The sequence below is a fragment of the Eschrichtius robustus genome, chromosome 4 (assembly GCF_028021215.1).
Source record: "Eschrichtius robustus isolate mEscRob2 chromosome 4, mEscRob2.pri, whole genome shotgun sequence".
Classification (NCBI taxonomy): Eukaryota; Metazoa; Chordata; class Mammalia; order Artiodactyla; family Eschrichtiidae; genus Eschrichtius; species Eschrichtius robustus.
The window spans coordinates 27,260,026-27,332,114 of NC_090827.1; positions in this window are offsets into that span (position 1 = coordinate 27,260,026).

Here is a 72,089-nt window from a genome sequence, read left to right on the forward strand (position 1 = left end):
CTAATGTGATTTCTTTTTAATGGGTGTGTTCCTTATGTTCTCCTACTGTCTAAACTCTTCTCCATGGCTGGACCCCAAATAATATTCCTTTACGTGCTAAGTGGTATCTAGAGAGTTGGATAGGTTTAATAAATATCCTAACCCTAACGCCTACCCTAACCCAAACCCCTACACTAACACTAACACGTACACTAATCCTAACCCATACCCTAAACCGAGCCCTAAGCCAAAAACTAACCCTAACACTAACCCTAACACATACCCTACATCGTATCTGAACCCGTACCATTAGCAGTACCCTAACATTAACCCTAACACATACCCTACATCGTATCCGAACTCGTACCATTAGCAGTACCCTAACATTAACCCTAAACCTAACCCTAAGCTACCCTTGACTGCTTCTTCCTCCAATAGATTTCCTAAGCATTAGTGTTTTACGGAACGGCTTAAAAAGAGAATCCTAATTTGAATTATTTATACTGAGTGTGTTCCTTATCTTATCCTAGTGTCTAAACTCTTCTCCATGGCGGGACCCCAAATAATATTCCTTTACGTGCTAAGTGGTATCTAGAGAGTGGGATAGGTTTAATAATTACCGTAACCCTAACGCGTACCCTAACCCTAACCCCTATCATAACCCTAACACTAACCTTAATCCTAACCCGTACCCTAAACCGAGCCCTAAACCTAAAACTAACCCTGACCCTAAACCTAGCCCATACACTATGCCATACCCGAAACCGTACACTCAGCCGTACGCTTACCCTAACCCTAACCCTAACCCTTACCCTAACCCTAACCGAGCCCTATCCCTAAAAGTAACCCTAACCCTAACCCTAACCCATACCCTACGCCGTATACGAACCCGTACCCGAACCCGTACCCGAACCCGTACCCTATCCCTAACCCTAACCCTAAGCTACCCTTGACTGCTTCTGCCTCCAATACATTTCCTAAGCACTAGTGTTTTAAGGAACAGGTTAAAAGAGAATCCTAATGTGATTTCTTTATAATGGGTGAGTTCCTTATCTTATCCTAGTGTCTAAACACTTCTCCATGGCTGGACCCCAAATAGTATTCCTTTAAGTGCTAACTGGGATAGCTTTAATAAATACCCTAACCCTAACGCATACCCTAACCCCTACCATAACTCTAACACGTACCCTAATCCTAACCCGTACCCTAAACCGAGCCCTAACCTTAAAACTAACCCTAAGCCTAACCCTAGCCCATACCCTACGCCGTACCCGAACCTGTAACCGAACCCGTACCATAAGCAGTACCCTAACACTAACCCTAATCCTAAGCTACCCTTGACTGCTTCTGCTTCCAATGGATTTCCTAAGCACTAGTGTTTTACAGTACAGCTTAAAAAGAGAATCCTAATGTGACTTCTTTATAATGGGTGTGTTCCTTATCTTATCCTAGTGTCTAAACTCTTCTCCATGGCTGGACCCAAATTAATATTCCTTTACGTGCTAAGTGGTGTCTAGAGAGTGGAATAGGTTTAATAAATACCCTGACCCTAACGCATACCTTAACCCTAACCCTTCCCCTAACCCTAAAACGTACCCTATTCCTATCCCGTACCCTAAACTGAGCCCTAACCCTAAAAAAAACCCTAAACCTAACCCTAACCCATATCCTACGCCGTATCTGAACCCGTACCCTAAACCGTACCCTAAACCTAACCCTAACCCTACCCTACACCATACCCGAACCCATACCGTAAGACGTACCCTAACCCTAAACCTAACCCTAAGCTACACTTGACTGCTTCTGCCTCCAATATATTTCCTAAGCACTAGTGTTTTAAGGAACAGGTTAAAAAGAGAATCCTAATGTGATTTCTTTTTAATGGGTGTGTTCCTTATGTTCTCCTACTGTCTAAACTCTTCTCCATGGCTGGACCCCAAATAATATTCCTTTACGTGCTAAGTAGTATCTAGAGAGTTGGATAGGTTTAATAAATATCCTAACCCTAACGCCTACCCTAACCCAAACCCCTACACTAACACTAACACGTACACTAATCCTAACCCATACCCTAAACCGAGCCCTAAGCCTAAAACTAACCCTAACACTAACCCTAACACATACCCTACATCGTATCCGAATCCGTACCTTTAGCAGTACCCTAACATTAACCCTAAACCTAACCCTAAGCTACCCTTGACTGCTTCTTCCTCCAATAGATTTCCTAATCACTAGTGTTTTAAGGAACAGATTAAAAAGAGAATCCTAATGTGACTTCTTTATAATGGGTGTGTTCCTTATCTTATCCTAGTGTCTAAACTCTTCTCCATGGCTGGACCCCAAATAATAATGCTTTACGTGCTAAGTGGTACCTAGAGAGTGGGATAGCTTTAATAAATACCCTAACCTTAATGCGTACCCTAACCCAAGCCCCTACCTTAACCCTAACACGTACCCTTATCCTACCCCGTACCCTAAACCGAGCCCTAAAACTAACCCTAAAACTAACCCTAACCCTAAAACTAACCCATACACTATGTCATACCCGAAGCCGTACCCTAAGCCGTACACTTACCGTAACCCTAACCCTAACCCTAACCCTAACCCTAACCCTAACCCTAAGCTACTCTTGACTGCTTCTGCCTCCAATAGATTTCCTAAGCACTAGTGTTTTAAGGAACAGGTTAAAAAGAGCATCCTAATGTGACTTCTTTATAATGGGTGTGTTCCTTATCTTATCCTAGTGTCTAAACTCTTCTCCATGGCTGGACCCAAATTAATATTCCTTTACGTGCTAAGTGGTATCTAGAGAGTGGAATAGGTTTAATAAATACCCTGACCCTAACGCATACCTTAACCCTAACCCGTACCCTAACCCTAAAACGTACCCTATTCCTATCCCGTACCCTAAACTGAGCCCTAACCCTAAAAAAAACCCTAAACCTAACCCTAACCCAGATCCTACGCCGTATCTGAACCCGTACCCTAAACCGTACCCTAAACCTAACCCTAACCCTACCCTACACCATACCCGAACCCATACCGTAAGACGTACCCTAACCCTAAACCTAACCCTAAGCTACACTTGACTGCTTCTGCCTCCAATAGATTTCCTAAGCACTAGTGTTTTAAGGAACAGGTTAAAAAGAGAATCCTAATGTGATTTCTTTTTAATGGGTGTGTTCCTTATGTTCTCCTACTGTCTAAACTCTTCTCCATGGCTGGACCCCAAATAATATTCCTTTACGTGCTAAGTGGTATCTAGAGAGTTGGATAGGTTTAATAAATATCCTAACCCTAACGCCTACCCTAACCCAAACCCCTACACTAACACTAACACGTACACTAATCCTAACCCATACCCTAAACCGAGCCCTAAGCCAAAAACTAACCCTAACACTAACCCTAACACATACCCTACATCGTATCCGAACCCGTACCATAAGCAGTACCCTAACATTAACCCTAACACATACCCTACATCGTATCCGAAACCGTACCATTAGCAGTACCCTAACATTAACCCTAAACCTAACCCTAAGCTACCCTTGACTGCTTCTTCCTCCAATAGATTTCCTAAGCACTAGTGTTTTACGGAACGGCTTAAAAAGAGAATCCTAATGTGAATTCTTTATACTGAGTGTGTTCCTTATCTTATCCTAGTGTCTAAACTCTTCTCCATGCCTGGACCCCAAATAATATTCCTTTACGTGCTAAGTGGTATCTAGAGAGTGAGATAGGTTTAATAAATACCCTACCCTAACCCAAACCCCTACCTTAACCGTAACACGTACCCTAATCCTAACCCGTACCCTAAACCGAGCCCCAACCCTAAAACTAAGCCTAACCCTAACCCTAACCCATACCGTACGCCGTACCCGAACTCGTATCAGAACCCGTACCCTAATCCGTACCCTAACCGTAACACTAACCCTAACCTACGCCTGACAGCTTCTGCCTCCAATAGATTTCCTAAGCACTAGTGTTTTAAGGAACAGCTTAAAAAGAGAATCCTAAAGTGATTTCTTTACCATGGGTGTGTTCCTTATCTTATCCTACTGTCTAAATTCTTCTCTATGGCTGGAACCAAAATTATATTCCTTTACCTGATTTATGGTATCTAGACAGTGGGATAGGTTTAATAAATACCCTAACCTTATGCTTACCCTAACCCTAACACCTACCCTAACCCTGACACGTACCCTAATCCTAACCCATACCATAAACCGAGCCGTAACACTAAAACTAACCCTAACCCTAACTCTAACCCATACCCTATGCTGTGCCCGAACCTGTACCAGAACCCGTACCCTAAGCCATACCCTAACCCTAAACCTAACCCTAAGCTACCCTTGACTGCTTCTGCCTCCAATAGGTTTCCTAAGCACTAGTGTTTTAAGGAGCAGGTTAAAAAGAGAATCCTAATGTGATTTCTTTATAATGGGTGTGTTCCTTATCTTATCCTAGTGTCTAAACTCTTCTCCATGGCGGGACCCCAAATAATATTCCTTTACATGCTAAGTGGTATCTAGAGAGTGGGATAGGTTTAATAATTACCGTAACCCTAACGCGTACCCTAACCCTAACCCCTATCATAACCCTAACACTAACCTTAATCCTAACCCGTACCCTAAACCGAGCCCTAAACCTAAAACTAACCCTGACCCTAAACCTAGCCCATACACTATGCCATACCCGAAACCGTACACTCAGCCGTACGCTTACCCTAACCCTAACCCTAACCCTAACCCTAACCCTAACCGAGCCCTATCCCTAAAGGTAACCCTAACCCTAACCCTAACCCATACCCTACGCCGTATACGAACCCGTACCCGAACCCGTACCCGAACCCGTACCCTATCCCTAACCCTAACCCTAAGTAACCCTTGACTGCTTCTGCCTCCAATACATTTCCTAAGCACTAGTGTTTTAAGGAACAGGTTAAAAAGAGAATCCTAATGTGATTTCTTTATAATGGGTGAGTTCCTTATCTTATCCTAGTGTCTAAACACTTCTCCATGGCTGGACCCCAAATAGTATTCCTTTAAGTGCTAACTGGGATAGCTTTAATAAATACCCTAACCCTAACGCATACCCTAACCCCTACCATAACACTAACACGTACCCTAATCCTAACCCGTACCCTAAACCGAGCCCTAACCCTAAAACTAACCCTAAGCCTAACCCTAGCCCATACCCTACGCCGTACCCGAACCTGTAACCGAACCCGTACCATAAGCAGAACCCTAACACTAACCCTAATCCTAAGCTACCCTTGACTGCTTCTGCCTCCAATGGATTTCCTAAGCACTAGTGTTTTACAGTACAGCTTAAAAAGAGAATCCTAATGTGACTTCTTTATAATGGGTGTGTTCCTTATCTTATCCTAGTGTCTAAACTCTTCTCCATGGCTGGACCCAAATTAATATTCCTTTACGTGCTAAGTGGTATCTAGAGAGTGGAATAGGTTTAATAAATACCCTGACCCTAACGCATACCTTAACCCTAACCCTTCCCCTAACCCTAAAACGTACCCTATTCCTATCCCGTACCCTAAACTGAGCCCTAACCCTAAAAAAAGCCCTAAACCTAACCCTAACCCAGATCCTACGCCGTATCTGAACCCGTACCCTAAACCGTACCCTAAACCTAACCCTAACCCTACCCTACACCATACCCGAACCCATACCGTAAGACGTACCCTAACCCTAAACCTAACCCTAAGCTACACTTGACTGCTTCTGCCTCCAATAGATTTCCTAAGCACTAGTGTTTTAAGGAACAGGTTAAAAAGAGAATCCTAATGTGATTTCTTTTTAATGGGTGTGTTCCTTATGTTCTCCTACTGTCTAAACTCTTCTCCATGGCTGGACCCCAAATAATATTCCTTTACGTGCTAAGTAGTATCTAGAGAGTTGGATAGGTTTAATAAATATCCTAACCCTAACGCCTACCCTAACACAAACCCCTACACTAACACTAACACGTACACTAATCCTAACCCATACCCTAAACCGAGCCCTAAGCCTAAAACTAACCCTAACATTAACCCTAACACATACCCTACATCGTATCCGAATCCGTACCATTAGCAGTACCCTAACATTAACCCTAAACCTAACCCTAAGCTACCCTTGACTGCTTCTTCCTCCAATAGATTTCCTAATCACTAGTGTTTTAAGGAACAGGTTAAAAAGAGAATCCTAATGTGATTTCTTTATAATGGGTGTGTTCCTTATCTTATCCTAGTGTCTAAACTCTTCTCCACGGCTGGACCCTAAATAATATTCCTTTACGTGCTAAGTGATACCTAGAGAGTGGGATAGGTTTAAAAAACACCCTAACCCTAACTCGTACCCTAAACCTAACACCTACCCTGACCGTAACAAAAACCCTAAAAATAACCCGTACAATAAACAGGAGCCCTAACCCTAAAACTAAACCTAACCGTAAACTTAACCCATACCCTACGCCCTACTCGAAACCATACCCGAACCAGTACCCTAAGCCGTACCGTAACCTTAACCGTAACCCTAACCCTAAGCTACTCTTGACTGCTTCTGCCTCCAATAGATTTCCTAAGCACTAGTGTTTTAAGGAACAGGTTAAAAAGAGAATCCTAATGTGACTTCTTTATAATGGGTGTGTTCCTTATCTTATCCTAGTGTCTAAACTCTTCTCCATGGCTGGACCCCAAATAATAATGCTTTACGTGCTAAGTGGTACCTAGAGAGTGGGATAGCTTTAATAAATACCCTAACCTTAATGCGTACCCTAACCCAAGCCCCTACCTTAACCCTAACACGTACCCTTATCCTACCCCGTACCCTAAACCGAGCCCTAACACTAACCCTAAAACTAACCCTAACCCTAAAACTAACCCATACACTATGTCATACCCGAAGCCGTACCCTAAGCCGTACACTTACCCTAACCCTAACCCTAACCCTAACCCTAACCCTAACCCTAACCCTAACCCTAAGCTACTCTTGACTGCTTCTGCCTCCAATAGATTTCCTAAGCACTAGTGTTTTAAGGAACAGGTTAAAAAGAGCATCCTAATGTGACTTCTTTATAATGGGTGTGTTCCTTATCTTATCCTAGTGTCTAAACTCTTCTCCATGGCTGGACCCAAATTAATATTCCTTTACGTGCTAAGTGGTATCTAGAGAGTGGAATAGGTTTAATAAATACCCTGACCCTAACGCATACCTTAACCCTAACCCGTACCCTAACCCTAAAACGTACCCTATTCCTATCCCGTACCCTAAACTGAGCCCTAACCCTAAAAAAACCCCTAAACCTAACCCTAACCCAGATCCTACGCCGTATCTGAACCCGTACCCTAAACCGTACCCTAAACCTAACCCTAACCCTACCCTACACCATACCCGAACCCATACCGTAAGACGTACCCTAACCCTAAACCTAACCCTAAGCTACACTTGACTGCTTCTGCCTCCAATAGATTTCCTAAGCACTAGTGTTTTAAGGAACAGGTTAAAAAGAGAATCCTAATGTGATTTCTTTTTAATGGGTGTGTTCCTTATGTTCTCCTACTGTCTAAACTCTTCTCCATGGCTGGACCCCAAATAATATTCCTTTACGTGCTAAGTGGTATCTAGAGAGTTGGATAGGTTTAATAAATATCCTAACCCTAACGCCTACCCTAACCCAAACCCCTACACTAACACTAACACGTACACTAATCCTAACCCATACCCTAAACCGAGCCCTAAGCCAAAAACTAACCCTAACACTAACCCTAACACATACCCTACATCGTATCCGAACCCGTACCATAAGCAGTACCCTAACATTAACCCTAACACATACCCTACATCGTATCCGTACCCGTACCATTAGCAGTACCCTAACATTAACCCTAAACCTAACCCTAAGCTACCCTTGACTGCTTCTTCCTCCAATAGATTTCCTAAGCACTAGTGTTTTACGGAACGGCTTAAAAAGAGAATCCTAATGTGAATTCTTTATACTGAGTGTGTTCCTTATCTTATCCTAGTGTCTAAACTCTTCTCCATGCCTGGACACCAAATAATATTCCTTTACGTGCTAAGTGGTATCTAGAGAGTGAGATAGGTTTAATAAATACACTACCCTAACCCAAACCCCTACCTTAACCGTAACACGTACCCTAATCCTAACCCGTACCCTAAACCGAGCCCCAACCCTAAAACTAAGCCTAACCCTAACCCTAACCCATACCGTACGCCGTACCCGAACCCGTATCAGAACCCGTACCCTAATCTGTACCCTAACCGTAACACTAACCCTAACCTACGCCTGACAGCTTCTGCCTCCAATAGATTTCCTAAGCACTAGTGTTTTAAGGAACAGCTTAAAAAGAGAATCCTAAAGTGATTTCATTACCATGGGTGTGTTCCTTATCTTATCCTACTGTCTAAATTCTTCTCTATGGCTGGACCCAAAATAATATTCCTTTACCTGATTTATGGTATCTAGACAGTGGGATAGGTTTAATAAATACCCTAACCTTATGCTTACCCTAACCCTAACACCTACCCTAACCCTGACACGTACCCTAATCCTAACCCATACCATAAACCGAGCCGTAACACTAAAACTAACCCTAACCCTAACTCTAACCCATACCCTATGCTGTGCCCGAACCTGTACCAGAACCCGTACCCTAAGCCATACCCTAACCCTAAACCTAACCCTAAGCTACCCTTGACTGCTTCTGCCTCCAATAGGTTTCCTAAGCACTAGTGTTTTAAGGAGCAGTTTAAAAAGAGAATCCTAATGTGATTTCTTTATAATGGGTATGTTCCTTATCTTATCCTAGTGTCTAAACTCTTCTCCATGGCGGGACCCCAAATAATATTCCTTTACATGCTAAGTGGTATCTAGAGAGTGGGATAGGTTTAATAATTACCGTAACCCTAACGCGTACCCTAACCCTAACCCCTATCATAACCCTAACACTAACCTTAATCCTAACCCGTACCCTAAACCGAGCCCTAAACCTAAAACTAACCCTGACCCTAAACCTAGCCCATACACTATGCCATACCCGAAACCGTACACTCAGCCGTACGCTTACCCTAACCCTAACCCTAACCCTAACCCTAACCCTAACCGAGCCCTATCCCTAAAGGTAACCCTAACCCTAACCCTAACCCATACCCTACGCCGTATACGAACCCGTACCCGAACCCGTACCCTATCCCTAACCCTAACCCTAAGCTACCCTTGACTGCTTCTGCCTCCAATACATTTCCTAAGCACTAGTGTTTTAAGGAACAGGTTAAAAAGAGAATCCTAATGTGATTTCTTTATAATGGGTGAGTTCCTTATCTTATCCTAGTGTCTAAACACTTCTCCATGGCTGGACCCCAAATAGTATTCCTTTAAGTGCTAACTGGGATAGCTTTAATAAATACCCTAACCCTAACGCATACCCTAACCCCTACCATAACACTAACACGTACCCTAATCCTAACCCGTACCCTAAACCGAGCCCTAACCCTAAAACTAACCCTAAGCCTAACCCTAGCCCATACCCTACGCCGTACCCGAACCTGTAACCGAACCCGTACCATAAGCAGTACCCTAACACTAACCCTAATCCTAAGCTACCCTTGACTGCTTCTGCCTCCAATGGATTTCCTAAGCACTAGTGTTTTAAGGAACAGGTTAAAAAGAGAATCCTAATGTGACTTCTTTATAATGGGTGTGTTCCTTATCTTATCCTAGTGTCTAAACTCTTCTCCATGGCTGGACCCAAATTAATATTCCTTTACGTGCTAAGTGGTATCTAGAGAGTGGAATAGGTTTAATAAATACCCTGACCCTAACGCATACCTTAACCCTAACCCTTCCCCTAACCCTAAAACGTACCCTATTTCTATCCCGTACCCTAAACTGAGCCCTAACCCTAAAAAAAACCCTAAACCTAACCCTAACCCATATCCTACGCCGTATCTGAACCCGTACCCTAAACCGTACCCTAAAACTAACCCTAACCCTACCCTACACCATACCCGAACCCATACCGTAAGACGTACCCTAACCCTAAACCTAACCCTAAGCTACACTTGACTGCTTCTGCCTCCAATAGATTTCCTAAGCACTAGTGTTTTAAGGAACAGGTTAAAAAGAGAATCCTAATGTGATTTCTTTTTAATGGGTGTGTTCCTTATGTTCTCCTACTGTCTAAACTCTTCTCCATGGCTGGACCCCAAATAATATTCCTTTACGTGCTAAGTAGTATCTAGAGAGTTGGATAGGTTTAATAAATATCCTAACCCTAACGCCTACCCTAACCCAAACCCCTACACTAACACTAACACGTACACTAATCCTAACCCATACCCTAAACCGAGCCCTAAGCCTAAAACTAACCCTAACATTAACCCTAACACATACCCTACATCGTATCCGAATCCGTACCATTAGCAGTACCCTAACATTAACCCTAAACCTAACCCTAAGCTACCCTTGACTGCTTCTTCCTCCAATAGATTTCCTAATCACTAGTGTTTTAAGGAACAGGTTAAAAAGAGAATCCTAATGTGATTTCTTTATAATGGGTGTGTTCCTTATCTTATCCTAGTGTCTAAACTCTTCTCCATGGCTGGACCCTAAATAATATTCCTTTACGTGCTAAGTGATACCTAGAGAGTGGGATAGGTTTAAAAAACACCCTAACCCTAACTCGTACCCTAAACCTAACACCTACCCTGACCGTAACAAAAACCCTAAAAATAACCCGTACAATAAACAGGACTCCTAACCCTAAAACTAAACCTAACCGTAAACTTAACCCATACCCTACGCCGTACTCGAAACCATACCCGAACCAGTACCCTAAGCCGTACCGTAACCTTAACCGTAACCCTAACCCTAAGCTACTCTTGACTGCTTCTGCCTCCAATAGATTTCCTAATCACTAGTGTTTTAAGGAACAGGTTAAAAAGAGAATCCTAATGTGACTTCTTTATAATGGGTGTGTTCCTTATCTTATCCTAGTGTCTAAACTCTTCTCCATGGCTGGACCCCAAATAATAATGCTTTACGTGCTAAGTGGTACCTAGAGAGTGGGATAGCTTTAATAAATACCCTAACCTTAATGCGTACCCTAACCCAAGCCCCTACCTTAACCCTAACACGTACCCTTATCCTACCCCGTACCCTAAACCGAGCCCTAACACTAACCCTAAAACTAACCCTAACCCTAAAACTAACCCATACACTATGTCATACCCGAAGCCGTACCCTAAGCCGTACACTTACCCTAACCCTAACCCTAACCCTAACCCTAACCCTAACCCTAAGCTACTCTTGACTGCTTCTGCCTCCAATAGATTTCCTAAGCACTAGTGTTTTAAGGAACAGGTTAAAAAGAGCATCCTAATGTGACTTCTTTATAATGGGTGTGTTCCTTATCTTATCCTAGTGTCTAAACTCTTCTCCATGGCTGGACCCAAATTAATATTCCTTTACGTGCTAAGTGGTATCTAGAGAGTGGAATAGGTTTAATAAATACCCTGACCCTAACGCATACCTTAACCCTAACCCGTACCCTAACCCTAAAACGTACCCTATTCCTATCCCGTACCCTAAACTGAGCCCTAACCCTAAAAAAACCCCTAAACCTAACCCTAACCCAGATCCTACGCCGTATCTGAACCCGTACCCTAAACCGTACCCTAAACCTAACCCTAACCCTACCCTACACCATACCCGAACCCATACCGTAAGACGTACCCTAACCCTAAACCTAACCCTAAGCTACACTTGACTGCTTCTGCCTCCAATAGATTTCCTAAGCACTAGTGTTTTAAGGAACAGGTTAAAAAGAGAATCCTAATGTGATTTCTTTTTAATGGGTGTGTTCCTTATGTTCTCCTACTGTCTAAACTCTTCTCCATGGCTGGACCCCAAATAATAATCCTTTACGTGCTAAGTGGTATCTAGAGAGTTGGATAGGTTTAATAAATATCCTAACCCTAACGCCTACCCTAACCCAAACCCCTACACTAACACTAACACGTACACTAATCCTAACCCATACCCTAAACCGAGCCCTAAGCCAAAAACTAACCCTAACACTAACCCTAACACATACCCTACATCGTATCCGAACCCGTACCATAAGCAGTACCCTAACATTAACCCTAACACATACCCTACATCGTATCCGTACCCGTACCATTAGCAGTACCCTAACATTAACCCTAAACCTAACCCTAAGCTACCCTTGACTGCTTCTTCCTCCAATAGATTTCCTAAGCACTAGTGTTTTACGGAACGGCTTAAAAAGAGAATCCTAATGTGAATTCTTTATACTGAGTGTGTTCCTTATCTTATCCTAGTGTCTAAACTCTTCTCCATGCCTGGACACCAAATAATATTCCTTTACGTGCTAAGTGGTATCTAGAGAGTGAGATAGGTTTAATAAATACCCTACCCTAACCCAAACCCCTACCTTAACCGTAACACGTACCCTAATCCTAACCCGTACCCTAAACCGAGCCCCAACCCTAAAACTAAGCCTAACCCTAACCCTAACCCATACCGTACGCCGTACCCGAACCCGTATCAGAACCCGTACCCTAATCCGTACCCTAACCGTAACACTAACCCTAACCTACGCCTGACAGCTTCTGCCTCCAATAGATTTCCTAAGCACTAGTGTTTTAAGGAACAGCTTAAAAAGAGAATCCTAAAGTGATTTCTTTACCATGGGTGTGTTCCTTATCTTATCCTACTGTCTAAATTCTTCTCTATGGCTGGACCCAAAATAATATTCCTTTACCTGATTTATGGTATCTAGACAGTGGGATAGGTTTAATAAATACCCTAACCTTATGCTTACCCTAACCCTAACACCTACCCTAACCCTGACACGTACCCTAATCCTAACCCATACCATAAACCGAGCCGTAACACTAAAACTAACCCTAACCCTAACTCTAACCCATACCCTATGCTGTGCCCGAACCTGTACCAGAACCCGTACCCTAAGCCATACCCTAACCCTAACCCTAACCCTAAGCTACCCTTGACTGCTTCTGCCTCCAATAGATTTCCTAATCACTAGTGTTTTAAGGAACAGGTTAAAAAGAGAATCCTAATGTGACTTCTTTATAATGGGTGTGTTCCTTATCTTATCCTAGTGTCTAAACTCTTCTCCATGGCTGGACCCCAAATAATAATGCTTTACGTGCTAAGTGGTACCTAGAGAGTGGGATAGCTTTAATAAATACCCTAACCTTAATGCGTACCCTAACCCAAGCCCCTACCTTAACCCTAACACGTACCCTTATCCTACCCCGTACCCTAAACCGAGCCCTAACACTAACCCTAAAACTAACCCTAACCCTAAAACTAACCCATACACTATGTCATACCCGAAGCCGTACCCTAAGCCGTACACTTACCCTAACCCTAACCCTAACCCTAACCCTAACCCTAACCCTAAGCTACTCTTGACTGCTTCTGCCTCCAATAGATTTCCTAAGCACTAGTGTTTTAAGGAACAGGTTAAAAAGAGCATCCTAATGTGACTTCTTTATAATGGGTGTGTTCCTTATCTTATCCTAGTGTCTAAACTCTTCTCCATGGCTGGACCCAAATTAATATTCCTTTACGTGCTAAGTGGTATCTAGAGAGTGGAATAGGTTTAATAAATACCCTGACCCTAACGCATACCTTAACCCTAACCCGTACCCTAACCCTAAAACGTACCCTATTCCTATCCCGTACCCTAAACTGAGCCCTAACCCTAAAAAAACCCCTAAACCTAACCCTAACCCAGATCCTACGCCGTATCTGAACCCGTACCCTAAACCGTACCCTAAACCTAACCCTAACCCTACCCTACACCATACCCGAACCCATACCGTAAGACGTACCCTAACCCTAAACCTAACCCTAAGCTACACTTGACTGCTTCTGCCTCCAATAGATTTCCTAAGCACTAGTGTTTTAAGGAACAGGTTAAAAAGAGAATCCTAATGTGATTTCTTTTTAATGGGTGTGTTCCTTATGTTCTCCTACTGTCTAAACTCTTCTCCATGGCTGGACCCCAAATAATAATCCTTTACGTGCTAAGTGGTATCTAGAGAGTTGGATAGGTTTAATAAATATCCTAACCCTAACGCCTACCCTAACCCAAACCCCTACACTAACACTAACACGTACACTAATCCTAACCCATACCCTAAACCGAGCCCTAAGCCAAAAACTAACCCTAACACTAACCCTAACACATACTCTACATCGTATCCGAACCCGTACCATAAGCAGTACCCTAACATTAACCCTAACACATACCCTACATCGTATCCGTACCCGTACCATTAGCAGTACCCTAACATTAACCCTAAACCTAACCCTAAGCTACCCTTGACTGCTTCTTCCTCCAATAGATTTCCTAAGCACTAGTGTTTTACGGAACGGCTTAAAAAGAGAATCCTAATGTGAATTCTTTATACTGAGTGTGTTCCTTATCTTATCCTAGTGTCTAAACTCTTCTCCATGCCTGGACACCAAATAATATTCCTTTACGTGCTAAGTGGTATCTAGAGAGTGAGATAGGTTTAATAAATACCCTACCCTAACCCAAACCCCTACCTTAACCGTAACACGTACCCTAATCCTAACCCGTACCCTAAACCGAGCCCCAACCCTAAAACTAAGCCTAACCCTAACCCTAACCCATACCGTACGCCGTACCCGAACCCGTATCAGAACCCGTACCCTAATCCGTACCCTAACCGTAACACTAACCCTAACCTACGCCTGACAGCTTCTGCCTCCAATAGATTTCCTAAGCACTAGTGTTTTAAGGAACAGCTTAAAAAGAGAATCCTAAAGTGATTTCTTTACCATGGGTGTGTTCCTTATCTTATCCTACTGTCTAAATTCTTCTCTATGGCTGGACCCAAAATAATATTCCTTTACCTGATTTATGGTATCTAGACAGTGGGATAGGTTTAATAAATACCCTAACCTTATGCTTACCCTAACCCTAACACCTACCCTAACCCTGACACGTACCCTAATCCTAACCCATACCATAAACCGAGCCGTAACACTAAAACTAACCCTAACCCTAACTCTAACCCATACCCTATGCTGTGCCCGAACCTGTACCAGAACCCGTACCCTAAGCCATACCCTAACCCTAACCCTAACCCTAAGCTACCCTTGACTGCTTCTGCCTCCAATAGGTTTCCTAAGCACTAGTGTTTTAAGGAGCAGGTTAAAAAGAGAATCCTAATGTGATTTCTTTATAATGGGTGTGTTCCTTATCTTATCCTAGTGTCTAAACTCTTCTCCATGGCTGGACCCCAAATAATATTCTTTACGTGCTAAATGGTATCTAGAGAGTGGAATAGGTTTAATAGATAACCTAACCCTAACACGTACCCAAACCCTAACCCCTACCCTAACCCTAACACGTACCCTAATCCTAAACCGTGCCCTAAACCGAGCCATAACCCTTAAATTAACCCTAACCCTAACCCTAACGCGTACCCTATGCTGTATCCTAAGCCGTACCCTACCCCTAACCCTAACCCTAACCCTAGCCCATACACTATGTCATACCCAAACCCGTACCCTTATCCGTAACCTTAACTTAACCCTAACCCTAACCCTAACCCTAACCAAGCCCTAACCCTAAAACTAACCCTAACCCTAACCCTAAACCATACCCTACGCCGTGTATGAACCCTTACCCCAACCCGTACCCTAAGCCGTACCCTAACTCTAACCCTAACCCTAAGCTACCCTTGACAGCTTCTGCCTCCAATACATTTCTTAAGCACTAGTGTTTTAAGGAACAGGTTAAAAAGAGAATCCTAATGTGATTTCTTTATAATGGGTGTGTTCCTTATCTTATCCCAGTGTCTAAACTCTTCTCCATGGCTGCACCTCAAATAAGATTCCTTTAATTGCTAAGTGGGACAGCTTTAATAAATACCCTAACCCTAACGCATACCCTAACCCTAAACCCTACTATAACACTAAAACGTACCCTAATTCTAACCCGTACCCTAAACCGAGCCCTAACCCTAAAACTAACCCTAAGCCTAAACCTAGCCCATACCCTACGCCGTACCCGAATCCGTAACCGAACCCGTACCATAAGCAGTACCCTAACCCTAACCCTAACCCTAACCCTAAGCTACCCTTGACTGCTTCTGCCTCCAATACATTTCCTAAGCACTAGTGTTTTAAGGAACAGGTTAAAAAGAGAATCCTAATGTGATTTCTTTATAATGGGTGTGTTCCTTATCTTATCCCAGTGTCTAAACTTTTCTCCATGGCTGGACCTCAAATAATATTCCTTTAATTGCTAAGTGGGACAGCTTTAATAAATACCCTAACCCTAACGCATACCCTAACCCTAAACCCTACTATAACACTAAAACGTACCCTACTTCTAACCCGTACCCTAAACCGAGCCCTAACCCAAAAACTAACCCTAAGCCTAAACCTAGCCCATACCCTACGCCGTACCCGAATCCGTAACCGATCCCGTACCATAAGCAGTACCCTAACCCTAACCCTAACCCTAACCCTAAGCTACCCTTGACTGCTTCTGCCTCCAGTGGATTTCCTAAGCAGTAGTGTTTTAAGGAACAGCTTAAAAAGAGAATCCTAATGTGATTTCTTTATAATGGGTGTGTTCCTTATCTTATCCTAGTGTCTAAACTCTTTTCCATGGTTGGACCCAAAATAATATTCCTTTACCTGCTCAGTGGTATCTAGAGACTGGGATAGGTTTAATAAATACCCTAACCCTAACGCATACCCTAACCCTAACACGTACGCTAATCCTAACCCGTACCCTACACCGACCCCTAACCCTAATACTAACCCTAACCCTAAACCTAACCCGTACCCGAAACCGTACCCGAACCCGTACCCTAAGCCGTACCCTAAACGTAACTCTAACCCTAACCCTAACCCTAACACTAAGCTAACCTTGACTGCTTCTGCCTCCTATAGATCGCCTAAGCACTAGTGTTTTACGGTACAGCTTAAAAAGAGAATCCTAATGTGATTTCTTTATAATGGGTGTGTTCCTTATCTTATCCTAGTGTCTAAACTCTTCTCCATGGCTGGACCCTAAATAATATTCCTTTACGTGCTAAGTGATACCTAGAGAGTGGGATAGGTTTAAAAAACACCCTAACCCTAACTCGTACCCTAACCCTAACACCTACCCTAACCGTAACAAGTACCCTAAAACTAACCCATACCCAAAACAGGAGCCCTAACCCTAAAACTAAACCTAACCCTAAACTTAACCGATACCCTACGCCGTACTCGAAACCGTACCCGAACCAATACCCTAAGCCGTACCGTAACCCTAACCCTAACCCTAACCCTAAGCTACTCTTGACTGCTTCTGCCTCCAATAGATTTCCTAAGCACTAGTGTTTTAAGGAACAGGTTAAAAAGAGAATCCTAATGTGATTTCTTTATAATGGGTGTGTTCCTTATCTTATCCTAGTCTCTAAACTCTTCTCCATGGCTGGACCCCAAATAATAATGCTTTACGTGCTAAGTGGTACCTAGAGAGTGGGATAGCTTTAATAAATACCCTAACCTTAACGCGTACCCTAACCCAAACCCCTACCTTAACACTAACCCGTACCCTTATCCTACCCCGTACCCTAAACCGAGCCGTAACACTAACCCTAAAACTAACCCTAACTCTAAAACTAACCTATACACTATGTCATACCCGAAGCCGTACGCTAAGCCGTACTCTTACCCTAAACCTAACCCTAACCCTAACGCTAACCCTAACCCTAACTCTAACCCTAAGCTACCGTTGACTGCTTCTGCCTCCAATCGATGTCCTAAGCACTAGTGTTTTAAGGAACAGGTTAAAAAGAGAATCCTAATGTGATTTCTTTTTAATGGGTGTGTTCCTTATCTTCTCCTGCTGTCTAAACTCTTCTCCATGGCTGGACCACAAATAATATTCCTTTACGTGCTAAGTGGTATCTAGAGAGTTGGATAGGTTTAATAAATATCCTAACCCTAACGCCTACCGTAACCCAAACCCCTACACTAACACTAACACGTACACTAATCCTAACCCATACCCTAAACCGAGCCCTAAGCCTAAAACTAACCCTAACACTAACCCTAACACATACCCTACATCGTATCCGAACACGTACCATAAGCAGTACCCTATCATTTACCCAAAACTAACCCTAAGCTACCCTTGACTGCTTCTTCCTCCAATAGATTTCCTAAGCACTAGTGTTTTACGGAACGGCTTAAAAAGAGAATCCTAATGTGAATTCTTTATAATGAGTGTGTTCCTTATCTTATCCTAGTGTCTAAACTCTTCTCCATGCCTGGACCCCAAATAATATTCCTTTACATGCTTAGTGGTATCTAGAGAGTGCGATAGGTTTAATAAATACCCTAAGCCTACGGCGTACCCTAACCCAAACCCCTACCTTAACCGTAACACGTACCCTAGTCCTAACCCGAACCCTAAACCGAGCCCCAACCCTAAAACTAAGCCTAACCCTAACCCTAACCCATACCGTACGCCGTACCCGAACCCGTATCAGAACCCGTACCCTAATCCGTACCCTAACCGTAACACTAACCCTAACCTACGCTTGACAGCTTCTGCCTCCAATAGATTTCCTAAGCACTAGTGTTTTAAGGAGCAGCTTAAAAAGAGAATCCTAAAGTGATTTCTTTACCATGGGTGTGTTCCTTATCTTATCCTACTGTCTAAACTCTTCTCTATGGCTGGACCCAAAATAATATTCCTTTACCTGATTTATGGTATCTAGACAGTGGGATAGGTTTAATAAATACCCTAACCTTATGCTTACCCTAACCCTAACACCTACCCTAACCCTGACACGTACCCTAATCCTAACCCATACCATAAACCGAGCCGTAACACTACAACTAACCCTAACCCTAACTCTAACCCATACCCTATGCCGTGCCCGAACCTGTACCAGAACCCGTACCCTAATCCATACCCTAACCCTAAACCTAACCCTAAGCTACCCTTGACTGCTTCTGCCTCCAATAGGTTTCCTAAGCACTAGTGTTTTAAGGAACAGGTTAAACAGAGAATCCTAATGTGATTTCTTTATAATGGGTGTGTTCCTTATCTTATCCTAGTGTCTAAACTCTTCTCCATGGCTGGACCTCAAAGAATATTCCTTTACGTGCTAAGTGGTATCTACAGAGTGGGATAGGTTTAATAAATACCCTAACCCTAACGCCTACCCGAACCCTAACCCCTACCCTATCCCTAACACGTACCCTAATCCTAACCCGTGCCCTAAACCGAGCCCTAACCCTTAAACAAACCCTAACCCTAACCCGTACCCGTACCCTTTGCCATACCCTAAGCAGTACCCTAACCCTGACCCTAAGCTACCCTTGACTGCTTCTGCCTCCAATAGATTTCCTAAGCACTAGTGCTTTAAGGAACAGGTTAAAAAGAGAATCCTAATGTGATTTCTTCATAATGGGTGTGTTCCATATCTTATCTTAGACACTTTCTTATCTTAGAAAGTGTCTAAACACTTTTCCATGGCTGGACCCCAAATAATATGCCTTTAAGTGCTAAGTGGTATCTAGAGAGTGGGATAGGTTTAATAAATACCCTAACCCTAACGCGTAACCTAACCCTAACCCCTACCCTAACCCTATCACGTACGCTAATCCTAACCCGAACCCTAAACCGAGCCCTAACCCTAAAACTACCCCTAACCTTAACCCTAACCCATACCCTACGCCGTACCCGAACCCGTACCCTAAGCCGTACCCTAACCTTAACCCTAACCCTAACCCTAAGCTACCCTTGACTGCTTCTGTCTCCAATAGATTTCCTAAGCACTAGTATTTTAAGGAACAGGTTAAGAAGAGAATCCTAATGTGATTTCTTTATAATGGGTGTGTTCCTTATCTTATCCTAGTGTCTAAACTCTTCTCCATGGCTGGACCCCAAATAATATTCTTTACGTGCTAAATGGTATCTAGAGAGTGGAATAGGTTTAATAGATAACCTAACCCTAACACGTACCCAAACCCTAACCCCTACCCTAACCCTAACACGTACCCTAATCCTAAACCGTGCCCTAAACCGAGCCATAACCCTTAAATTAACCCTAACCCTAACCCTAACGCGTACCCTATGCTGTATCCTAAGCCGTACCCTACCCCTAACCCTAACCCTAACCCTAGCCCATACACTATGTCATACCCAAACCCGTACCCTTATCCGTAACCTTAACTTAACCCTAACCCTAACCCTAACCCTAACCAAGCCCTAACCCTAAAACTAACCCTAACCCTAACCCTAAACCATACCCTACGCCGTGTATGAACCCTTACCCCAACCCGTACCCTAAGCCGTACCCTAACTCTAACCCTAACCCTAAGCTACCCTTGACAGCTTCTGCCTCCAATACATTTCTTAAGCACTAGTGTTTTAAGGAACAGGTTAAAAAGAGAATCCTAATGTGATTTCTTTATAATGGGTGTGTTCCTTATCTTATCCCAGTGTCTAAACTCTTCTCCATGGCTGCACCTCAAATAAGATTCCTTTAATTGCTAAGTGGGACAGCTTTAATAAATACCCTAACCCTAACGCATACCCTAACCCTAAACCCTACTATAACACTAAAACGTACCCTAATTCTAACCCGTACCCTAAACCGAGCCCTAACCCTAAAACTAACCCTAAGCCTAAACCTAGCCCATACCCTACGCCGTACCCGAATCCGTAACCGAACCCGTACCATAAGCAGTACCCTAACCCTAACCCTAACCCTAACCCTAAGCTACCCTTGACTGCTTCTGCCTCCAATACATTTCCTAAGCACTAGTGTTTTAAGGAACAGGTTAAAAAGAGAATCCTAATGTGATTTCTTTATAATGGGTGTGTTCCTTATCTTATCCCAGTGTCTAAACTTTTCTCCATGGCTGGACCTCAAATAATATTCCTTTAATTGCTAAGTGGGACAGCTTTAATAAATACCCTAACCCTAACGCATACCCTAACCCTAAACCCTACTATAACACTAAAACGTACCCTACTTCTAACCCGTACCCTAAACCGAGCCCTAACCCAAAAACTAACCCTAAGCCTAAACCTAGCCCATACCCTACGCCGTACCCGAATCCGTAACCGATCCCGTACCATAAGCAGTACCCTAACCTTAACCCTAACCCTAACCCTAAGCTACCCTTGACTGCTTCTGCCTCCAGTGGATTTCCTAAGCACTAGTGTTTTAAGGAACAGCTTAAAAAGAGAATCCTAATGTGATTTCTTTATAATGGGTGTGTTCCTTATCTTATCCTAGTGTCTAAACTCTTTTCCATGGTTGGACCCAAAATAATATTCCTTTACCTGCTCAGTGGTATCTAGAGACTGGGATAGGTTTAATAAATACCCTAACCCTAACGCATACCCTAACCCTAACACGTACGCTAATCCTAACCCGTACCCTACACCGACCCCTAACCCTAATACTAACCCTAACCCTAAACCTAACCCATACCCTACGCCGTACCCGAAACCGTACCCGAACCCGTACCCTAAGCCGTACCCTAAACGTAACTCTAACCCTAACCCTAACCCTAACACTAAGCCAACCTTGACTGCTTCTGCCTCCTATAGATCGCCTAAGCACTAGTGTTTTACGGTACAGCTTAAAAAGAGAATCCTAATGTGATTTCTTTATAATGGGTGTGTTCCTTATCTTATCCTAGTGTCTAAACTCTTCTCCATGGCTGGACCCTAAATAATATTCCTTTACGTGCTAAGTGATACCTAGAGAGTGGGATAGGTTTAAAAAACACCCTAACCCTAACTCGTACCCTAACCCTAACACCTACCCTAACCGTAACAAGTACCCTAAAACTAACCCATACCCAAAACAGGAGCCCTAACCCTAAAACTAAACCTAACCCTAAACTTAACCGATACCCTACGCCGTACTCGAAACCGTACCCGAACCAGTACCCTAAGCCGTACCGTAACCCTAACCCTAACCCTAACCCTAAGCTACTCTTGACTGCTTCTGCCTCCAATAGATTTCCTAAGCACTAGTGTTTTAAGGAACAGGTTAAAAAGAGAATCCTAATGTGATTTCTTTATAATGGGTGTGTTCCTTATCTTATCCTAGTCTCTAAACTCTTCTCCATGGCTGGACCCCAAATAATAATGCTTTACGTGCTAAGTGGTACCTAGAGAGTGGGATAGCTTTAATAAATACCCTAACCTTAACGTGTACCCTAACCCAAACCCCTACCTTAACACTAACCCGTACCCTTATCCTACCCCGTACCCTAAACCGAGCCGTAACACTAACCCTAAAACTAACCCTAACTCTAAAACTAACCTATACACTATGTCATACCCGAAGCCGTACGCTAAGCCGTACTCTTACCCTAAACCTAACCCTAACCCTAACGCTAACCCTAACCCTAACTCTAACCCTAAGCTACCGTTGACTGCTTCTGCCTCCAATCGATGTCCTAAGCACTAGTGTTTTAAGGAACAGGTTAAAAAGAGAATCCTAATGTGATTTCTTTTTAATGGGTGTGTTCCTTATCTTCTCCTACTGTCTAAACTCTTCTCCATGGCTGGACCACAAATAATATTCCTTTACGTGCTAAGTGGTATCTAGAGTGTTGGATAGGTTTAATAAATATCCTAACCCTAACGCCTACCCTAACCCAAACCCCTACACTAACACTAACACGTACACTAATCCTAACCCATACCCTAAACCGAGCCCTAAGCCTAAAACTAACCCTAACACTAACCCTAACACATACCCTACATCGTATCCGAACCCGTACCATAAGCAGTACCCTATCATTAACCCTAAACCTAACCCTAAGCTACCCTTGACTGCTTCTTCCTCCAATAGATTTCCTAAGCACTAGTGTTTTACGGAATGGCTTAAAAAGAAAATCCTAATGTGAATTCTTTATAATGAGTGTGTTCCTTATCTTATCCTAGTGTCTAAACTCTTCTCCATGCCTGGACCCCAAATAATATTCCTTTACATGCTTAGTGGTATCTAGAGAGTGCGATAGGTTTAATAAATACCCTAAGCCTACGGCGTACCCTAACCCAAACCCCTACCTTAACCGTAACACGTACCCTAATCCTAACCCGAACCCTAAACCGAGCCCCAACCCTAAAACAAAGCCTAACCCTAACCCTAACCCATACCGTACGCCGTACCCGAACCCGTATCAGAACCCGTACCCTAATCCGTACCCTAACCCTAACACTAACCCTAACCTACGCTTGACAGCTTCTGCCTCCAATAGATTTCCTAAGCACTAGTGTTTTAAGGAGCAGCTTAAAAAGAGAATCCTAAAGTGATTTCTTTACCATGGGTGTGTTCCTTATCTTATCCTACTGTCTAAACTCTTCTCTATGGCTGGACACAAAATAATATTCCTTTACCTGATTTATGGTATCTAGACAGTGGGATAGGTTTAATAAATACCCTAACCTTATGCTTACCCTAACCCTAACACCTACCCTAACCCTGACACGTACCCTAATCCTAACCCATACCATAAACCGAGCCGTAACACTACAACTAACCCTAACCCTAACTCTAACCCATACCCTATGCCGTGCCCGAACCTGTACCAGAACCCGTACCCTAAGCCATACCCTAACCCTAAGCTACCCTTGACTGCTTCTGCCTCCAATAGGTTTCCTAAGCACTAGTGTTTTAAGGAACAGGTTAAACAGAGAATCCTAATGTGATTTCTTTATAATGGGTGTGTTCCTTATCTTATCCTAGTGTCTAAACTCTTCTCCATGGCTGGACCTCAAAGAATATTCCTTTACGTGCTAAGTGGTATCTACAGAGTGGGATAGGTTTAATAAATACCCTAACCCTAACGCCTACCCGAACCCTAACCCCTACCCTATCCCTAACACGTACCCTAATCCTAACCCGTGCCCTAAACCGAGCCCTAACCCTTAAACAAACCCTAACCCTAACCCGTACCCGTACCCTATGCCATACCCTAAGCAGTACCCTAACCCTAACCCTAAGCTACCCTTGACTGCTTCTGCCTCCAATAGATTTCCTAAGCACTAGTGCTTTAAGGAACAGGTTAAAAAGAGAATCCTAATGTGATTTCTTTAGGATGGGTGTGTTCCTTATCTTATCCAAGTGTCTAAACTCTTCTCCATGGCTGGACCCCAAATAATATTCCTTTACGTGCTAAGTGGTATCTAGAGAGTGGGATAGGTTTAATAATTACCGTAACCCTAACGCGCACCCTAACCCTAACCCCTACCCTAAGCCTAACACTAAACCTAATCCTAACCCATACCCTAAACTGAGCCCTAACCCTAAAACTAACCCTAAGCCTAACCCTAGCCCATACCCTACTCCGTACCCAAACCCATAACCGAACCCGTACCATAAGCAGTACCCTAACCCTAACCGTAACCCTAAGCTACCCTTGACTGCTTCTGCCTCCAATAGATTTCCTAAGCACTAGGGTTTTAAAGAATTGGTTAAAAAGAGAATCCTAATGTGATTTCTTTATAATTGTTGTGTTCCTTATCTTATCCTAGTGTCTAAACTCTTCTCCATGGATGGACCCCAAATAATATTCCTTTACCTGCTAAGTGGTATATAGAGAGTGGGATAGGTTTAATAATTGCCGTAACCCTAACGCGTACCCTAACCCTAACCGCTACCCTAACCCTAACACTAACCGTTATCCTAACCCATACCCTAAACTGAGGCCTAACCCTAAAACAAACCCTAAACCTAACCCTAACCCACATCCTATGCTGTATCCGAACCCGTACTCGAACCCGTACCCTAAGCCATGCCCTAACGCTAATCCTAACCCTAACCTACCCTTGACTGATTCTGCCTCCAATATATTTCCTAAACACTAGTGTTTCAAGGAACTGGTTAAAAAGAGAATCCTAATGTGATTTCTTTATAATGGGTGTGTTCCTTATCTTATCGTAGTTTCTAAACTCTTCTCAATGGCTGGACAGCAAATAATAATCCCTTACGTGCTAAGTGGTATCTAGACAGTGGGATAGCTTTAATAAATACCCTAACCCTAACGCATATCCTAACCCTATCCCCTACCATATCCCTAACACGTACCCTAATCCTAACCCGTACCTTAAACCGAGCCCTAACCCTAAAACTAACCCTAAGCCTAACCCTAGCCCATACCCTACGCCATACACGAAACCGTAACCGAACCGGTACCATAAGCAGTACCCTAACCCTAACACTAACCCTAAGCTACACTTGACTGCTTCTGCCTCCAATGGATTTCCTAAGCACTAGTGTTTTACGGTACAGCTTAAAAAGAGAATCCTAATGTGATTTCTTCATAATGGGTGTGTTCTATATCTTATCTTAGACACTTTCTTATCTTAGAAAGTGTCTAAACACTTTTCCATGGCTGGACCCGAAATAATATTCCTTTAAGTGCTAAGTGGTATCTAGAGAGTGGGATAGGTTTAATAAATACCCTAACCCTAACGCGTAACCTAACCCTAACCCCTACCCTAACCCTATCACGTACGCTAATCCTAACCCGAACCCTAAACCGAGCCCTTACCCTAAAACTACCCCTAACCTTAACCCTAACCCATACCCTACGCCGTACCCGAACCCGTACCCTAAGCCGTACCCTAACCTTAACCCTAACCCTAACCCTAAGCTACCCTTGACTGCTTCTGCCTCCAATAGATTTCCTAAGCACTAGTATTTTAAGGAACAGGTTAAGAAGAGAATCCTAATGTGATTTCTTTATAATGGGTGTGTTCCTTATCTTATCCTAGTGTCTAAACTCTTCTCCATGGCTGGACCCCAAATAATATTCTTTACGTGCTAAATGGTATCTAGAGAGTGGAATAGGTTTAATAAATAACCTAACCCTAACACGTACCCAAACCCTAACCCCTACCCTAACCCTAACACGTACCCTAAACCTAAACCGTGCCCTAAACCGAGCCATAACCCTTAAACTAACGCTAACCCTAACCCTAACCCGTACCCTATGCTGTATCCTAAGCCGTACCCTACCCCTAACCCTAACCCTAACCCTAGCCCATACACTATGCCATACCCAAACCCGTACCCTTATCCGTAACCTTAACTTAACCCTAACCCTAACCCTAACCCTAACCAAGCCCTAACCCTAAAACTAACCCTAACCCTAACCCTAAACCATACCCTACGCCGTGTATGAACCCTTACCCAACCCGTACCCTAAGCCGTACCCTAACCCTAACCCTAACCCTAAGCTACCCTTGACAGCTTCTGCCTCCAATACATTTCTTAAGCACTAGTGTTTTAAGGAACAGGTTAAAAAGAGAATCCTAATGTGATTTCTTTATAATGGGTGTGTTCCTTATCTTATCCCAGTGTCTAAACTCTTCTCCATGGCTGCACCTCAAATAAGATTCCTTTAATTGCTAAGTGGGACAGCTTTAATAAATACCCTAACCCTAACGCATACCCTAACCCTAAACCCTACTATAACACTAAAACGTACCCTAATTCTAACCCGTACCCTAAACCGAGCCCTAACCCTAAAACTAACCCTAAGCCTAAACCTAGCCCATACCCTACGCCGTACCCGAATCCGTAACCGAACCCGTACCATAAGCAGTACCCTAACCCTAACCCTAACCCTAACCCTAAGCTACCCTTGACTGCTTCTGCCTCCAATACATTTCCTAAGCACTAGTGTTTTAAGGAACAGGTTAAAAAGAGAATCCTAATGTGATTTCTTTATAATGGGTGTGTTCCTTATCTTATCCCAGTGTCTAAACTCTTCTCCATGGCTGGACCTCAAATAATATTCGTTTAATTGCTACGTGGGACAGCTTTAATAAATACCCTAACCCTAACGCATACCCTAACCCTAAACCCTACTATAACACTAAAACGTACCCTACTTCTAACCCGTACCCTAAACCGAGCCCTAACCCTAAAACTAACCCTAAGTCTAAACCTAGCCCATACCCTACGCCGTACCCGAATCCGTAACCGATCCCGTACCATAAGCAGTACCCTAACCCTAACCCTAACCCTAACCCTAAGCTACCCTTGACTGCTTCTGCCTCCAGTGGATTTCCTAAGCACTAGTGTTTTAAGGAACAGCTTAAAAAGAGAATCCTAATGTGATTTCTTTATAATGGGTGTGTTCCTTATCTTATCCTAATGTCTAAACTCTTTTCCATGGTTGGACCCAAAATAATATTCCTTTACCTGCTCAGTGGTATCTAGAGACTGGGATAGGATTAATAAATACCCTAACCCTAACGCATACCCTAACCCTAACACGTACGCTAATCCTAACCCGTACCCTACACCGACCCCTAACCCTAATACTAACCCTAACCCTAAACCTAACCCATACCCTACGCCGTACCCGAAACCGTACCCGAACCCGTACCCTAAGCCGTACCCTAAACGTAACTCTAACCCTAACCCTAACCCTAACACTAAGCTAACCTTGACTGCTTCTGCCTCCTATAGATCTCCTAAGCACTAGTGTTTTACGGTACAGCTTAAAAAGAGAATCCTAATGTGATTTCTCTATAATGGGTGTGTTCCTTATCTTATTCTATTGTCTAAACTCTTCTCCATGGCTGGACCCTAAATAATATTCTTTACGTGCTAAGTGATACCTAGAGAGTGGGATAGGTTTAAAAAACACCCTAACCCTAACTCGTACCCTAACCCTAACACCTACCTTAACCGTAACAAGTACCCTAAAACTAACCCGTACCCAAAACAGGAGCCCTAACCCTAAAACTAAACCTAACCCTAAACTTAACCCATACCCTACGCCGTACTCGAAACCGTACCCGAAACAGTACCCTAAGCCGTACCGTAACCCTAACCCTAACCCTAACCCTAACCCTAACCCTAACCCTAACCCTTATCCTAACCCATATCCTAAACTGATCCCTAACCCTAAAACAAACCCTAAACCTAACCCTAACCCACATCCTATGCTGTATGCGAACCCGTACTCGAACCCGTACCCTAAGCCATACCCTAACGCTTACCCTAACCCTAACCCTAACCCTAACCCTAACCGAGCCCTATCCCTAAAAGTAACCCTAACCCTAACCCTAACCCATACCCTACGCCATATACGAACCCGTACCCGAACCCGTACCCGAACCCGTACCCTACCCCTAACCCTAACCCTAAGCTACCCTTGACTGCTTCTGCCTCCAATACATTTCCTAAGCACTAGTGTTTTAAGGAACAGGTTAAAAAGAGAATCCTAATGTGATTTCTTTATAATGGGTGTGTTCCATAACTTATCCTAGTGTCTAAACACTTTTCCATGGCTGGACCCCAAATAATATTCCTTTACGTGCTAAGTGGTATCTAGAGAGTAGGATAGGTTTAATAAATACCCTAACCCTAATGCGTAACCTAAACCTAACCCCTACCCTAACCCTAACACGTACCCTAATCCTAACCCGTACCCTAAACTGAGCCCTAACCCTAAAATTAACCCTAAGCCTAACCCTAGCCCATACCCTACTCCGTACCCGAACCCGTAACCGAACCCGTACCATAAGCATTACCCTAACCCTAACCCTAACCCTAATCTACACTTGACTGCTTCTGACTCCAATAGATTATCTAAGCACTAGTGTTTTAAGGAACTGGTTAAAAAGAGAATCCTAATGTGATTTCTTTCTAATGAGTGTGTTCCTTATCTTATTCTAGTTTCTAAACTCTTCTCCTTGGCGGGACACCAAAAAATTTTCCTTTACGTGCTAGGTGCGTTAGGTTTAATAAATACCCTAACCCTAATGCGTACCCTAACCCTAACCCCTACCATAACCCTACTATGTACCCTAATCCTAACCCATAACCTAAACCGAGCACTAACCCTAAAACTGACCCTAACTCTAATCCTAACCCATACCCTACTCCGAACCCGAACCCATACCCGATGCCGGACCCTAGGTCGTAACCTAATCCTAACCCTAACCCTAACCCTAACCCTAAGCTACTTTTGACTGCTTCTGCCTCCAATAAATTTCCTAAGCACTAGGGTTTTAAGGAATTGGTTAAAAAGAGAATCCTAATGTGATTTCTTTATAATTGTTGTGTTCCTTATCTTATCCTAGTGTCTAAACTCTTCTCCATGGATGGACCCCAAATAATATTCCTTTACCTGCTAAGTGGTATCTAGAGAGTGGGATATGTTTAATAATTGCGGTAAACCTAACGCGTACCCTAACCCCAACCGCTACCCTATCCCTAACACTAACCCTTATCCTAACCCATACCCTAAACTGAGCCCTAACCCTAAAACAAACCCTAAACCTAACCCTAACCCACATCCTATGCTGTATCCGAACCCATACTCGAATCCGTACCCTAAGCCATGCCCTAACGCTAATCCTAACCCTATCCTACCCTTGACTGATTCTGCCTCCAATATATTTCCTAAACACTAGTGTTTCAAGGAACTGGTTAAAAAGAGAATCCTAATGTGATTTCTTTATAATGGGTGTGTTCCTTATCTTATCCTAGTTTCTACACTCTTCTCCATGGCTGGACACCAAATAATAATCGTTTACGTGGTAAGTGGTATCTAGGGAGTGGGATAGCTTTAATAAATAACCTAACCCTAACGCATATCCTAACTCTATCCCCTACCATATCCCTAACACGTACCCTAATCCTAACCCGTACCCTAAACCGAGCCCTAACCATAAAACTAACCCAAAGCCTAACCCTAGCCCATACCCTACGCCGTACCCGAACCCGTAACCGAACCCGTACCATAAGCAGTACCCTAACCCTAACCCTAATCCTAAGCTACCCTTGACTGCTTCTGCCTCCAGTGGATTTCCTAAGCACTAGTGTTTTACGGTACAGCTTAAAAAGAGAATCCTAATGTGATTTCTTCATAATGGGTGTGTTCCTTATCTTATCCTAGTGTCTAAACACTTTTCCATGGCTGGACCCCAAATAATATTCCTTTAAGTGCTAAGTGGTATCTAGAGAGTGGGATAGGTTTAATAAATAACCGAACCCTAACGCGTACCCTAACACTAACACGTACGCTAATCCTAACACGTACCCTACACCGACCCCTAACACTAATACTAACCCTAACCCTAAACCTAACCCATACCCTACGCCGTACCCGAAACCGTACCCGAACCCGTACCCTAAGCCGTACCCTAAACGTAACTCTAACCCTAACCCTAACGCTAACACTAAGCTAACCTTGACTGCTTCTGCCTCCTATACATCTCCTAAGCACTAGTGTTTTTAGGAACAGGTTAAAAAGAGAATCCTAATGTGATTTCTTTATAATGGGTGTGTTCCTTATCTTATCCTAGTGTCTAAACTCTTCTCCATGGCTGGACCCTAAATAATATTCCTTTACGTGCGAAGTGATATCTAGAGAGTGGGATAGGTTTAAAAAACACCCTAACCCTAACTCGTACCCTAACCCTAACACATACCCTAACCGTAACAAATACCCTAAAACAAACCCGTACAATAAACAGGAGCCCTAACACTAAAACTAAACCTAACCGTGAACTTAACCCATACCCTACGCCGTACTCGAAAACGTACCCGAAACAGTACCCTAAGCCGTACCGTAACCCTATCCCTAAACCTAACCCTAAGCTACTCTTGACTGCTTCTGCCTCCAATAGATATCCTAAGCACTAGTGTTTTAAGGAACAGGTTAAAAAGAGAATCCTAATGTGATTTCTTTATAATGGGTGTGTTCCTTATCTTATCCTAGTGTCTAAACTCTTCTCCATGGCTGGACCCCAAATAATAATGCTTTACGTGCTAAGTGGTACCTAGAGAGTGGGATAGCTTTAATAAATACCCTAACCTTAACGCGTACCCTAACCCAAACCCCTACCTTAACCCTAACACGTACCCTTATCCTACCCCGTACCCTAAACCGAGCGCTAAGAGTAACCCTAAAACTAACCCTAACCCTAAAACTAACCCATACACTATGTCATACCCGAAGCCATAACCTAAGCCGTACTCTTACCATAAACCTAACCCTAACCCTAAACCTAACCCTAAACCTAACCCTAACCCTAACCCTAATCCTAAGCTACCGTTGACTGCTTCTGCCTCCAATCGATGTCCTAAGCACTAGTGTTTTAAGGCACAGGTTTAAAAGAGAATCCTAATGTGACTTCTTTATAATGGGTGTGTTCCTTATCTTATCCTAGTGTATAAACTCTTCTCCATGGCTGGACCCAAATTAATATTCCTTTACATGCTAAGTGGTATCTAGAGAGTGGAATAGGTTTAATAAATAACCTGACCCTAACGCATACCTTAACCGTAACCCGTACCCTAACACTAAAACGTACCCTATTCCTATCCCGTACCCTAAACTGAGCCCTAACCCTAAAAAAAACCCTAAACCTAACCCTAACCCAGATCCTACGCCGTATCTGAACCCGTACCCTAAACCGTACCCTAAACCTAACCCTAACCCTACCCTACACCATACCCGAACCCATACCGTAAGACGTACCCTAACCCTAAACCTAACCCTAAGCTACACTTGACTGCTTCTGCCTCCAATAGATTTCCTAAGCACTAGTGTTTTAAGGAACAGGTTAAAAAGAGAATCCTAATGTGATTTCTTTTTAATGGGTGTGTTCCTTATGTTCTCCTACTGTCTAAACTCTTCTCCATGGCTGGACCCCAAATAATATTCCTTTACGTGCTAAGTGGTATCTAGAGAGTTGGATAGGTTTAATAAATATCCTAACCCTAACGCCTACCCTAACCCAAACCCCTACACTAACACTAACACGTACACTAATCCTAACCCATACCCTAAACCGAGCCCAAAGCCAAAAACTAACCCTAACACTAACCCTAACACATACCCTACATCGTATCTGAACCCGTACCATTAGCAGTACCCTAACATTAACCCTAACACATACCCTACATCGTATCCGAACTCGTACCATTAGCAGTACCCTAACATTAACCCTAAACCTAACCCTAAGCTACCCTTGACTGCTTCTTCCTCCAATAGATTTCCTAAGCATTAGTGTTTTACGGAACGGCTTAAAAAGAGAATCCTAATTTGAATTATTTATACTGAGTGTGTTCCTTATCTTATCCTAGTGTCTAAACACTTCTCCATGCCTGGACCCCAAATAATATTCCTTTACGTGCTAAGTGGTATCTAGAGAGTGAGATAGGTTTAATAAATACCCTACCCTAACCCAAACCCCTACCTTAACCGTAACACGTACCCTAATCCTAACCCGTACCCTAAACCGAGCCCCAACCCTAAAACTAAGCCTAACCCTAACCCTAACCCATACCGTACGCCGTACCCGAACCCGTATCAGAACCCGTACCCTAATCCGTACCCTAACCGTAACACTAACCCTAACCTACGCCTGACAGCTTCTGCCTCCAATAGATTTCCTAAGCACTAGTGTTTTAAGGAACAGCTTAAAAAGAGAATCCTAAAGTGATTTCTCTACCATGGGTGTGTTCCTTATCTTATCCTACTGTCTAAATTCTTCTCTATGGCTGGACCCAAAATAATATTCCTTTACCTGATTTATGGTATCTAGACAGTGGGATAGGTTTAATAAATACCCTAACCTTATGCTTACCCTAACCCTAACACCTACCCTAACCCTGACACGTACCCTAATCCTAACCCATACCATAAACCGAGCCGTAACACTAAAACTAACCCTAACCCTAACTCTAACCCATACCCTATGCTGTGCCCGAACCTGTACCAGAACCCGTACCCTAAGCCATACCCTAACCCTAACCCTAACCCTAAGCTACCCTTGACTGCTTCTGCCTCCAATAGGTTTCCTAAGCACTAGTGTTTTAAGGAGCAGGTTAAAAAGAGAATCCTAATGTGATTTCTTTATAATGGGTGTGTTCCTTATCTTATCCTAGTGTCTAAACTCTTCTCCATGGCGGGACCCCAAATAATATTCCTTTACGTGCTAAGTGGTATCTAGAGAGTGGGATAGGTTTAATAATTACCGTAACCCTAACGCGTACCCTAACCCTAACCCCTATCATAACCCTAACACTAACCTTAATCCTAACCCGTACCCTAAACCGAGCCCTAAACCTAAAACTAACCCTGACCCTAAACCTAGCCCATACACTATGCCATACCCGAAACCGTACACTCAGCCGTACGCTTACCCTAACCCTAACCCTAACCCTAACCCTAACCCTAACCGAGCCCTATCCCTAAAAGTAACCCTAACCCTAACCCTAACCCATACCCTACGCCGTATACGAACCCGTACCCGAACCCGTACCCGAACCCGTACCCTATCCCTAACCCTAACCCTAAGCTACCCTTGACTGCTTCTGCCTCCAATACATTTCCTAAGCACTAGTGTTTTAAGGAACAGGTTAAAAAGAGAATCCTAATGTGATTTCTTTATAATGGGTGAGTTCCTTATCTTATCCTAGTGTCTAAACACTTCTCCATGGCTGGACCCCAAATAGTATTCCTTTAAGTGCTAACTGGGATAGCTTTAATAAATACCCTAACCCTAACGCATACCCTAACCCCTACCATAACTCTAACACGTACCCTAATCCTAACCCGTACCCTAAACCGAGCCCTAACCGTAAAACTAACCCTAAGCCTAACCCTAGCCCATACCCTACGCCGTACCCGAACCTGTAACCGAACCCGTACCATAAGCAGTACCCTAACACTAACCCTAATCCTAAGCTACCCTTGACTGCTTCTGCTTCCAATGGATTTCCTAAGCACTAGTGTTTTACAGTACAGCTTAAAAAGAGAATCCTAATGTGACTTCTTTATAATGGGTGTGTTCCTTATCTTATCCTAGTGTCTAAACTCTTCTCCATGGCTGGACCCAAATTAATATTCCTTTACGTGCTAAGTGGTGTCTAGAGAGTGGAATAGGTTTAATAAATACCCTGACCCTAACGCATACCTTAACCCTAACCCTTCCCCTAACCCTAAAACGTACCCTATTCCTATCCCGTACCCTAAACTGAGCCCTAACCCTAAAAAAAACCCTAAACCTAACCCTAACCCATATCCTACGCCGTATCTGAACCCGTACCCTAAACCGTACCCTAAACCTAACCCTAACCCTACCCTACACCATACCCGAACCCATACCGTAAGACGTACCCTAACCCTAAACCTAACCCTAAGCTACACTTGACTGCTTCTGCCTCCAATATATTTCCTAAGCACTAGTGTTTTAAGGAACAGGTTAAAAAGAGAATCCTAATGTGATTTCTTTTTAATGGGTGTGTTCCTTATGTTCTCCTACTGTCTAAACTCTTCTCCATGGCTGGACCCCAAATAATATTCCTTTACGTGCTAAGTAGTATCTAGAGAGTTGGATAGGTTTAATAAATATCCTAACCCTAACGCCTACCCTAACCCAAACCCCTACACTAACACTAACACGTACACTAATCCTAACCCATACCCTAAACCGAGCCCTAAGCCTAAAACTAACCCTAACACTAACCCTAACACATACCCTACATCGTATCCGAATCCGTACCTTTAGCAGTACCCTAACATTAACCCTAAACCTAACCCTAAGCTACCCTTGACTGCTTCTTCCTCCAATAGATTTCCTAATCACTAGTGTTTTAAGGAACAGATTAAAAAGAGAATCCTAATGTGACTTCTTTATAATGGGTGTGTTCCTTATCTTATCCTAGTGTCTAAACTCTTCTCCATGGCTGGACCCCAAATAATAATGCTTTACGTGCTAAGTGGTACCTAGAGAGTGGGATAGCTTTAATAAATACCCTAACCTTAATGCGTACCCTAACCCAAGCCCCTACCTTAACCCTAACACGTACCCTTATCCTACCCCGTACCCTAAACCGAGCCCTAAAACTAACCCTAAAACTAACCCTAACCCTAAAACTAACCCATACACTATGTCATACCCGAAGCCGTACCCTAAGCCGTACACTTACCGTAACCCTAACCCTAACCCTAACCCTAACCCTAACCCTAACCCTAAGCTACTCTTGACTGCTTCTGCCTCCAATAGATTTCCTAAGCACTAGTGTTTTAAGGAACAGGTTAAAAAGAGCATCCTAATGTGACTTCTTTATAATGGGTGTGTTCCTTATCTTATCCTAGTGTCTAAACTCTTCTCCATGGCTGGACCCAAATTAATATTCCTTTACGTGCTAAGTGGTATCTAGAGAGTGGAATAGGTTTAATAAATACCCTGACCCTAACGCATACCTTAACCCTAACCCGTACCCTAACCCTAAAACGTACCCTATTCCTATCCCGTACCCTAAACTGAGCCCTAACCCTAAAAAAAACCCTAAACCTAACCCTAACCCAGATCCTACGCCGTATCTGAACCCGTACCCTAAACCGTACCCTAAACCTAACCCTAACCCTACCCTACACCATACCCGAACCCATACCGTAAGACGTACCCTAACCCTAAACCTAACCCTAAGCTACACTTGACTGCTTCTGCCTCCAATAGATTTCCTAAGCACTAGTGTTTTAAGGAACAGGTTAAAAAGAGAATCCTAATGTGATTTCTTTTTAATGGGTGTGTTCCTTATGTTCTCCTACTGTCTAAACTCTTCTCCATGGCTGGACCCCAAATAATATTCCTTTACGTGCTAAGTGGTATCTAGAGAGTTGGATAGGTTTAATAAATATCCTAACCCTAACGCCTACCCTAACCCAAACCCCTACACTAACACTAACACGTACACTAATCCTAACCCATACCCTAAACCGAGCCCTAAGCCAAAAACTAACCCTAACACTAACCCTAACACATACCCTACATCGTATCCGAACCCGTACCATAAGCAGTACCCTAACATTAACCCTAACACATACCCTACATCGTATCCGAAACCGTACCATTAGCAGTACCCTAACATTAACCCTAAACCTAACCCTAAGCTACCCTTGACTGCTTCTTCCTCCAATAGATTTCCTAAGCACTAGTGTTTTACGGAACGGCTTAAAAAGAGAATCCTAATGTGAATTCTTTATACTGAGTGTGTTCCTTATCTTATCCTAGTGTCTAAACTCTTCTCCATGCCTGGACCCCAAATAATATTCCTTTACGTGCTAAGTGGTATCTAGAGAGTGAGATAGGTTTAATAAATACCCTACCCTAACCCAAACCCCTACCTTAACCGTAACACGTACCCTAATCCTAACCCGTACCCTAAACCGAGCCCCAACCCTAAAACTAAGCCTAACCCTAACCCTAACCCATACCGTACGCCGTACCCGAACCCGTATCAGAACCCGTACCCTAATCCATACCCTAACCGTAACACTAACCCTAACCTACGCCTGACAGCTTCTGCCTCCAATAGATTTCCTAAGCACTAGTGTTTTAAGGAACAGCTTAAAAAGAGAATCCTAAAGTGATTTCTTTACCATGGGTGTGTTCCTTATCTTATCCTACTGTCTAAATTCTTCTCTATGGCTGGACCCAAAATTATATTCCTTTACCTGATTTATGGTATCTAGACAGTGGGATAGGTTTAATAAATACCCTAACCTTATGCTTACCCTAACCCTAACACCTACCCTAACCCTGACACGTACCCTAATCCTAACCCATACCATAAACCGAGCCGTAACACTAAAACTAACCCTAACCCTAACTCTAACCCATACCCTATGCTGTGCCCGAACCTGTACCAGAACCCGTACCCTAAGCCATACCCTAACCCTAAACCTAACCCTAAGCTACCCTTGACTGCTTCTGCCTCCAATAGGTTTCCTAAGCACTAGTGTTTTAAGGAGCAGGTTAAAAAGAGAATCCTAATGTGATTTCTTTATAATGGGTGTGTTCCTTATCTTATCCTAGTGTCTAAACTCTTCTCCATGGCGGGACCCCAAATAATATTCCTTTACATGCTAAGTGGTATCTAGAGAGTGGGATAGGTTTAATAATTACCGTAACCCTAACGCGTACCCTAACCCTAACCTCTATCATAACCCTAACACTAACCTTAATCCTAACCCGTACCCTAAACCGAGCCCTAAACCTAAAACTAACCCTGACCCTAAACCTAGCCCATACACTATGCCATACCCGAAACCGTACACTCAGCCGTACGCTTACCCTAACCCTAACCCTAACCCTAACCCTAACCCTAACCGAGCCCTATCCCTAAAGGTAACCCTAACCCTAACCCTAACCCATACCCTACGCCGTATACGAACCCGTACCCGAACCCGTACCCGAACCCGTACCCTATCCCTAACCCTAACCCTAAGTAACCCTTGACTGCTTCTGCCTCCAATACATTTCCTAAGCACTAGTGTTTTAAGGAACAGGTTAAAAAGAGAATCCTAATGTGATTTCTTTATAATGGGTGAGTTCCTTATCTTATCCTAGTGTCTAAACACTTCTCCATGGCTGGACCCCAAATAGTATTCCTTTAAGTGCTAACTGGGATAGCTTTAATAAATACCCTAACCCTAACGCATACCCTAACCCCTACCATAACACTAACACGTACCCTAATCCTAACCCGTACCCTAAACCGAGCCCTAACCCTAAAACTAACCCTAAGCCTAACCCTAGCCCATACCCTACGCCGTACCCGAACCTGTAACCGAACCCGTACCATAAGCAGAACCCTAACACTAACCCTAATCCTAAGCTACCCTTGACTGCTTCTGCCTCCAATGGATTTCCTAAGCACTAGTGTTTTACAGTACAGCTTAAAAAGAGAATCCTAATGTGACTTCTTTATAATGGGTGTGTTCCTTATCTTATCCTAGTGTCTAAACTCTTCTCCATGGCTGGACCCAAATTAATATTCCTTTACGTGCTAAGTGGTATCTAGAGAGTGGAATAGGTTTAATAAATACCCTGACCCTAACGCATACCTTAACCCTAACCCTGCCCCTAACCCTAAAACGTACCCTATTCCTATCCCGTACCCTAAACTGAGCCCTAACCCTAAAAAAAACCCTAAACCTAACCCTAACCCAGATCCTACGCCGTATCTGAACCCGTACCCTAAACCGTACCCTAAACCTAACCCTAACCCTACCCTACACCATACCCGAACCCATACCGTAAGACGTACCCTAACCCTAAACCTAACCCTAAGCTACACTTGACTGCTTCTGCCTCCAATAGATTTCCTAAGCACTAGTGTTTTAAGGAACAGGTTAAAAAGAGAATCCTAATGTGATTTCTTTTTAATGGGTGTGTTCCTTATGTTCTCCTACTGTCTAAACTCTTCTCCATGGCTGGACCCCAAATAATATTCCTTTACGTGCTAAGTAGTATCTAGAGAGTTGGATAGGTTTAATAAATATCCTAACCCTAACGCCTACCCTAACCCAAACCCCTACACTAACACTAACACGTACACTAATCCTAACCCATACCCTAAACCGAGCCCTAAGCCTAAAACTAACCCTAACATTAACCCTAACACATACCCTACATCGTATCCGAATCCGTACCATTAGCAGTACCCTAACATTAACCCTAAACCTAACCCTAAGCTACCCTTGACTGCTTCTTCCTCCAATAGATTTCCTAATCACTAGTGTTTTAAGGAACAGGTTAAAAAGAGAATCCTAATGTGATTTCTTTATAATGGGTGTGTTCCTTATCTTATCCTAGTGTCTAAACTCTTCTCCACGGCTGGACCCTAAATAATATTCCTTTACGTGCTAAGTGATACCTAGAGAGTGGGATAGGTTTAAAAAACACCCTAACCCTAACTCGTACCCTAAACCTAACACCTACCCTGACCGTAACAAAAACCCTAAAAATAACCCGTACAATAAACAGGAGCCCTAACCCTAAAACTAAACCTAACCGTAAACTTAACCCATACCCTACGCCCTACTCGAAACCATACCCGAACCAGTACCCTAAGCCGTACCGTAACCTTAACCGTAACCCTAACCCTAAGCTACTCTTGACTGCTTCTGCCTCCAATAGATTTCCTAAGCACTAGTGTTTTAAGGAACAGGTTAAAAAGAGAATCCTAATGTGACTTCTTTATAATGGGTGTGTTCCTTATCTTATCCTAGTGTCTAAACTCTTCTCCATGGCTGGACCCCAAATAATAATGCTTTACGTGCTAAGTGGTACCTAGAGAGTGGGATAGCTTTAATAAATACCCTAACCTTAATGCGTACCCTAACCCAAGCCCCTACCTTAACCCTAACACGTACCCTTATCCTACCCCGTACCCTAAACCGAGCCCTAACACTAACCCTAAAACTAACCCTAACCCTAAAACTAACCCATACACTATGTCATACCCGAAGCCGTACCCTAAGCCGTACACTTACCCTAACCCTAACCCTAACCCTAACCCTAACCCTAACCCTAAGCTACTCTTGACTGCTTCTGCCTCCAATAGATTTCCTAAGCACTAGTGTTTTAAGGAACAGGTTAAAAAGAGCATCCTAATGTGACTTCTTTATAATGGGTGTGTTCCTTATCTTATCCTAGTGTCTAAACTCTTCTCCATGGCTGGACCCAAATTAATATTCCTTTACGTGCTAAGTGGTATCTAGAGAGTGGAATAGGTTTAATAAATACCCTGACCCTAACGCATACCTTAACCCTAACCCGTACCCTAACCCTAAAACGTACCCTATTCCTATCCCGTACCCTAAACTGAGCCCTAACCCTAAAAAAACCCCTAAACCTAACCCTAACCCAGATCCTACGCCGTATCTGAACCCGTACCCTAAACCGTACCCTAAACCTAACCCTAACCCTACCCTACACCATACCCGAACCCATACCGTAAGACGTACCCTAACCCTAAACCTAACCCTAAGCTACACTTGACTGCTTCTGCCTCCAATAGATTTCCTAAGCACTAGTGTTTTAAGGAACAGGTTAAAAAGAGAATCCTAATGTGATTTCTTTTTAATGGGTGTGTTCCTTATGTTCTCCTACTGTCTAAACTCTTCTCCATGGCTGGACCCCAAATAATAATCCTTTACGTGCTAAGTGGTATCTAGAGAGTTGGATAGGTTTAATAAATATCCTAACCCTAACGCCTACCCTAACCCAAACCCCTACACTAACACTAACACGTACACTAATCCTAACCCATACCCTAAACCGAGCCCTAAGCCAAAAACTAACCCTAACACTAACCCTAACACATACCCTACATCGTATCCGAACCCGTACCATAAGCAGTACCCTAACATTAACCCTAACACATACCCTACATCGTATCCGTACCCGTACCATTAGCAGTACCCTAACATTAACCCTAAACCTAACCCTAAGCTACCCTTGACTGCTTCTTCCTCCAATAGATTTCCTAAGCACTAGTGTTTTACGGAACGGCTTAAAAAGAGAATCCTAATGTGAATTCTTTATACTGAGTGTGTTCCTTATCTTATCCTAGTGTCTAAACTCTTCTCCATGCCTGGACACCAAATAATATTCCTTTACGTGCTAAGTGGTATCTAGAGAGTGAGATAGGTTTAATAAATACCCTACCCTAACCCAAACCCCTACCTTAACCGTAACACGTACCCTAATCCTAACCCGTACCCTAAACCGAGCCCCAACCCTAAAACTAAGCCTAACCCTAACCCTAACCCATACCGTACGCCGTACCCGAACCCGTATCAGAACCCGTACCCTAATCCGTACCCTAACCGTAACACTAACCCTAACCTACGCCTGACAGCTTCTGCCTCCAATAGATTTCCTAAGCACTAGTGTTTTAAGGAACAGCTTAAAAAGAGAATCCTAAAGTGATTTCTTTACCATGGGTGTGTTCCTTATCTTATCCTACTGTCTAAATTCTTCTCTATGGCTGGACCCAAAATAATATTCCTTTACCTGATTTATGGTATCTAGACAGTGGGATAGGTTTAATAAATACCCTAACCTTATGCTTACCCTAACCCTAACACCTACCCTAACCCTGACACGTACCCTAATCCTAACCCATACCATAAACCGAGCCGTAACACTAAAACTAACCCTAACCCTAACTCTAACCCATACCCTATGCTGTGCCCGAACCTGTACCAGAACCCGTACCCTAAGCCATACCCTAACCCTAAACCTAACCCTAAGCTACCCTTGACTGCTTCTGCCTCCAATAGGTTTCCTAAGCACTAGTGTTTTAAGGAGCAGGTTAAAAAGAGAATCCTAATGTGATTTCTTTATAATGGGTGTGTTCCTTATCTTATCCTAGTGTCTAAACTCTTCTCCATGGCGGGACCCCAAATAATATTCCTTTACATGCTAAGTGGTATCTAGAGAGTGGGATAGGTTTAATAATTACCGTAACCCTAACGCGTACCCTAACCCTAACCCCTATCATAACCCTAACACTAACCTTAATCCTAACCCGTACCCTAAACCGAGCCCTAAACCTAAAACTAACCCTGACCCTAAACCTAGCCCATACACTATGCCATACCCGAAACCGTACACTCAGCCGTACGCTTACCCTAACCCTAACCCTAACCCTAACCCTAACCGAGCCCTATCCCTAAAGGTAACCCTAACCCTAACCCTAACCCATACCCTACGCCGTATACGAACCCGTACCCGAACCCGTACCCGAACCCGTACCCTATCCCTAACCCTGACCCTAAGCTACCATTGACTGCTTCTGCCTCCAATACATTTCCTAAGCACTAGTGTTTTAAGGAACAGGTTAAAAAGAGAATCCTAATGTGATTTCTTTATAATGGGTGAGTTCCTTATCTTATCCTAGTGTCTAAACACTTCTCCATGGCTGGACCCCAAATAGTATTCCTTTAAGTGCTAACTGGGATAGCTTTAATAAATACCCTAACCCTAACGCATACCCTAACCCCTACCATAACACTAACACGTACCCTAATCCTAACCCGTACCCTAAACCGAGCCCTAACCCTAAAACTAACCCTAAGCCTAACCCTAGCCCATACCCTACGCCGTACCCGAACCTGTAACCGAACCCGTACCATAAGCAGTACCCTAACACTAACCCTAATCCTAAGCTACCCTTGACTGCTTCTGCCTCCAATGGATTTCCTAAGCACTAGTGTTTTACAGTACAGCTTAAAAAGAGAATCCTATTGTGACTTCTTTATAATGGGTGTGTTCCTTATCTTATCCTAGTGTCTAACCTCTTCTCCATGGCTGGACCCAAATTAATATTCCTTACGTGCTAAGTGGTACCTAGAGAGTGGAATAGGTTTAATAAATACCCTGACCCTATCGCATACCTTAACCCTAACCTGTACCCTAACCCTAAAACGTACCCTATTCCTATCCCGTACCCTAAACTGAGCCCTAACCCTAAAAAAACCCTAAACCTAACCCTATCCCATATCCTACGCCGTATCTGAACCCGTACCCTAAACCGTACCCTAAACCTAACCCTAACCCTACCCTACACCATACCCGAACCCATACCGTAAGACGTACCCTAACCCTAAACCTAACCCTAAGCTACACTTGACTGCTTCTGCCTCCAATAGATTTCCTAAGCACTAGTGTTTTAAGGAACAGGTTAAAAATAGAATCCTAAAGTGATTTCTTTACCATGGGTGTGTTCCTTATCTTATCCTACTGTCTAAACTCTTCTCCATGGCTGGACCATAAATAATATTCCTTTACGTGCTAAGTGATACCTAGAGAGTGGGATAGGTATAAAAAACACCATAACCATGACTCGTAGCCTAACCCTAACACCTACCCTAACCGTAACAAGTACCCTAAAACTAACCCGTACGCTAAACAGGACCCGTAACCCTAAAACTAAACCTCACCCTAAACTTAACCCATACCCTACGCCGTACTCGAAACCGTACCCGAACCAGTACCCTAAGCCGTACCGTAACCCTAACCCTAACCCTAACCATAAGCTACTCTTGAGTGCTTCTGCCTCCAATAGGTTTCCTAAGCACTAGTGTTTTAAGGAACAGGTTAAAAAGAGAATCCTAATGTGATTTCTTTATAATGGGTGTGTTCCTTATCTTATCCTAGTGTCTAAACTCTTCTCCATGGCTGGACCTCAAAGAATATTCCTTTACGTGCTAAGTGGTATCTACAGAGTGGGATAGGTTTAATAAATACCCTAACCCTAACGCCTACCCGAACCCTAACCCCTACCCTATCCCTAACACGTACCCTAATCCTAACCCGTGCCCTAAACCGAGCCCTAACCCTTAAACAAACCCTAACCCTAACCCGTACCCGTACCCTTTGCCATACCCTAAGCAGTACCCTAACCCTGACCCTAAGCTACCCTTGACTGCTTCTGCCTCCAATAGATTTCCTAAGCACTAGTGCTTTAAGGAACAGGTTAAAAAGAGAATCCTAATGTGATTTCTTCATAATGGGTGTGTTCCATATCTTATCTTAGACACTTTCTTATCTTAGAAAGTGTCTAAACACTTTTCCATGGCTGGACCCCAAATAATATGCCTTTAAGTGCTAAGTGGTATCTAGAGAGTGGGATAGGTTTAATAAATACCCTAACCCTAACGCGTAACCTAACCCTAACCCCTACCCTAACCCTATCACGTACGCTAATCCTAACCCGAACCCTAAACCGAGCCCTAACCCTAAAACTACCCCTAACCTTAACCCTAACCCATACCCTACGCCGTACCCGAACCCGTACCCTAAGCCGTACCCTAACCTTAACCCTAACCCTAACCCTAAGCTACCCTTGACTGCTTCTGTCTCCAATAGATTTCCTAAGCACTAGTATTTTAAGGAACAGGTTAAGAAGAGAATCCTAATGTGATTTCTTTATAATGGGTGTGTTCCTTATCTTATCCTAGTGTCTAAACTCTTCTCCATGGCTGGACCCCAAATAATATTCTTTACGTGCTAAATGGTATCTAGAGAGTGGAATAGGTTTAATAGATAACCTAACCCTAACACGTACCCAAACCCTAACCCCTACCCTAACCCTAACACGTACCCTAATCCTAAACCGTGCCCTAAACCGAGCCATAACCCTTAAATTAACCCTAACCCTAACCCTAACGCGTACCCTATGCTGTATCCTAAGCCGTACCCTACCCCTAACCCTAACCCTAACCCTAGCCCATACACTATGTCATACCCAAACCCGTACCCTTATCCGTAACCTTAACTTAACCCTAACCCTAACCCTAACCCTAACCAAGCCCTAACCCTAAAACTAACCCTAACCCTAACCCTAAACCATACCCTACGCCGTGTATGAACCCTTACCCCAACCCGTACCCTAAGCCGTACCCTAACTCTAACCCTAACCCTAAGCTACCCTTGACAGCTTCTGCCTCCAATACATTTCTTAAGCACTAGTGTTTTAAGGAACAGGTTAAAAAGAGAATCCTAATGTGATTTCTTTATAATGGGTGTGTTCCTTATCTTATCCCAGTGTCTAAACTCTTCTCCATGGCTGCACCTCAAATAAGATTCCTTTAATTGCTAAGTGGGACAGCTTTAATAAATACCCTAACCCTAACGCATACCCTAACCCTAAACCCTACTATAACACTAAAACGTACCCTAATTCTAACCCGTACCCTAAACCGAGCCCTAACCCTAAAACTAACCCTAAGCCTAAACCTAGCCCATACCCTACGCCGTACCCGAATCCGTAACCGAACCCGTACCATAAGCAGTACCCTAACCCTAACCCTAACCCTAACCCTAAGCTACCCTTGACTGCTTCTGCCTCCAATACATTTCCTAAGCACTAGTGTTTTAAGGAACAGGTTAAAAAGAGAATCCTAATGTGATTTCTTTATAATGGGTGTGTTCCTTATCTTATCCCAGTGTCTAAACTTTTCTCCATGGCTGGACCTCAAATAATATTCCTTTAATTGCTAAGTGGGACAGCTTTAATAAATACCCTAACCCTAACGCATACCCTAACCCTAAACCCTACTATAACACTAAAACGTACCCTACTTCTAACCCGTACCCTAAACCGAGCCCTAACCCAAAAACTAACCCTAAGCCTAAACCTAGCCCATACCCTACGCCGTACCCGAATCCGTAACCGATCCCGTACCATAAGCAGTACCCTAACCCTAACCCTAACCCTAACCCTAAGCTACCCTTGACTGCTTCTGCCTCCAGTGGATTTCCTAAGCACTAGTGTTTTAAGGAACAGCTTAAAAAGAGAATCCTAATGTGATTTCTTTATAATGGGTGTGTTCCTTATCTTATCCTAGTGTCTAAACTCTTTTCCATGGTTGGACCCAAAATAATATTCCTTTACCTGCTCAGTGGTATCTAGAGACTGGGATAGGTTTAATAAATACCCTAACCCTAACGCATACCCTAACCCTAACACGTACGCTAATCCTAACCCGTACCCTACACCGACCCCTAACCCTAATACTAACCCTAACCCTAAACCTAACCCATACCCTACGCCGTACCCGAAACCGTACCCGAACCCGTACCCTAAGCCGTACCCTAAACGTAACTCTAACCCTAACCCTAACCCTAACACTAAGCTAACCTTGACTGCTTCTGCCTCCTATAGATCGCCTAAGCACTAGTGTTTTACGGTACAGCTTAAAAAGAGAATCCTAATGTGATTTCTTTATAATGGGTGTGTTCCTTATCTTATCCTAGTGTCTAAACTCTTCTCCATGGCTGGACCCTAAATAATATTCCTTTACGTGCTAAGTGATAACTAGAGAGTGGGATAGGTTTAAAAAACACCCTAACCCTAACTCGTACCCTAACCCTAACACCTACCCTAACCGTAACAAGTACCCTAAAACTAACCCATACCCAAAACAGGAGCCCTAACCCTAAAACTAAACCTAACCCTAAACTTAACCGATACCCTACGCCGTACTCGAAACCGTACCCGAACCAATACCCTAAGCCGTACCGTAACCCTAACCCTAAACCTAACCCTAAGCTACTCTTGACTGCTTCTGCCTCCAATAGATTTCCTAAGCACTAGTGTTTTAAGGAACAGGTTAAAAAGAGAATCCTAATGTGATTTCTTTATAATGGGTGTGTTCCTTATCTTATCCTAGTCTCTAAACTCTTCTCCATGGCTGGACCCCAAATAATAATGCTTTACGTGCTAAGTGGTACCTAGAGAGTGGGATAGCTTTAATAAATACCCTAACCTTAACGCGTACCCTAACCCAAACCCCTACCTTAACACTAACCCGTACCCTTATCCTACCCCGTACCCTAAACCGAGCCGTAACACTAACCCTAAAACTAACCCTAACTCTAAAACTAACCTATACACTATGTCATACCCGAAGCCGTACGCTAAGCCGTACTCTTACCCTAAACCTAACCCTAACCCTAACGCTAACCCTAACCCTAACTCTAACCCTAAGCTACCGTTGACTGCTTCTGCCTCCAATCGATGTCCTAAGCACTAGTGTTTTAAGGAACAGGTTAAAAAGAGAATCCTAATGTGATTTCTTTTTAATGGGTGTGTTCCTTATCTTCTCCTGCTGTCTAAACTCTTCTCCATGGCTGGACCACAAATAATATTCCTTTACGTGCTAAGTGGTATCTAGAGAGTTGGATAGGTTTAATAAATATCCTAACCCTAACGCCTACCGTAACCCAAACCCCTACACTAACACTAACACGTACACTAATCCTAACCCATACCCTAAACCGAGCCCTAAGCCTAAAACTAACCCTAACACTAACCCTAACACATACCCTACATCGTATCCGAACCCGTACCATAAGCAGTACCCTATCATTAACCCTAAACCTAACCCTAAGCTACCCTTGACTGCTTCTTCCTCCAATAGATTTCCTAAGCACTAGTGTTTTACGGAACGGCTTAAAAAGAGAATCCTAATGTGAATTCTTTATAATGAGTGTGTTCCTTATCTTATCCTAGTGTCTAAACTCTTCTCCATGCCTGGACCCCAAATAATATTCCTTTACATGCTTAGTGGTATCTAGAGAGTGCGATAGGTTTAATAAATACCCTAAGCCTACGGCGTACCCTAACCCAAACCCCTACCTTAACCGTAACACGTACCCTAGTCCTAACCCGAACCCTAAACCGAGCCCCAACCCTAAAACTAAGCCTAACCCTAACCCTAACCCATACCGTACGCCGTACCCGAACCCGTATCAGAACCCGTACCCTAATCCGTACCCTAACCGTAACACTAACCCTAACCTACGCTTGACAGCTTCTGCCTCCAATAGATTTCCTAAGCACTAGTGTTTTAAGGAGCAGCTTAAAAAGAGAATCCTAAAGTGATTTCTTTACCATGGGTGTGTTCCTTATCTTATCCTACTGTCTAAACTCTTCTCTATGGCTGGACCCAAAATAATATTCCTTTACCTGATTTATGGTATCTAGACAGTGGGATAGGTTTAATAAATACCCTAACCTTATGCTTACCCTAACCCTAACACCTACCCTAACCCTGACACGTACCCTAATCCTAACCCATACCATAAACCGAGCCGTAACACTACAACTAACCCTAACCCTAACTCTAACCCATACCCTATGCCGTGCCCGAACCTGTACCAGAACCCGTACCCTAATCCATACCCTAACCCTAAACCTAACCCTAAGCTACCCTTGACTGCTTCTGCCTCCAATAGGTTTCCTAAGCACTAGTGTTTTAAGGAACAGGTTAAACAGAGAATCCTAATGTGATTTCTTTATAATGGGTGTGTTCCTTATCTTATCCTAGTGTCTAAACTCTTCTCCATGGCTGGACCTCAAAGAATATTCCTTTACGTGCTAAGTGGTATCTACAGAGTGGGATAGGTTTAATAAATACCCTAACCCTAACGCCTACCCGAACCCTAACCCCTACCCTATCCCTAACACGTACCCTAATCCTAACCCGTGCCCTAAACCGAGCCCTAACCCTTAAACAAACCCTAACCCTAACCCGTACCCGTACCCTTTGCCATACCCTAAGCAGTACCCTAACCCTGACCCTAAGCTACCCTTGACTGCTTCTGCCTCCAATAGATTTCCTAAGCACTAGTGCTTTAAGGAACAGGTTAAAAAGAGAATCCTAATGTGATTTCTTCATAATGGGTGTGTTCCATATCTTATCTTAGACACTTTCTTATCTTAGAAAGTGTCTAAACACTTTTCCATGGCTGGACCCCAAATAATATGCCTTTAAGTGCTAAGTGGTATCTAGAGAGTGGGATAGGTTTAATAAATACCCTAACCCTAACGCGTAACCTAACCCTAACCCCTACCCTAACCCTATCACGTACGCTAATCCTAACCCGAACCCTAAACCGAGCCCTAACCCTAAAACTACCCCTAACCTTAACCCTAACCCATACCCTACGCCGTACCCGAACCCGTACCCTAAGCCGTACCCTAACCTTAACCCTAACCCTAACCCTAAGCTACCCTTGACTGCTTCTGTCTCCAATAGATTTCCTAAGCACTAGTATTTTAAGGAACAGGTTAAGAAGAGAATCCTAATGTGATTTCTTTATAATGGGTGTGTTCCTTATCTTATCCTAGTGTCTAAACTCTTCTCCATGGCTGGACCCCAAATAATATTCTTTACGTGCTAAATGGTATCTAGAGAGTGGAATAGGTTTAATAGATAACCTAACCCTAACACGTACCCAAACCCTAACCCCTACCCTAACCCTAACACGTACCCTAATCCTAAACCGTGCCCTAAACCGAGCCATAACCCTTAAATTAACCCTAACCCTAACCCTAACGCGTACCCTATGCTGTATCCTAAGCCGTACCCTACCCCTAACCCTAACCCTAACCCTAGCCCATACACTATGTCATACCCAAACCCGTACCCTTATCCGTAACCTTAACTTAACCCTAACCCTAACCCTAACCCTAACCAAGCCCTAACCCTAAAACTAACCCTAACCCTAACCCTAAACCATACCCTACGCCGTGTATGAACCCTTACCCCAACCCGTACCCTAAGCCGTACCCTAACTCTAACCCTAACCCTAAGCTACCCTTGACAGCTTCTGCCTCCAATACATTTCTTAAGCACTAGTGTTTTAAGGAACAGGTTAAAAAGAGAATCCTAATGTGATTTCTTTATAATGGGTGTGTTCCTTATCTTATCCCAGTGTCTAAACTCTTCTCCATGGCTGCACCTCAAATAAGATTCCTTTAATTGCTAAGTGGGACAGCTTTAATAAATACCCTAACCCTAACGCATACCCTAACCCTAAACCCTACTATAACACTAAAACGTACCCTAATTCTAACCCGTACCCTAAACCGAGCCCTAACCCTAAAACTAACCCTAAGCCTAAACCTAGCCCATACCCTACGCCGTACCCGAATCCGTAACCGAACCCGTACCATAAGCAGTACCCTAACCCTAACCCTAACCCTAACCCTAAGCTACCCTTGACTGCTTCTGCCTCCAATACATTTCCTAAGCACTAGTGTTTTAAGGAACAGGTTAAAAAGAGAATCCTAATGTGATTTCTTTATAATGGGTGTGTTCCTTATCTTATCCCAGTGTCTAAACTTTTCTCCATGGCTGGACCTCAAATAATATTCCTTTAATTGCTAAGTGGGACAGCTTTAATAAATACACTAACCCTAACGCATACCCTAACCCTAAACCCTACTATAACACTAAAACGTACCCTACTTCTAACCCGTACCCTAAACCGAGCCCTAACCCAAAAACTAACCCTAAGCCTAAAACTAGCCCATACCCTACGCCGTACCCGAATCCGTAACCGATCCCGTACCATAAGCAGTACCCTAACCCTAACCCTAACCCTAACCCTAAGCTACCCTTGACTGCTTCTGCCTCCAGTGGATTTCCTAAGCACTAGTGTTTTAAGGAACAGCTTAAAAAGAGAATCCTAATGTGATTTCTTTATAATGGGTGTGTTCCTTATCTTATCCTAGTGTCTAAACTCTTTTCCATGGTTGGACCCAAAATAATATTCCTTTACCTGCTCAGTGGTATCTAGAGACTGGGATAGGTTTAATAAATACCCTAACCCTAACGCATACCCTAACCCTAACACGTACGCTAATCCTAACCCGTACCCTACACCGACCCCTAACCCTAATACTAACCCTAACCCTAAACCTAACCCATACCCTACGCCGTACCCGAAACCGTACCGGAACCCGTACCCTAAGCCGTACCCTAAACGTAACTCTAACCCTAACCCTAACCCTAACACTAAGCTAACCTTGACTGCTTCTGCCTCCTATAGATCGCCTAAGCACTAGTGTTTTACGGTACAGCTTAAAAAGAGAATCCTAATGTGATTTCTTTATAATGGGTGTGTTCCTTATCTTATCCTAGTGTCTAAACTCTTCTCCATGGCTGGACCCTAAATAATATTCCTTTACGTGCTAAGTGATACCTAGAGAGTGGGATAGGTTTAAAAAACACCCTAACCCTAACTCGTACCCTAACCCTAACACCTACCCTAACCGTAACAAGTACCCTAAAACTAACCCATACCCAAAACAGGAGCCCTAACCCTAAAACTAAACCTAACCCTAAACTTAACCGATACCCTACGCCGTACTCGAAACCGTACCCGAACCAGTACCCTAAGCCGTACCGTAACCCTAACCCTAACCCTAACCCTAAGCTACTCTTGACTGCTTCTGCCTCCAATAGATTTCCTAAGCACTAGTGTTTTAAGGAACAGGTTAAAAAGAGAATCCTAATGTGATTTCTTTATAATGGGTGTGTTCCTTATCTTATCCTAGTCTCTAAACTCTTCTCCATGGCTGGACCCCAAATAATAATGCTTTACGTGCTAAGTGGTACCTAGAGAGTGGGATAGCTTTAATAAATACCCTAACCTTAACGCGTACCCTAACCCAAACCCCTACCTTAACACTAACCCGTACCCTTATCCTACCCCGTACCCTAAACCGAGCCGTAACACTAACCCTAAAACTAACCCTAACTCTAAAACTAACCTATACACTATGTCATACCCGAAGCCGTACGCTAAGCCGTACTCTTACCCTAAACCTAACCCTAACCCTAACGCTAACCCTAACCCTAACTCTAACCCTAAGCTACCGTTGACTGCTTCTGCCTCCAATCGATGTCCTAAGCACTAGTGTTTTAAGGAACAGGTTAAAAAGAGAATCCTAATGTGATTTCTTTTTAATGGGTGTGTTCCTTATCTTCTCCTACTTTCTAAACTCTTCTCCATGGCTGGACCACAAATAATATTCCTTTACGTGCTAAGTGGTATCTAGAGAGTTGGATAGGTTTAATAAATATCCTAACCCTAACGCCTACCCTAACCCAAACCCCTACACTAACACTAACACGTACACTAATCCTAACCCATACCCTAAACCGAGCCCTAAGCCTAAAACTAACCCTAACACTAACCCTAACACATACCCTACATCGTATCCGAACCCGTACCATAAGCAGTACCCTATCATTAACCCTAAACCTAACCCTAAGCTACCCTTGACTGCTTCTTCCTCCAATAGATTTCCTAAGCACTAGTGTTTTACGGAACGGCTTAAAAAGAAAATCCTAATGTGAATTCTTTATAATGAGTGTGTTCCTTATCTTATCCTAGTGTCTAAACTCTTCTCCATGCCTGGACCCCAAATAATATTCCTTTACATGCTTAGTGGTATCTAGAGAGTGCGATAGGTTTAATAAATACCCTAAGCCTACGGCGTACCCTAACCCAAACCCCTACCTTAACCGTAACACGTACCCTAATCCTAACCCGAACCCTAAACCGAGCCCCAACCCTAAAACAAAGCCTAACCCTAACCCTAACCCATACCGTACGCCGTACCCGAACCCGTATCAGAACCCGTACCCTAATCCGTACCCTAACCCTAACACTAACCCTAACCTACGCTTGACAGCTTCTGCCTCCAATAGATTTCCTAAGCACTAGTGTTTTAAGGAGCAGCTTAAAAAGAGAATCCTAAAGTGATTTCTTTACCATGTGTGTGTTCCTTATCTTATCCTACTGTCTAAACTCTTCTCTATGGCTGGACACAAAATAATATTCCTTTACCTGATTTATGGTATCTAGACAGTGGGATAGGTTTAATAAATACCCTAACCTTATGCTTACCCTAACCCTAACACCTACCCTAACCCTGACACGTACCCTAATCCTAACCCATACCATAAACCGAGCCGTAACACTACAACTAACCCTAACCCTAACTCTAACCCATACCCTATGCCGTGCCCGAACCTGTACCAGAACCCGTACCCTAAGCCATACCCTAACCCTAAGCTACCCTTGACTGCTTCTGCCTCCAATAGGTTTCCTAAGCACTAGTGTTTTAAGGAACAGGTTAAACAGAGAATCCTAATGTGATTTCTTTATAATGGGTGTGTTCCTTATCTTATCCTAGTGTCTAAACTCTTCTCCATGGCTGGACCTCAAAGAATATTCCTTTACGTGCTAAGTGGTATCTACAGAGTGGGATAGGTTTAATAAATACCCTAACCCTAACGCCTACCCGAACCCTAACCCCTACCCTATCCCTAACACGTACCCTAATCCTAACCCGTGCCCTAAACCGAGCCCTAACCCTTAAACAAACCCTAACCCTAACCCGTACCCGTACCCTATGCCATACCCTAAGCAGTACCCTAACCCTAACCCTAAGCTACCCTTGACTGCTTCTGCCTCCAATAGATTTCCTAAGCACTAGTGCTTTAAGGAACAGGTTAAAAAGAGAATCCTAATGTGATTTCTTTAGGATGGGTGTGTTCCTTATCTTATCCAAGTGTCTAAACTCTTCTCCATGGCTGGACCCCAAATAATATTCCTTTACGTGCTAAGTGGTATCTAGAGAGTGGGATAGGTTTAATAATTACCGTAACCCTAACGCGCACCCTAACCCTAACCCCTACCCTAAGCCTAACACTAAACCTAATCCTAACCCATACCCTAAACTGAGGCCTAACCCTAAAACTAACCCTAAGCCTAACCCTAGCCCATACCCTACTCCGTACCCAAACCCATAACCGAACCCGTACCATAAGCAGTACCCTAACCCTAACCGTAACCCTAAGCTACCCTTGACTGCTTCTGCCTCCAATAGATTTCCTAAGCACTAGGGTTTTAAAGAATTGGTTAAAAAGAGAATCCTAATGTGATTTCTTTATAATTGTTGTGTTCCTTATCTTATCCTAGTGTCTAAACTCTTCTCCATGGATGGACCCCAAATAATATTCCTTTACCTGCTAAGTGGTATATAGAGAGTGGGATAGGTTTAATAATTGCCGTAACCCTAACGCGTACCCTAACCCTAACCGCTACCCTAACCCTAACACTAACCGTTATCCTAACCCATACCCTAAACTGAGGCCTAACCCTAAAACAAACCCTAAACCTAACCCTAACCCACATCCTATGCTGTATCCGAACCCGTACTCGAACCCGTACCCTAAGCCATGCCCTAACGCTAATCCTAACCCTAACCTACCCTTGACTGATTCTGCCTCCAATATATTTCCTAAACACTAGTGTTTCAAGGAACTGGTTAAAAAGAGAATCCTAATGTGATTTCTTTATAATGGGTGTGTTCCTTATCTTATCGTAGTTTCTAAACTCTTCTCAATGGCTGGACAGCAAATAATAATCCCTTACCTGCTAAGTGGTATCTAGACAGTGGGATAGCTTTAATAAATACCCTAACCCTAACGCATATCCTAACCCTATCCCCTACCATATCCCTAACACGTACCCTAATCCTAACCCGTACCTTAAACCGAGCCCTAACCCTAAAACTAACCCTAAGCCTAACCCTAGCCCATACCCTACGCCATACACGAAACCGTAACCGAACCGGTACCATAAGCAGTACCCTAACCCTAACACTAACCCTAAGCTACCCTTGACTGCTTCTGCCTCCAATGGATTTCCTAAGCACTAGTGTTTTACGGTACAGCTTAAAAAGAGAATCCTAATGTGATTTCTTCATAATGGGTGTGTTCTATATCTTATCTTAGACACTTTCTTATCTTAGAAAGTGTCTAAACACTTTTCCATGGCTGGACCCGAAATAATATTCCTTTAAGTGCTAAGTGGTATCTAGAGAGTGGGATAGGTTTAATAAATACCCTAACCCTAACGCGTAACCTAACCCTAACCCCTACCCTAACCCTATCACGTACGCTAATCCTAACCCGAACCCTAAACCGAGCCCTAACCCTAAAACTATCCCTAACCTTAACCCTAACCCATACCCTACGCCGTACCCGAACCCGTACCCTAAGCCGTACCCTAACCTTAACCCTAACCCTAACCCTAAGCTACCCTTGACTGCTTCTGCCTCCAATAGATTTCCTAAGCACTAGTATTTTAAGGAACAGGTTAAGAAGAGAATCCTAATGTGATTTCTTTATAATGGGTGTGTTCCTTATCTTATCCTAGTGTCTAAACTCTTCTCCATGGCTGGACCCCAAATAATATTCTTTACGTGCTAAATGGTATCTAGAGAGTGGAATAGGTTTAATAAATAACCTAACCCTAACACGTACCCAAACCCTAACCCCTACCCTAACCCTAACACGTACCCTAAACCTAAACCGTGCCCTAAACCGAGCCATAACCCTTAAACTAACGCTAACCCTAACCCTAACCCGTACCCTATGCTGTATTCTAAGCCGTACCCTACCCCTAACCCTAACCCTAACCCTAGCCCATACACTATGCCATACCCAAACCCGTACCCTTATCCGTAACCTTAACTTAACCCTAACCCTAACCCTAACCCTAACCAAGCCCTAACCCTAAAACTAACCCTAACCCTAACCCTAAACCATACCCTACGCCGTGTATGAACCCTTACCCAACCCGTACCCTAAGCCGTACCCTAACCCTAACCCTAACCCTAAGCTACCCTTGACAGCTTCTGCCTCCAATACATTTCTTAAGCACTAGTGTTTTAAGGAACAGGTTAAAAAGAGAATCCTAATGTGATTTCTTTATAATGGGTGTGTTCCTTATCTTATCCCAGTGTCTAAACTCTTCTCCATGGCTGCACCTCAAATAAGATTCCTTTAATTGCTAAGTGGGACAGCTTTAATAAATACCCTAACCCTAACGCATACCCTAACCCTAAACCCTACTATAACACTAAAACGTACCCTAATTCTAACCCGTACCCTAAACCGAGCCCTAACCCTAAAACTAACCCTAAGCCTAAACCTAGCCCATACCCTACGCCGTACCCGAATCCGTAACCGAACCCGTACCATAAGCAGTACCCTAACCCTAACCCTAACCCTAACCCTAAGCTACCCTTGACTGCTTCTGCCTCCAATACATTTCCTAAGCACTAGTGTTTTAAGGAACAGGTTAAAAAGAGAATCCTAATGTGATTTCTTTATAATGGGTGTGTTCCTTATCTTATCCCAGTGTCTAAACTCTTCTCCATGGCTGCACCTCAAATAAGATTCCTTTAATTGCTAAGTGGGACAGCTTTAATAAATACCCTAACCCTAACGCATACCCTAACCCTAAACCCTACTATAACACTAAAACGTACCCTAATTCTAACCCGTACCCTAAACCGAGCCCTAACCCTAAAACTAACCCTAAGCCTAAACCTAGCCCATACCCTACGCCGTACCCGAATCCGTAACCGAACCCGTACCATAAGCAGTACCCTAACCCTAACCCTAACCCTAACCCTAAGCTACCCTTGACTGCTTCTGCCTCCAATACATTTCCTAAGCACTAGTGTTTTAAGGAACAGGTTAAAAAGAGAATCCTAATGTGATTTCTTTATAATGGGTGTGTTCCTTATCTTATCCCAGTGTCTAAACTCTTCTCCATGGCTGGACCTCAAATAATATTCGTTTAATTGCTACGTGGGACAGCTTTAATAAATACCCTAACCCTAACGCATACCCTAACCCTAAACCCTACTATAACACTAAAACGTACCCTACTTCTAACCCGTACCCTAAACCGAGCCCTAACCCTAAAACTAACCCTAAGTCTAAACCTAGCCCATACCCTACGCCGTACCCGAATCCGTAACCGATCCCGTACCATAAGCAGTACCCTAACCCTAACCCTAACCCTAACCCTAAGCTACCCTTGACTGCTTCTGCCTCCAGTGGATTTCCTAAGCACTAGTGTTTTAAGGAACAGCTTAAAAAGAGAATCCTAATGTGATTTCTTTATAATGGGTGTGTTCCTTATCTTATCCTAATGTCTAAACTCTTTTCCATGGTTGGACCCAAAATAATATTCCTTTACCTGCTCAGTGGTATCTAGAGACTGGGATAGGATTAATAAATACCCTAACCCTAACGCATACCCTAACCCTAACACGTACGCTAATCCTAACCCGTACCCTACACCGACCCCTAACCCTAATACTAACCCTAACCCTAAACCTAACCCATACCCTACGCCGTACCCGAAACCGTACCCGAACCCGTACCCTAAGCCGTACCCTAAACGTAACTCTAACCCTAACCCTAACCCTAACACTAAGCTAACCTTGATTGCTTCTGCCTCCTATAGATCTCCTAAGCACTAGTGTTTTACGGTACAGCTTAAAAAGAGAATCCTAATGTGATTTCTCTATAATGGGTGTGTTCCTTATCTTATTCTAGTGTCTAAACTCTTCTCCATGGCTGGACCCTAAATAATATTCTTTACGTGCTAAGTGATACCTAGAGAGTGGGATAGGTTTAAAAAACACCCTAACCCTAACTCGTACCCTAACCCTAACACCTACCTTAACCGTAACAAGTACCCTAAAACTAACCCATACCCAAAACAGGAGCCCTAACCCTAAAACTAAACCTAACCCTAAACTTAACCCATACCCTACGCCGTGCTCGAAACCGTACCCGAAACAGTACCCTAAGCCGTACCGTAACCCTAACCCTAACCCTAACCCTAACCCTAACCCTAACCCTAACCCTTATCCTAACCCATATCCTAAACTGATCCCTAACCCTAAAACAAACCCTAAACCTAACCCTAACCCACATCCTATGCTGTATGCGAACCCGTACTCGAACCCGTACCCTAAGCCATACCCTAACGCTTACCCTAACCCTAACCCTAACCCTAACCCTAACCGAGCCCTATCCCTAAAAGTAACCCTAACCCTAACCCTAACCCATACCCTACGCCGTATACGAACCCGTACCCGAACCCGTACCCGAACCCGTACCCTACCCCTAACCCTAACCCTAAGCTACCCTTGACTGCTTCTGCCTCCAATACATTTCCTAAGCACTAGTGTTTTAAGGAACAGGTTAAAAAGAGAATCCTAATGTGATTTCTTTATAATGGGTGTGTTCCATAACTTATCCTAGTGTCTAAACACTTTTCCATGGCTGGACCCCAAATAATATTCCTTTACGTGCTAAGTGGTATCTAGAGAGTAGGATAGGTTTAATAAATACCCTAACCCTAATGCGTAACCTAAACCTAACCCCTACCCTAACCCTAACACGTACCCTAATCCTAACCCGTACCCTAAACTGAGCCCTAACCCTAAAATTAACCCTAAGCCTAACCCTAGCCCATACCCTACTCCGTACCCGAACCCGTAACCGAACCCGTACCATAAGCATTACCCTAACCCTAACCCTAACCCTAATCTACACTTGACTGCTTCTGACTCCAATAGATTATCTAAGCACTAGTGTTTTAAGGAACTGGTTAAAAAGAGAATCCTAATGTGATTTCTTTCTAATGAGTGTGTTCCTTATCTTATTCTAGTTTCTAAACTCTTCTCCTTGGCGGGACACCAAAAAATTTTCCTTTACGTGCTAGGTGCGTTAGGTTTAATAAATACCCTAACCCTAACGCGTACCCTAACCCTAACCCCTACCATAACCCTACTATGTACCCTAATCCTAACCCATAACCTAAACCGAGCACTAACCCTAAAACTGACCCTAACTCTAATCCTAACCCATACCCTACTCCGAACACGAACCCATACCCGATGCCGGACCCTAGGTCATAACCTAATCCTAACCCTAACCCTAACCCTAACCCTAAGCTACTTTTGACTGCTTCTGCCTCCAATAGATTTCCTAAGCACTAGGGTTTTAAGGAATTGGTTAAAAAGAGAATCCTAATGTGATTTCTTTATAATTGTTGTGTTCCTTATCTTATCCTAGTGTCTAAACTCTTCTCCATGGATGGACCACAAATAATATTCCTTTACCTGCTAAGTGGTATCTAGAGAGTGGGATATGTTTAATAATTGCGGTAAACCTAACGCGTACCCTAACCCCAACCGCTACCCTATCCCTAACACTAACCCTTATCCTAACCCATACCCTAAACTGAGCCCTAACCCTAAAACAAACCCTAAACCTAACCCTAACCCACATCCTATGCTGTATCCGAACCCATACTCGAACCCGTACCCTAAGCCATGCCCTAACGCTAATCCTAACCCTATCCTACCCTTGACTGATTCTGCCTCCAATATATTTCCTAAACACTAGTGTTTCAAGGAACTGGTTAAAAAGAGAATCCTAATGTGATTTCTTTATAATGGGTGTGTTCCTTATCTTATCCTAGTTTCTACACTCTTCTCCATGGCTGGACACCAAATAATAATCGTTTACGTGGTAAGTGGTATCTAGGGAGTGGGATAGCTTTAATAAATAACCTAACCCTAACGCATATCCTAACTCTATCCCCTACCATATCCCTAACACGTACCCTAATCCTAACCCGTACCCTAAACCGAGCCCTAACCATAAAACTAACCCAAAGCCTAACCCTAGCCCATACCCTACGCCGTACCCGAACCCGTAACCGAACCCGTACCATAAGCAGTACCCTAACCCTAACCCTAATCCTAAGCTACCCTTGACTGCTTCTGCCTCCAGTGGATTTCCTAAGCACTAGTGTTTTACGGTACAGCTTAAAAAGAGAATCCTAATGTGATTTCTTCATAATGGGTGTGTTCCTTATCTTATCCTAGTGTCTAAACACTTTTCCATGGCTGGACCCCAAATAATATTCCTTTAAGTGCTAAGTGGTATCTAGAGAGTGGGATAGGTTTAATAAATAACCGAACCCTAACGCGTACCCTAACACTAACACGTACGCTAATCCTAACACGTACCCTACACCGACCCCTAACACTAATACTAACCCTAACCCTAAACCTAACCCATACCCTACGCCGTACCCGAAACCGTACCCGAACCCGTACCCTAAGCCGTACCCTAAACGTAATTCTAACCCTAACCCTAACGCTAACACTAAGCTAACCTTGACTGCTTCTGCCTCCTATACATCTCCTAAGCACTAGTGTTTTTAGGAACAGGTTAAAAAGAGAATCCTAATGTGATTTCTTTATAATGGGTGTGTTCCTTATCTTATCCTAGTGTCTAAACTCTTCTCCATGGCTGGACCCTAAATAATATTCCTTTACGTGCGAAGTGATATCTAGAGAGTGGGATAGGTTTAAAAAACACCCTAACCCTAACTCGTACCCTAACCCTAACACATACCCTAACCGTAACAAATACCCTAAAACAAACCCGTACAATAAACAGGAGCCCTAACACTAAAACTAAACCTAACCGTGAACTTAACCCATACCCTACGCCGTACTCGAAAACGTACCCGAAACAGTACCCTAAGCCGTACCGTAACCCTATCCCTAAACCTAACCCTAAGCTACTCTTGACTGCTTCTGCCTCCAATAGATTTCCTAAGCACTAGTGTTTTAAGGAACAGGTTAAAAAGAGAATCCTAATGTGATTTCTTTATAATGGGTGTGTTCCTTATCTTATCCTAGTGTCTAAACTCTTCTCCATGGCTGGACCCCAAATAATAATGCTTTACGTGCTAAGTGGTACCTAGAGAGTGGGATAGCTTTAATAAATACCCTAACCTTAACGCGTACCCTAACCCAAACCCCTACCTTAACCCTAACACGTACCCTTATCCTACCCCGTACCCTAAACCGAGCGCTAAGAGTAACCCTAAAACTAACCCTAACCCTAAAACTAACCCATACACTATGTCATACCCGAAGCCATAACCTAAGCCGTACTCTTACCATAAACCTAACCCTAACCCTAAACCTAACCCTAAACCTAACCCTAACCCTAACCCTAATCCTAAGCTACCGTTGACTGCTTCTGCCTCCAATCGATGTCCTAAGCACTAGTGTTTTAAGGCACAGGTTTAAAAGAGAATCCTAATGTGACTTCTTTATAATGGGTGTGTTCCTTATCTTATCCTAGTGTATAAACTCTTCTCCATGGCTGGACCCAAATTAATATTCCTTTACATGCTAAGTGGTATCTAGAGAGTGGAATAGGTTTAATAAATACCCTGACCCTAACGCATACCTTAACCGTAACCCGTACCCTAACACTAAAACGTACCCTATTCCTATCCCGTACCCTAAACTGAGCCCTAACCCTAAAAAAAACCCTAAACCTAACCCTAACCCATATCCTACGCCGTATCTGAACCCGTACCCTAAACCGTACCCTAAACCTAACCCTAACCCTACCCTACACCATACCCGAACCCATACCGTAAGACGTACCCTAACCCTAAACCTAACCCTAAGCTACACTTGACTGCTTCTGCCTCCAATAGATTTCCTAAGCACTAGTGTTTTAAGGAACAGGTTAAAAAGAGAATCCTAATGTGATTTCTTTTTAATGGGTGTGTTCCTTATGTTCTCCTACTGTCTAAACTCTTCTCCATGGCTGGACCCCAAATAATATTCCTTTACGTGCTAAGTGGTATCTAGAGAGTTGGATAGGTTTAATAAATATCCTAACCCTAACGCCTACCCTAACCCAAACCCCTACACTAACACTAACACGTACACTAATCCTAACCCATACCCTAAACCGAGCCCTAAGCCAAAAACTAACCCTAACACTAACCCTAACACATACCCTACATCGTATCTGAACCCGTACCATTAGCAGTACCCTAACATTAACCCTAACACATACCCTACATCGTATCCGAACTCGTACCATTAGCAGTACCCTAACATTAACCCTAAACCTAACCCTAAGCTACCCTTGACTGCTTCTTCCTCCAATAGATTTCCTAAGCATTAGTGTTTTACGGAACGGCTTAAAAAGAGAATCCTAATGTGAATTCTTTATACTGAGTGTGTTCCTTATCTTATCCTAGTGTCTAAACTCTTCTCCATGCCTGGACCCCAAATAATATTCCTTTACGTGCTAAGTGGTATCTAGAGAGTGAGATAGGTTTAATAAATACCCTACCCTAACCCAAACCCCTACCTTAACCGTAACACGTACCCTAATCCTAACCCGTACCCTAAACCGAGCCCCAACCCTAAAACTAAGCCTAACCCTAACCCTAACCCATACCGTACGCCGTACCCGAACCCGTATCAGAACCCGTACCCTAATCCGTACCCTAACCGTAACACTAACCCTAACCTACGCCTGACAGCTTCTGCCTCCAATAGATTTCCTAAGCACTAGTGTTTTAAGGAACAGCTTAAAAAGAGAATCCTAAAGTGATTTCTCTACCATGGGTGTGTTCCTTATCTTATCCTACTGTCTAAATTCTTCTCTATGGCTGGACCCAAAATAATATTCCTTTACCTGATTTATGGTATCTAGACAGTGGGATAGGTTTAATAAATACCCTAACCTTATGCTTACCCTAACCCTAACACCTACCCTAACCCTGACACGTACCCTAATCCTAACCCATACCATAAACCGAGCCGTAACACTAAAACTAACCCTAACCCTAACTCTAACCCATACCCTATGCTGTGCCCGAACCTGTACCAGAACCCGTACCCTAAGCCATACCCTAACCCTAACCCTAACCCTAAGCTACCCTTGACTGCTTCTGCCTCCAATAGGTTTCCTAAGCACTAGTGTTTTAAGGAGCAGGTTAAAAAGAGAATCCTAATGTGATTTCTTTATAATGGGTGTGTTCCTTATCTTATCCTAGTGTCTAAACTCTTCTCCATGGCGGGACCCCAAATAATATTCCTTTACGTGCTAAGTGGTATCTAGAGAGTGGGATAGGTTTAATAATTACCGTAACCCTAACACGTACCCTAACCCTAACCCCTATCATAACCCTAACACTAACCTTAATCCTAACCCGTACCCTAAACCGAGCCCTAAACCTAAAACTAACCCTGACCCTAAACCTAGCCCATACACTATGCCATACCCGAAACCGTACACTCAGCCGTACGCTTACCCTAACCCTAACCCTAACCCTAACCCTAACCCTAACCGAGCCCTATCCCTAAAAGTAACCCTAACCCTAACCCTAACCCATACCCTACGCCGTATACGAACCCGTACCCGAACCCGTACCCGAACCCGTACCCTATCCCTAACCCTAAACCTAAGCTACCCTTGACTGCTTCTGCCTCCAATACATTTCCTAAGCACTAGTGTTTTAAGGAACAGGTTAAAAAGAGAATCCTAATGTGATTTCTTTATAATGGGTGAGTTCCTTATCTTATCCTAGTGTCTAAACACTTCTCCATGGCTGGACCCCAAATAGTATTCCTTTAAGTGCTAACTGGGATAGCTTTAATAAATACCCTAACCCTAACGCATACCCTAACCCCTACCATAACTCTAACACGTACCCTAATCCTAACCCGTACCCTAAACCGAGCCCTAACCGTAAAACTAACCCTAAGCCTAACCCTAGCCCATACCCTACGCCGTACCCGAACCTGTAACCGAACCCGTACCATAAGCAGTACCCTAACACTAACCCTAATCCTAAGCTACCCTTGACTGCTTCTGCTTCCAATGGATTTCCTAAGCACTAGTGTTTTACAGTACAGCTTAAAAAGAGAATCCTAATGTGACTTCTTTATAATGGGTGTGTTCCTTATCTTATCCTAGTGTCTAAACTCTTCTCCATGGCTGGACCCACATTAATATTCCTTTACGTGCTAAGTGGTGTCTAGAGAGTGGAATAGGTTTAATAAATACCCTGACCCTAACGCATACCTTAACCCTAACCCTTCCCCTAACCCTAAAACGTACCCTATTCCTATCCCGTACCCTAAACTGAGCCCTAACCCTAAAAAAAACCCTAAACCTAACCCTAACCCATATCCTACGCCGTATCTGAACCCGTACCCTAAACCGTACCCTAAACCTAACCCTAACCCTACCCTACACCATACCCGAACCCATACCGTAAGACGTACCCTAACCCTAAACCTAACCCTAAGCTACACTTGACTGCTTCTGCCTCCAATATATTTCCTAAGCACTAGTGTTTTAAGGAACAGGTTAAAAAGAGAATCCTAATGTCATTTCTTTTTAATGGGTGTGTTCCTTATGTTCTCCTACTGTCTAAACTCTTCTCCATGGCTGGACCCCAAATAATATTCCTTTACGTGCTAAGTAGTATCTAGAGAGTTGGATAGGTTTAATAAATATCCTAACCCTAACGCCTACCCTAACCCAAACCCCTACACTAACACTAACACGTACACTAATCCTAACCCATACCCTAAACCGAGCCCTAAGCCTAAAACTAACCCTAACATTAACCCTAACACATACCCTACATCGTATCCGAATCCGTACCTTTAGCAGTACCCTAACATTAACCCTAAACCTAACCCTAAGCTACCCTTGACTGCTTCTTCCTCCAATAGATTTCCTAATCACTAGTGTTTTAAGGAACAGATTAAAAAGAGAATCCTAATGTGACTTCTTTATAATGGGTGTGTTCCTTATCTTATCCTAGTGTCTAAACTCTTCTCCATGGCTGGACCCCAAATAATAATGCTTTACGTGCTAAGTGGTACCTAGAGAGTGGGATAGCTTTAATAAATACCCTAACCTTAATGCGTACCCTAACCCAAGCCCCTACCTTAACCCTAACACGTACCCTTATCCTACCCCGTACCCTAAACCGAGCCCTAAAACTAACCCTAAAACTAACCCTAACCCTAAAACTAACCCATACACTATGTCATACCCGAAGCCGTACCCTAAGCCGTACACTTACCGTAACCCTAACCCTAACCCTAACCCTAACCCTAACCCTAACCCTAAGCTACTCTTGACTGCTTCTGCCTCCAATAGATTTCCTAAGCACTAGTGTTTTAAGGAACAGGTTAAAAAGAGCATCCTAATGTGACTTCTTTATAATGGGTGTGTTCCTTATCTTATCCTAGTGTCTAAACTCTTCTCCATGGCTGGACCCAAATTAATATTCCTTTACGTGCTAAGTGGTATCTAGAGAGTGGAATAGGTTTAATAAATACCCTGACCCTAACGCATACCTTAACCCTAACCCGTACCCTAACCCTAAAACGTACCCTATTCCTATCCCGTACCCTAAACTGAGCCCTAACCCTAAAAAAAACCCTAAACCTAACCCTAACCCAGATCCTACGCCGTATCTGAACCCGTACCCTAAACCGTACCCTAAACCTAACCCTAACCCTACCCTACACCATACCCGAACCCATACCGTAAGACGTACCCTAACCCTAAACCTAACCCTAAGCTACACTTGACTGCTTCTGCCTCCAATAGATTTCCTAAGCACTAGTGTTTTACGGAACAGGTTAAAAAGAGAATCCTAATGTGATTTCTTTTTAATGGGTGTGTTCCTTATGTTCTCCTACTGTCTAAACTCTTCTCCATGGCTGGACCCCAAATAATATTCCTTTACGTGCTAAGTGGTATCTAGAGAGTTGGATAGGTTTAATAAATATCCTAACCCTAACGCCTACCCTAACCCAAACCCCTACACTAACACTAACACGTACACTAATCCTAACCCATACCCTAAACCGAGCCCTAAGCCAAAAACTAACCCTAACACTAACCCTAACACATACCCTACATCGTATCCGAACCCGTACCATAAGCAGTACCCTAACATTAACCCTAACACATACCCTACATCGTATCCGAACCCGTACCATTAGCAGTACCCTAACATTAACCCTAAACCTAACCCTAAGCTACCCTTGACTGCTTCTTCCTCCAATAGATTTCCTAAGCACTAGTGTTTTACGGAACGGCTTAAAAAGAGAATCCTAATGTGAATTCTTTATACTGAGTGTGTTCCTTATCTTATCCTAGTGTCTAAACTCTTCTCCATGCCTGGACCCCAAATAATATTCCTTTACGTGCTAAGTGGTATCTAGAGAGTGAGATAGGTTTAATAAATACCCTACCCTAACCCAAACCCCTACCTTAACCGTAACACGTACCCTAATCCTAACCCGTACCCTAAACCGAGCCCCAACCCTAAAACTAAGCCTAACCCTAACCCTAACCCATACCGTACGCCGTACCCGAACCCGTATCAGAACCCGTACCCTAATCCGTACCCTAACCGTAACACTAACCCTAACCTACGCCTGACAGCTTCTGCCTCCAATAGATTTCCTAAGCACTAGTGTTTTAAGGAACAGCTTAAAAAGAGAATCCTAAAGTGATTTCTTTACCATGGGTGTGTTCCTTATCTTATCCTACTGTCTAAATTCTTCTCTATGGCTGGACCCAAAATAATATTCCTTTACCTGATTTATGGTATCTAGACAGTGGGATAGGTTTAATAAATACCCTAACCTTATGCTTACCCTAACCCTAACACCTACCCTAACCCTGACACGTACCCTAATCCTAACCCATACCATAAACCGAGCCGTAACACTACAACTAACCCTAACCCTAACTCTAACCCATACCCTATGCTGTGCCCGAACCTGTACCAGAACCCGTACCCTAAGCCATACCCTAACCCTAAACCTAACCCTAAGCTACCCTTGACTGCTTCTGCCTCCAATAGGTTTCCTAAGCACTAGTGTTTTAAGGAGCAGGTTAAAAAGAGAATCCTAATGTGATTTCTTTATAATGGGTGTGTTCCTTATCTTATCCTAGTGTCTAAACTCTTCTCCATGGCGGGACCCCAAATAATATTCCTTTACATGCTAAGTGGTATCTAGAGAGTGGGATAGGTTTAATAATTACCGTAACCCTAACGCGTACCCTAACCCTAACCCCTATCATAACCCTAACACTAACCTTAATCCTAACCCGTACCCTAAACCGAGCCCTAAACCTAAAACTAACCCTGACCCTAAACCTAGCCCATACACTATGCCATACCCGAAACCGTACACTCAGCCGTACGCTTACCCTAACCCTAACCCTAACCCTAACCCTAACCCTAACCGAGCCCTATCCCTAAAGGTAACCCTAACCCTAACCCTAACCCATACCCTACGCCGTATACGAACCCGTACCCGAACCCGTACCCTATCCCTAACACTAGCCCTAAGCTACCCTTGACTGCTTCTGCCTCCAATACATTTCCTAAGCACTAGTGTTTTAAGGAACAGGTTAAAAAGAGAATCCTAATGTGATTTCTTTATAATGGGTGAGTTCCTTATCTTATCCTAGTGTGTAAAAACTTCTCCATGGCTGGACCCCAAATAGTATTCCTTTAAGTGCTAACTGGGATAGCTTTAATAAATACCCTAACCCTAATGCATACCCTAACCCCTACCATAACACTAACACGTACCCTAATCCTAACCCGTACCCTAAACCGAGCCCTAACCCTAAAACTAACCCTAAGCCTAACCCTAGCCCATACCCTACGCCGTACCCGAACCTGTAACCGAACCCGTACCATAAGCAGTACCCTAACACTAACCCTAATCCTAAGCTACCCTTGACTGCTTCTGCCTCCAATGGATTTCCTAAGCACTAGTGTTTTACAGTACAGCTTAAAAAGAGAATCCTAATGTGACTTCTTTATAATGGGTGTGTTCCTTATCTTATCCTAGTGTCTAACCTCTTCTCCATGGCTGGACCCAAATTAATATTCCTTACGTGCTAAGTGGTATCTAGAGAGTGGAATAGGTTTAATAAATACCCTGACCCTAACGCATACCTTAACCCTAACCCGTACCCTAACCCTAAAACGTACCCTATTCCTATCCCGTACCCTAAACTGAGCCCTAACCCTAAAAAAAACCCTAAACCTAACCCTAACCCATATCCTACGCCGTATCTGAACCCGTACCCTAAACCGTACCCTAAACCTAACCCTAACCCTACCCTACACCATACCCGAACCCATACCGTAAGACGTACCCTAACCCTAAACCTAACCCTAAGCTACACTTGACTGCTTCTGCCTCCAATATATTTCCTAAGCACTAGTGTTTTAAGGAACAGGTTAAAAAGAGAATCCTAATGTGATTTCTTTTTAATGGGTGTGTTCCTTATGTTCTCCTACTGTCTAAACTCTTCTCCATGGCTGGACCCCAAATAATATTCCTTTACGTGCTAAGTAGTATCTAGAGAGTTGGATAGGTTTAAAAATATCCTAACCCTAACGCCTACCCTAACCCAAACCCCTACACTAACACTAACACGTACACTAATCCTAACCCATACCCTAAACCGAGCCCTAAGCCTAAAACTAACCCTAACATTAACCCTAACAAATACCCTACATCGTATCCGAATCCGTACCATTAGCAGTACCCTACCATTAACCCTAAACCTAACCCTAAGCTACCCTTGACTGCTTCTTCCTCCAATAGATTTCCTAATCACTAGTGTTTTAAGGAACAGATTAAAAAGAGAATCCTAATGTGACTTCTTTATAATGGGTGTGTTCCTTATCTTATCCTAGTGTCTAAACTCTTCTCCATGGCTGGACCCCAAATAATAATGCTTTACGTGCTAAGTGGTACCTAGAGAGTGGGATAGCTTTAATAAATACCCTAACCTTAATGCGTACCCTAACCCAAGCCCCTACCTTAACCCTAACACGTACCCTTATCCTACCCCGTACCCTAAACCGAGCCCTAAAACTAACCCTAAAACTAACCCTAACCCTAAAACTAACCCATACACTATGTCATACCCGAAGCCGTACCCTAAGCCGTACACTTACCGTAACCCTAACCCTAACCCTAACCCTAACCCTAACCCTAACCCTAAGCTACTCTTGACTGCTTCTGCCTCCAATAGATTTCCTAAGCACTAGTGTTTTAAGGAACAGGTTAAAAAGAGCATCCTAATGTGACTTCTTTATAATGGGTGTGTTCCTTATCTTATCCTAGTGTCTAAACTCTTCTCCATGGCTGGACCCAAATTAATATTCCTTTACGTGCTAAGTGGTATCTAGAGAGTGGAATAGGTTTAATAAATACCCTGACCCTAACGCATACCTTAACCCTAACCCGTACCCTAACCCTAAAACGTACCCTATTCCTATCCCGTACCCTAAACTGAGCCCTAACCCTAAAAAAAACCCTAAACCTAACCCTAACCCAGATCCTACGCCGTATCTGAACCCGTACCCTAAACCGTACCCTAAACCTAACCCTAACCCTACCCTACACCATACCCGAACCCATACCGTAAGACGTACCCTAACCCTAAACCTAACCCTAAGCTACACTTGACTGCTTCTGCCTCCAATAGATTTCCTAAGCACTAGTGTTTTACGGAACAGGTTAAAAAGAGAATCCTAATGTGATTTCTTTTTAATGGGTGTGTTCCTTATGTTCTCCTACTGTCTAAACTCTTCTCCATGGCTGGACCCCAAATAATATTCCTTTACGTGCTAAGTGGTATCTAGAGAGTTGGATAGGTTTAATAAATATCCTAACCCTAACGCCTACCCTAACCCAAACCCCTACACTAACACTAACACGTACACTAATCCTAACCCATACCCTAAACCGAGCCCTAAGCCAAAAACTAACCCTAACACTAACCCTAACACATACCCTACATCGTATCCGAACCCGTACCATAAGCAGTACCCTAACATTAACCCTAACACATACCCTACATCGTATCCGAACCCGTACCATTAGCAGTACCCTAACATTAACCCTAAACCTAACCCTAAGCTACCCTTGACTGCTTCTTCCTCCAATAGATTTCCTAAGCACTAGTGTTTTACGGAACGGCTTAAAAAGAGAATCCTAATGTGAATTCTTTATACTGAGTGTGTTCCTTATCTTATCCTAGTGTCTAAACTCTTCTCCATGCCTGGACCCCAAATAATATTCCTTTACGTGCTAAGTGGTATCTAGAGAGTGAGATAGGTTTAATAAATACCCTACCCTAACCCAAACCCCTACCTTAACCGTAACACGTACCCTAATCCTAACCCGTACCCTAAACCGAGCCCCAACCCTAAAACTAAGCCTAACCCTAACCCTAACCCATACCGTACGCCGTACCCGAACCCGTATCAGAACCCGTACCCTAATCCGTACCCTAACCGTAACACTAACCCTAACCTACGCCTGACAGCTTCTGCCTCCAATAGATTTCCTAAGCACTAGTGTTTTAAGGAACAGCTTAAAAAGAGAATCCTAAAGTGATTTCTTTACCATGGGTGTGTTCCTTATCTTATCCTACTGTCTAAATTCTTCTCTATGGCTGGACCCAAAATAATATTCCTTTACCTGATTTATGGTATCTAGACAGTGGGATAGGTTTAATAAATACCCTAACCTTATGCTTACCCTAACCCTAACACCTACCCTAACCCTGACACGTACCCTAATCCTAACCCATACCATAAACCGAGCCGTAACACTACAACTAACCCTAACCCTAACTCTAACCCATACCCTATGCTGTGCCCGAACCTGTACCAGAACCCGTACCCTAAGCCATACCCTAACCCTAAACCTAACCCTAAGCTACCCTTGACTGCTTCTGCCTCCAATAGGTTTCCTAAGCACTAGTGTTTTAAGGAGCAGGTTAAAAAGAGAATCCTAATGTGATTTCTTTATAATGGGTGTGTTCCTTATCTTATCCTAGTGTCTAAACTCTTCTCCATGGCGGGACCCCAAATAATATTCCTTTACATGCTAAGTGGTATCTAGAGAGTGGGATAGGTTTAATAATTACCGTAACCCTAACGCGTACCCTAACCCTAACCCCTATCATAACCCTAACACTAACCTTAATCCTAACCCGTACCCTAAACCGAGCCCTAAACCTAAAACTAACCCTGACCCTAAACCTAGCCCATACACTATGCCATACCCGAAACCGTACACTCAGCCGTACGCTTACCCTAACCCTAACCCTAACCCTAACCCTAACCCTAACCGAGCCCTATCCCTAAAGGTAACCCTAACCCTAACCCTAACCCATACCCTACGCCGTATACGAACCCGTACCCGAACCCGTACCCTATCCCTAACACTAGCCCTAAGCTACCCTTGACTGCTTCTGCCTCCAATACATTTCCTAAGCACTAGTGTTTTAAGGAACAGGTTAAAAAGAGAATCCTAATGTGATTTCTTTATAATGGGTGAGTTCCTTATCTTATCCTAGTGTGTAAAAACTTCTCCATGGCTGGACCCCAAATAGTATTCCTTTAAGTGCTAACTGGGATAGCTTTAATAAATACCCTAACCCTAATGCATACCCTAACCCCTACCATAACACTAACACGTACCCTAATCCTAACCCGTACCCTAAACCGAGCCCTAACCCTAAAACTAACCCTAAGCCTAACCCTAGCCCATACCCTACGCCGTACCCGAACCTGTAACCGAACCCGTACCATAAGCAGTACCCTAACACTAACCCTAATCCTAAGCTACCCTTGACTGCTTCTGCCTCCAATGGATTTCCTAAGCACTAGTGTTTTACAGTACAGCTTAAAAAGAGAATCCTAATGTGACTTCTTTATAATGGGTGTGTTCCTTATCTTATCCTAGTGTCTAACCTCTTCTCCATGGCTGGACCCAAATTAATATTCCTTACGTGCTAAGTGGTATCTAGAGAGTGGAATAGGTTTAATAAATACCCTGACCCTAACGCATACCTTAACCCTAACCCGTACCCTAACCCTAAAACGTACCCTATTCCTATCCCGTACCCTAAACTGAGCCCTAACCCTAAAAAAAACCCTAAACCTAACCCTAACCCATATCCTACGCCGTATCTGAACCCGTACCCTAAACCGTACCCTAAACCTAACCCTAACCCTACCCTACACCATACCCGAACCCATACCGTAAGACGTACCCTAACCCTAAACCTAACCCTAAGCTACACTTGACTGCTTCTGCCTCCAATATATTTCCTAAGCACTAGTGTTTTAAGGAACAGGTTAAAAAGAGAATCCTAATGTGATTTCTTTTTAATGGGTGTGTTCCTTATGTTCTCCTACTGTCTAAACTCTTCTCCATGGCTGGACCCCAAATAATATTCCTTTACGTGCTAAGTAGTATCTAGAGAGTTGGATAGGTTTAAAAATATCCTAACCCTAACGCCTACCCTAACCCAAACCCCTACACTAACACTAACACGTACACTAATCCTAACCCATACCCTAAACCGAGCCCTAAGCCTAAAACTAACCCTAACATTAACCCTAACAAATACCCTACATCGTATCCGAATCCGTACCATTAGCAGTACCCTAACATTAACCCTAAACCTAACCCTAAGCTACCCTTGACTGCTTCTTCCTCCAATAGATTTCCTAATCACTAGTGTTTTAAGGAACAGGTTAAAAAGAGAATCCTAATGTGACTTCTTTATAATGGGTGTGTTCCTTATCTTATCCTAGTGTCTAAACTCTTCTCCATGGCTGGAACCTAAATAATATTCCTTTACGTGCTAAGTGATACCTAGAGAGTGGGATAGGTTTAAAAAACACCCTAACCCTAACTCGTACCCTAACACTAACACCTACCCTAACCGTAACAAAAACCCTAAAAATAACCCGTACAATAAACAGGAGCCCTAACCCTAAAACTAAACCTAACCGTAAACTTAACCCATACCCTACGCCATACTCGAAACCATACCCGAACCAGTACCCTAAGCCGTACCGTAACCCTAACCGTAACACTAACCCTAAGCTACTCTTGACTGCTTCTGCCTCCAAGAGATTTCCTAAGCACTAGTGTTTTAAGGAACAGGTTAAAAAGAGAATCCTAATGTGACTTCTTTATAATGGGTGTGTTCCTTATCTTATCCTAGTGTCTAAACTCTTCTCCATGGCTGGACCCCAAATAATAATGCTTTACGTGCTAAGTGGTACCTAG